Genomic DNA, 54109 nt, shown 5'->3' on the forward strand with positions numbered 1-54109 from the left:
ATTTCGTAATTACCAATCACCCCATAAATAGCTTTTAATTTTGCCTATTACCCATATTACCCTTTCTTATGTCACCTTGCAAATCTCTCTCTCTCTCTTAATTGAGAAATTTTAGCCGTGAACGTGCAGACCAAAAAAGTACAGTGGGCCCACATTCTTTTGGTGATCCAAACCATTCATTTGTTGTAAATACAATGGGCCCACTTTATTTTAGTGATCTAAGCCATTCATTTGTTGTTCCCTGACGTGGATAGGAAGTGCCCAGAATATCTCCTCCATAGGATGATCCTAACCCTCCGATTTGTTTAGGTTTAAAATGGGGATCGGATGGTTAGGATCATCCTATGGAGGTCATTTTCTAGGCACATCCTATCCACATCAGGGACCAACAGATGAATACCTTGGATCCCCAAAATAATGTGGGCCCATCGTATTTGTGGTTGCACGCGCATGCCCACACATGCCATATAATTTCTCTAATATAGAGAGAGAGAGAGAGAGAGAGTTACCACAAAAAGGGAAATCTCTATGGGTCCGTATGGTGTGAGTGTGAGATGGACCAATGAGTTAAGAGGGGGATGGATAGATGGATGAAGAGGTTTTAGAGAGAGAGAGAGAGTTCAAACGATTAATGGATGGAGAGATTTTAGGGATTTGTAAGTGTGTTATAAGGGTAATATAAGGGTTAAATGGATGAAAGGCAAAATTAAAATCTATTTAGGGCCCTATTGGTAATTAAGAAATTTTTGGGGTGATTTGTGTACATAAGTTTTTATTTGGGGGTTTTTTAGTAGTTTTCCCAAAATATAATTACACGCCCTCAACTTTCTAACATTTGCAACGATAACCCTGTAGTTTCAAACTCATCAACTACACACCTTGACTTTTCATTGTGTATGAGGTAGATCCCCACAGTGGACGGATTTGTCAACAAATCGAAGGGTTATGATGATCCTATGGAGCTGATTTTTTGGGCATACCCTATCTATGTTAGGGCCCATCAAACGAATGATTTGCATCATCCAAACAACGTGGGCCCACTGTGTTTTTCGTAGTGTTTGAATGGGGGTATGGGGTCTTAATTAACATCGATAGTGTTTCAAAAGAGGGGGGCTACCTTATACACAATGGCAAGTCAAGGGGTGTAGTCGATGACTTTGAGACTACAAAGTTATCGTTGAATGTGTCAGAACGTTGATGGGGTGTGACTATATTGCAAATCGAGGAAGGGGTATTTAGATTGAGCGCTCAATCCTAAAAACCTAAACATGTGTCTCAACTCAACAACTCAATAAAGCCTTTTGTCTCTACAACTCAAGTTACTCAACAAACCTAAACACGTACATGTTTAAAAACCTAAACATGTAAAAAAAAAAAAAGGTGCAACGCTCAATAGGGCTAGGGGCAGAGACACATAGAGCATGAGGGAGCCATGGCCCCCCCCAATGACTTTGAAAACCTCTTTTGTGGTTTTTGGCAGTACAAGCATTATAAGCTAGTTTAGTGGCCATGGCCCCCCCAAATGACCAATGCAGGCAAGTATAAATTAGTTTGGCCCCCCCAAGTGTAAATTCCTGGCTCCGCCCCTGAATAGGGCTACACATGGATCAAGGTAGCCTCCACCGGATGAAGCCAGGTGGTGGTTCTTAGCAACAACTTAGCCCTTTATCCCACAAACAACTAAGATTAAACGGCTAAGATTAAAACAACAGGTTAAAACAACGTTCAGATCGTAAAGAGCCGATCCAATATGTCGTGCTTTCCTCTGTGTTTTGGATCTTCCAATTACTCCAAAAGCTTTAAGTGATTGGAGATGGTGATGTTTATCTTTTATAAACACTCTACCTCGCGTATGGCCCATCTTTTTAGGGTTGGCCTGCACATGGCACACGTGACCCCTCTTATGGGTTGGCCATTATATGTGGTTTTTTAATATCGAGGAGTTTTGAACCCAGCACTTTTGAGAACAACCAACTACCTCCAAAAGCTTCAGCCACGGGACATGGTGTTTTTTAATCTTCTGCACTTTAACATGCGGTAGGTGAGGAGATAAGGGAGAGAGGGAGAGGGTCAGCGAGGAAGAGAGGGGGGGGGAGAACAATTTGATTTTTTTCACCCAAGACCCTTAGTTCCAATCTTAGTTGTTTTTTGTTCGATTCCACGACTAAGATTTTGCAACTAACCTCTCAAAACTCATTTCCCTCCTCCACGGCATCAAAATAGAGTGTTGGATTTTTAGTTTTAGTGGCAAAGGAAATGCTCGTGCTTTTCCTCACAGACAGATTCAGTTTTCTCTCATTCCGCCTCTAGTCCTTCTGTCTGAGCACGGTTCTATGGTTATTAATCTATTATCATGCCATTGTGCATTAGTCGCCCATTATTTTGTTTGTGATTTATAGGGACTCATCAAAATTATTTGCACATAAACTTACTCGGAGATAATATTCCACCACCCACTTTCCCAACATTTTCCCTCTCTTATTTGTCTTTCCTAATAGCTATTACATTTCACCCTTTTTGTTTATTTGTTAAAATTAATGGGATTCAACAAAAAGCAATTTTAGGGATGCGGGGTAAAATAAAATTTAAAATATTCACTTTTTATACAACACGTGATTCTTAAATATGGTCGATTAGAAATGCCGATGATAAATGCACCCCCTGTCTATGACCGCCGTCTTTATGAGTCAGTGACTACTTTCTCTAGCTATAAAACAACCACGGGAGGGAGAGTTCATGGACATGGTTTTAAATTTCGACCGAAATCCAAAATTACCGAAACCGAAATTTCGAAATTCGGCCTTTCCAAAATTTTGAGAATTTCGAGAATTTCGGTCTGAGAAAATGTGATTTAAAAAAAAATAAAAATAAATGTTACAAAATTTCGGCGGAAATTTTGAAATGAATTAAATAAGCTTTTTAATTATTACCAAATTTCGGCCAAAATAAAATTCGGCAATTTCAGGAATCCGAAACCGGTACCGAAACCGAAATTTTAAACCATGTTTGTGGACCATATGTGTGGAAGAGGGAGAGTCTGCGGACCGTATGCTAATTCATCGTAGGTATGCGAGCTAGATCCGGAGTAAGATCCTGGATTGTTTTGGGATTTCTTGGGTCTTTCCAGCTCACATCCCAGATCTTTCGAATAGTTGGAACTTTGCTCCTTGCCCTCGTGGCTCTCATCTGTGTGGTATGGGAAGAACAAAACGCTCGCATATTCAATGACATGGTCAAAAGTGCCTCTGTATATTTCTACAAAATCATATGTCTAGTTGTTTCATGGGCTACAGCTTTGCCTGAGTTTTCACTCTATTCAGCCTGAGATTCAAAAAAAGGACTTAGAAGGAGATTTGTAGTAGTAGGGAAGGAGAAAGAAGTTGTAGCCCCTATATGGTCTCCCCCTGACCCCGTGTGATAAATTTTGAGGGCTCCAGTTTGGGCAATCCATGTCCATTGGGAATAGGGTGTTCTTAGACATGAGAATGGCATCACATAGTGGGATTTCTCGGGTCCGATAGGATTACAGATTCAAATGTAGAAGAAGTGATGAGTGTTATCCTCCAAGGTATAAGATTGTTGTTGGAAAATGATTTGCACGATCTGGTAGTGGAAGGGGATTCTCAAAACGTCATTAGATGGTTGGAAGGCCCATCTTCTCACTCCTGGAGATTTTATGAGTTCCTTGCTGAGATTCGGTATAAGATTGATGACCATATTGTCAGCTTTCATCACGCTAGGAGGTCAGCGAACGGAAGAGCCTAGCCCGATTAGAATCGGGTAGAGAGGTTTTGGAGTTTTTTTTATTACCTTCCTCGTTGAGTTGTTATTTATCTTTTTTCCTCTGGGTTTTTGTTATGTTTTCTTGTCCACTGATCATCTTGGTCATGGTTTTCTTTTCCTTCTAATAAATATCTACCGGTTAAAAAAAAACAACCACAGGAGGGTGGCATGGGAAAATTATGTGTCGGATTTATCAATACCCATTTGAATATATATAAGTGACCAAGCTACCCATTGGAAAATATTCGAATGACTAGCATTTTCACAAAATCGATTTTGCAGCCTCTCTTTTTTCAGGTGAGGAGTGCCACCTAATACGAATTAAGTGAATAAGACAAATTCAGCTATGAGGTGGCTATTATCTCTTGAAAAAGAGGAGTTGCAAAAAATTGTCTAGACAAATCCGGAAAATATTTTTCTAAGGGCAAAATAGCTATTTGTCAGCTTCACCTTCATCTTCAAATGTTATCAGCACAACAATGTTTTGATATTTTCACAAACACATCTTATCTTCTATATTTAAAGAGCTGTCAAAGTTCATTACTGTTCCCAAAAAGCTCCAAGATGCCAATTAGAAAATAAAAGATATGCTGCATTTCTGCAATTATAAAAACATGGTTGTGCTGATAACATTTCCCACCATAAAAATAAAAAAAGCCTATTACACAAAGGGAGATGATATCAGCACAACCATTTTTAATAATTACACTAACTCAGCTTGTATTTTCTTTCTTAATTGGCTTGTAAGCATGGATTCAAATTTCGTTTCAGACCGACATTTCGTCCGAAATCCAACGAAACAATAAAAAGCAATATTTTATCTCATACCAAATTTTGGCTGAAATTACCGAAATTTCAGGAAAATATTAAATAGCAAACCAAAAGAAAAAGAGATTTTTTGTTGATTTCCTTAAATTTCGACCGATTTGGGTGAAAATAATGTAACGTTTCGGTTATTATGGATTTCAATTTCGGTCTTCACCGAAACCTGAAATTTCGGATTTCGGTCAAAATTTAAAACCATGCTTGTAAGAGCTTTTGGGATCTGTAACAACCTTCGACAGTCGTTTAAATAATAAAAGACAAGAAGAGTGAGTGCAATTATTAAAACACGGCTGTGTTGATATCATTTGTTATATCATCAAATTTTATCCAATGCAAATCCGAATCAAGTCCAACTAACAAGTAACAACCGCCTTGGGTTTCCCAACCCGAAAAGGTAGGGAGGAGTGCCCTACTGTGCCCATGCGTACTTTTAAGAGTTACCAAAAATAAAAAGGGGATCATACCTCACAATCTGATTTAATATCCTCTCCTGTTTCTCCTCGTTCATATAAATCTCGTATTTTACAGCATTCAGATTCTTCATCAGAGAGAGAGAGAGAGAGAGCATAAAACCCCTATTTTCATCTCGCAATTAGAGGTGGGAGCAATCAAATTCCGAGAGAGAGGGTCAGTGTAATTTATTTTAGCCATTATATTTTTATCTGTTCTGTAGTTTGATCTGTTTCCAGTGCTTTGATCTATCTATTTGTATGCTGATATTCAACTTCCCATAGGGTTTCTACCATTTTCCCCATTTTCTTTTGAGTAATGTTGTGTTCATGCTGTTGATTTGGGATTCTAATTTATTTTCACGTTAAAGTTTTTTTTTTTTTTTTTTTTTCTGTTGATTTATGATTTTTGATGAGAATATTACTTAATTTTTGGTAGATTTGCGACCAAGGATCGTTTTCCATATTAGGATTTTCTTTGGGGATTTTAATTTTTGAGATGATTTTGAAGATTTTAAGGATTATTATTGGTTTATTTGTTGGAAATTAGATTACTGTGTTTCTTCTGCAATATGGAGTGAATCTACTTGATTGTGTATGGCGCATATATTATTCTAGGGTTTTGATTTTGATTTTGATTTTTTTTTTTTCAATTTTTATTTGTTATTGATAGATTTATTTTGTAACTTTTCTAATAGATTTCCAGTGGCCTTTTTGAAAAGAGAAAATTGTTGATGATCCTATGTTTAGTTTCTTATTATTTACTATTTTTTTTTCAGTATTTTTTTGTGGTTTATGCCTATAACATACTTCTGCAACTTTCAGTCTCTGATGATTGATTCAGCGCTTGATATTGCTTTTTCTTTTTTGATATCTCGTTAAGGCAGTTGTTGGACAGATTCTGGATTACTTATCACTGGTCATCTCTGGTTAAATTTATTTGAGTATTTGGTTCTTGGGTTATTTGATTATTTCTTTATTTCGTGTTGGATTTGTATTTGCTCAGTCCATAACCTTTTTTTGTCCTTCCTCCCCAGGGTTGGAGGTTTTGGTATTACAGCCATCATGAGATTCAATAAAGGAACTAAAGTAGAGGTCTTGAACAGGAGGGGGGTGCCTTCTGGCTCTTGGTGGTGTGCTGAAATTGTCTCAGGAAACGGGCATAATTACACTGTTAGGTATGACATATCTCCAGATATGACAGATGCCCCAATCATGGAAAGAGTGCCCAGGAAGGCCATCAGGCCTTGTCCTCCTGTGGGAAGTGAGGAGAATTGGGTGCCTGGTAACATTGTTGAGGTGTATGATGCTAATTCTTGGAAAATCGCAGAAGTCTCAGAGGTGATGGGTGGGCATTACATTTTGGTTAGACTCCTTGGATCATCCCGGGAATTCAGGGTCCACAAATCTGATCTTAGGCTGCGGAAATCATGGCACGATAATCAATGGGTCATGATCGGGAAGGTAATTATTTGACTTTGCTTCTTATTTCATACTAATGCTCTAGGATGACTTGCCCTTATACACATGAAGCTCCTGGAAGTATGGGATCATTGTGTTATTGGTCTTGCTATCGTATATGGTTTTAATTTTTATAAGTACTTATAATAAAAATTGCCTGATTGCTATCTTTTTGCTATTAAAGCAGTGCTAAGTTGCTCAGATAGCTGATCTGAGCAGCCGATTCAAAAACTCATGTGGCCCCACATTTTTGGGGTGATCCAAAGCATTCATTTGGAAAGCCCTTCCATGGATAGGGTGTGTACCAAAAAGCAGCCTTTTAGGATCATCCTAACCCTGCCATTTGTGGAGGGAAAAAATGGTCAGAAACAGTCTGTCCATTTTCCCTCCCACCTTTGATTGGGTTAGGATGATCTTATAGGGCTGATTTTTGGAACACACCCTATCCATGGAAGGGCCTTTCAAATGAATGCTTTGGATCACCCCAAAAATGTGGGCCACATGAGTTTTTGAAGCAGCTGCTCAGATAAGTTATATAAGCGAACACTATTCTCACACACACACACACACACACACACACACACACACACACATATATATATATATATATATATATATATAGCTTCTGTTTTGTCCCATGGTTGTCTTTCTTTCCTTAAGCACTGCTTAAACATCCAGGACCTTTCTTGGCTGGTCTTTAATTGAGTCGTTGAGGTTATATCGTTCGTGATCTTTTGCCAAGGAGCTGATCTTTTTAATACATGCTTCTGTACTCCTTCAAGCTCTTTTAGTTATATAATGCATTTCTCCTTTGATGCTATGAATACAAGCTAAGAAATAGATTTCTGACTTTGAACTTCCTGCATTTGACTGATTTCTTTTGCATGTCCACGCAGGATTCCCGAAATTGTGAAGATGAAAAATGTAACAGACTGTCAACAACAAGGCATTACCCAAAATCTAACTGCCAGATGCTGCTGCCAGATGTAAAGGTGGACGCATCTGCTGGAGATGTCCATCACCCTGTGGAGAAAGACAATGATTTCCAGGAGCCCATCAGGATTTGCTCTAGAGGATTGAAGAGAAGCTCTCTGTTCTGCTCGTCCCATGTTGAGATGCATGTGGGAAGTGGCCAAAAAGTAAGGGCAATTGATAAAGAGGGTAGACGTCAGCGACTGGTTCCTGGCCATCGATCTGCCTTACCAGAAAAGGTAGATGCTGTTGCTTCGCCACAAACAATGCTGGGTGAAAAATACATGCATGCTTCCATTAACAACAGAAAAACTGGATTTCATGAAATGGACGTGGGGAGAGAAAAACCAAATACTGATGATGTGAGATGTTTTTTCCCAAGAGGTTTAGAACTCAATGACGCTGAGAGCAGTACATGCTCCGTTGCTAGTTGTAGTAGCACTGCCTGTGGTCCTTATAAGTTACCTTATTCTTCTATGAAAGATCTTAGTCAGGATACAGATAGTCCTTGTGATGATGCCAATTCTTCCAATGAGTTTAAATATGGAAGAAAATCCTCTTTTCCTACAAATGAGGATCTGGCAGCAGAAGTCCATAGATTAGAGTTGCATGCCTATCGTTCCACCATGGAGGCATTGTATGCTTCTGGGCCCTTAAGTTGGGAACAAGAAGCAATGATGACAAATCTCCGCCTTACACTCCACATTTCAAATGATGAACATTTGTTGGAGCTTAGGCACTTAGTTTCTGCAGAAGCAGACCTTCCTATTAATTAGCCTTGAAGTAATTTCCAGGTTATCCTAGCAATTTTTCTCATCCAGTAGAATATGGTTTACTTTGCTTTCTCACCGCGTTGTAAGAAGCAGAATGAAATTTTATGATCTGCAGCTTCTATTTTGAGTATTCGATCTGTGAGTGGTCTAAACAGTGTATTACGGTGGCTCTGAAAATCTGTATCATAAACTCTTTCAAATTAATGAAATAATACCCTCCTGGCCTTTAAGGCATCCATGCGTCATCATTTTATTTTTCTGTTCTATTTTGTAAATCTGTATTGGTTTGTACTGTGTAAGCATTTCCAACTAAAGATGGTGGGATATCTATTCATTTATTGAAAGCAATCCTTTTAAGCAATGCGTACCAGAAGCTAACAATTTAACTAGTGCTTACCAATAAAACCTTCATTGATTGAGAAGCTGTTGATCTGAAAGACCAACTTATGTGGCCTTTTAATGCCTAATAAACTCTCATTTCTATGCTGCTTCAGAACCAGAAAATGTTGTGATCATAAAAACATATGTAATCTGTAATACCATTCAAAAAAAATAAAAACATATGTAATGCTTCCATACACAAGAATTGCTCAAAGGAATTTAAGGGCATGTGCCATCTCCTTTCTCTACATAAGCTTCATAATGATGGCCAATTATCATGCTTTCTGCAAGCATCCTTTACAATTCTATCATCGTTCATCTACTCATTGTGACAAACATTATGGCTTCTTTGGTTTGTAAGAATGAGATGCTTTATGTAAGACTAACAACAGTTGGGATGTAAGACTTTATCCTAATGGTTGGTTGTGGGGACTTCCAGATGCCACTTTGAGCCTCAATGAGTCAATGATATTAAGGATGTATTTGTATAGCCAAAGACAATTGAATCATGATTATGCCTTTTTTGCTTTTCCTTTTTGTTTTTTCACCCGATCAATCTCAGTTGAATTCACAGCATTACTTGATTTTGGAATCCATTGAGTAATGAGCAGGGTATCCGTGCTCTTTATTTCTCCATAAACATGCTGTGCTGGATCCATTATCAAATGTTTGATTTCCTCCATGCCATTTGGTACTGTAGCGATTGTTTTGTATTGAGGATATTATTGATGCTTCCCCTGCATTTTCCAGGGCTGAAGTTGGAGGCTTGCACACCTCGCTTCCAAGGGCCTAGAGATGATGGTGGGGTTTGTTACCTCTTTTTGCTGTAGACAGTATGGCAATATTTGCGTTCAATTCCCTGCAAATAAGTCAACTTATGAAGATCAATTGGTATTGCTAATTTATTTAGTTTCTTCTATTGAGGCCCACTTTGAGACTGTTGTGCTAAATGCAGTAAACCTTAACATTGAAAAAGATCTGCTTTTGAATGTCCTCATATGGAGATGCTTGTAAGGTTTCATTTAAAAACATTCTCATTAATGCACTGTATATTTCTTACTTATTGATATTTGTCGTAGTCTATGTACATTACATTGTTATTATCAACCTAGATCACCACTGTGTCTTTCGTTGGTTTTGACATGTAGAATTGATGTTATGAATTGCTGCTTGGATTACTGTTATTATCGATGACACATTTCATCTCAGAAAAAGGAGTTAAGATTCATGTCCATAATATAAAAATATAAGAAATCTTTGGAAGCTCAGTGTATGGTCTAGAAGAATTTGATTTGAATTTAGTAGATTTGAATTTTAAGAAGCTTATGGATCAAATATGAGAGTGAACATAATTTAACGAAGGCAAAGTGTGAACACCAGTTCTAATTATAATATCCCTACAAGTTTCATATTCCAAAGTGAATGATTGAATAACGAAGAAGAAATTACATTATTGGAGAAGCTGAGAAGAAATATAACTCTTCCATGAGTTTACTCCATTGGCCTCCCTAATGGTTACTGTTGCCCAAAGAAATCACATTTGCAGGAATTTCCTTGATGGAAATGTCGGTGCTGGAATTTCAAGATCAATGATAAAATGCAATTTTTGGTCTTACAGGGAGACATAGGAGGCATGTATGTGAAATCTAGACCGCTTATCTTGCAGAACATCACGAGGCGACCCACATGGTCTCATCCCAAAAGGGCATCACATGTGTAAGATAGAAGCACAAAAATCAACACTTAAGGTTTTCTTGGGGGAACTCTAAGTCCCTGTTTGGATTGTAGGGATTATCTGGAAAAGTTTGGAAACAAAAGACTGTTTCAGAGTTTTCTTCTTTTCTATATTTTTTTTTGAAAATGATAGCTAGATATATTAATAAAAAGAATGAGATGGTCTAAGTACAACAAGGAGGAGAATACAACAAAAATAAAACGAGATAAAAAAAGGTCACGACAGTAGAGAATCGAAGAGAGCTAAAGAATCCTTGAATACTTCTCTAGCTAGACTATCCGCCACCTGATTGGCGGAACGCCGCGCTTGAAGAAACACAATCTCCATAGGACTCACCCAATCAAATAATTCATCAAACCACCTATCAAATCTCCATGGTGGTTTTTGAGGACCTTTGAGCCACCGGATAACATTAGATGAATCGCCTTCTACCACTACCTTATTGAGATTAATTTTTGAAACAAGCTCCAAACCTTGATGAACTGCACGCACCTCCGCTTCTGTAGCATCCGCCGTTCCAATGGGCCCCCGCAAAGGCCCAAAGAACCTCTCCAAACTCATTTCTCAAGACACACCCACTCCAGCTGGGCCTGGATTCCCTAAACTCGAGCCATCAAAGTTTTGTTTTAAGAAGCCCGATGGAGAGGGCTTCCAATTTTGGACAATCTTTTGTTTCACCTCCACACTTTTGCATATTTCCTCCCATCTTTCCCAAAGACCATATGCCGACACAAAATTGAATAAAGGAAGAGATTTTGCCCATGATATCGATAGAACGATCACTTTAGCGAACAAGTAGGATGCACTCTTAGCTCTACCTGTCAAGACCCTAGCATTTCTCTCCTTCCAAATCACCCAAAAAGGTGCTAGGAGGGAAAGATTCCACAAGGCTTTACTTTTTTTCTTTCCATGGGTTAGCCGTCCATCCTGATAACAGATCTATGAGAGATTATGGAAATACCAAAGAGATGCCAAATCTGGTTAACCGTTTACACCGTAGACCTCCAGCAAACTTGCAGTGAATGAATAAGTGATTGACCGATTCCTTCGCTTCAATACAAAATACAAAGGGAGCAGTGATCGGTAACGAGGATCATCCTTTTCCTAAGAAAATGCACCGTCTGAATTCTTTCCCTCAGGTTGCCCAACCAAAAAAAGCAAACTCTTGGAGGGTATAGAATAGTCCACACCCTGGCTATCTTGGAGGACATTGGGCTAGTCACTAATTTATGATAGAATGATTTGACAGAGAATTCTCCAAAAGTATTCTAGATCCGAACTCTTCTGTCTTCCCCATCCTTCTTTATATAACCCCCTTCAAGCATCTCCAACATCCTTGCAACAGATGGGAGTTCTTAATGAAAGAAATTTCCTGCTTTTCTAGTTTTTTAAAGATAATTTCCCACTTTTCTATGGTTTGATTACACATGAAAAAAGTAACTTAAACAACCACTGTTCAAGTTTTATTTATGGGACATTGAAAAGTTTGGAAAATAAAGACCTTTTCAGAATTTCCTGCCTTTCCATTGTTTGATTACACATGAAAAAGGTAACTTAAACTACTGAATTCAAGTTTTATTTATAGTGATATTCAATTTATTTTGATACCTCTCTAAATAAATCATAACCATATCATTTCCGTCTAAGTTGTGGAAATTAAAAAAATTCGAAAGAAAGAATTTTTGCCGGCTCTGTTTTTTTGCACTCATTTTACGTCGAAAGAAACAGAGCCTCAATAAATGATTTTTCCTGAAATGCAAACATGTGCCATATGCTTGTTTCTTTACACTTCAAGCATTTAGGAGCAATGCTGAATGTATTTGATTGATCACTTCCTATAATTTTGATGTTAACCAGTTCCAACTAAATTTGATGTAATCCATTTGTTTGATCTTCTGCTAGGTTTGTTGGCTTCTGACTCTTCTGAATAGCAACCTGTCTATTCAGTTTTATTCTATTTGCAGGGCTACTTCATATGCCTCTTCCACTTTATAAATGCAAATGGGAGTCAATGCCCAATTCATCCTTGGTTTGCAGCTTAAGCTTGGCAGGTATCTTTTTCTCATAGTTGTCAAACTCTTATGAGTCGTACGAGTCGACTCTTGAGTCGCTGGACTTTCGAGGCGAGTCGCATCGGTGACTCGCCTCTGTTGAAGACTTTATGAGTCGTCTAGTGACTCTTACGAGTCGTTGTGAGTCGAGTAAAAAAACTAAGACTCTTGCGAGTGAAGTCGAGTCACTGGCCTGGGCTTTCTTGTTTTAATGGTTGTAAACTTGGAATTTGGAATTTATAACTTATAACTTAATTATTATATTTTTTTGAATGGTAGGCAATTGCATTAAATGGGAAAAAGGCCAAGGAGGTCTATACAAATAAAGAGACATAAAAAGCAAAAGAAAGATAGCAAGAAGCCCCACTGCAAGGGTCAAGAAGGAACGAAGTGAAATAGCTCTACTCTCTAGAGATACCATCTCTAGCTAAACTGTCAGCCACACCATTAACTGACCGCCTAACATGATGTAAAGAAATCGATGCGTCCCCCACCCTGTCTTGGATCTCATTGAAGAAAGAGACAAATCTCCAAGGGAAGGAATGAGAGCCACTAAGCCATCACATCCCATTGAGCGAGTCTCCTTCTACCACTACCTTATTCAAATCTTCACTTTCAAGATACCTTATTCCTTGGTAGATAGCACGCACTCTAGCTCCATTAGCATCTGCGGCTACAATTGGACCCGCAAAAACCCATTTCATACCTCCAAATTCATCCCTCAAGACTCCCCCAATTCTAGCAGGACCATGATTCCCATGCTAGACCCATCAAAGTTTAGCTTCAAGAAACCATGTGCAAGAAGGCTCCCGGTCTTGACAATCTTAGGTTCTTGGCCTGAACCACCACAAATCTGCTTCCAACCATACCATAAATCATTGGCAGATATAAATCTAACGTAAGGAAGGGTTTTCACCCATGATTAAGCTCCAACCAGAACTTAATTTTTTTTTTAAGAGGCAAAAGAAGATTCATAAAATAAAGGAAGACCGAGGTAGTCCATCAGAATTACACAAGAAATAGACAAAATTTAGTACAATAAACTCATGAAGGCAAAAAGTCAAACCACTAGTCCCAACTCCAGACCTAGCTAAGGAATCCGCTTCGCCATTTGCGGGTCTCTTCACATGCCTGAATACAATGGATGATCCCGAAAGTAAATCGGAGATCTCATAAAAGAAAGCAAGAAACCTCCATGGTGGAATCGATGATCCACGAAGCTAGCGTATCACATTCTTCGAATCACCCTCCACAATAAACTTATTAAGCAGATTTCTGTCAATCCGCTTAATACCTTGATGTACAGCCCTCAGTTTTCACCTCATTGGCGTCACATATCCCAGTCGGCCCAGAATACGCCCATATAACAGAGCCACAAGAATCACAACATAGCCCTCCAACACCAGAACTTAATTATTTTTGTGCATGCAAGTTACAAGCATATAGCTATTTATATTTTTGGCTTAGTGCTTTATCTATGTACTATTGGGTTCTATTTTTTTATCTTTTGATATATATATATATATATATATATATCTTTTTTTTTCAACTAAATTTCTGTTCTTGTAAAAAACTCTTACAAGTCATGAGTCATAAAATTAAGAAATCGAGTCTTGAGTTGAGTCACAGGTTGACAACTATGCTTGTACTCTATATTTCTTCAGCCTCTGAGATATCATTCCATAGCTCCAAAAAATTCAGTCTCAACTCAACAAAGCTTTTGTCCCAACCTAGTTGGGGTCGGCTGAATGAATCCTTTAGAAAAAAATTCATGAAGAAGGTAAAAGGAATCTGCCCGTCTCTAATCCTGGTTCTAGTTGGGTTCTTCTACGTGGATCTTTTTCTTCCATTCTATCCTATCCAGGGTCATGTTCTATGTTATGTTCCTCGCTATCAAGTCTTTCCTCACTGTTTCTACCCAAGTTGTTTTCGGTCTGCCCCTACCTCTTTTTACTCCATCAATTTGGCATGAGTCGCCTCTTCTCACCGGAGCATCCAAAGGCCTACATTGGATATGTCCAAACCATCTTAAGCGGTGCTCTCTCATCTTCTCCGCAATTGGTGCCACCCCCACCTCTTTTACGGATGTCTTCATTTTTAATTCTATCTAACCTTGTGTGGCCGCACATCCATCTAAGCATTCGCATCGTCGCTATACTCATCTTATGCACATGCTGCTTCTTGGTGGCCATACATTCTGAGCCGTACAGCATGACTGGCCTCACAACTGTTTTATAAAACTTTCCCTTCAACTTGGTAGGGATTTTACGGTCGCACAGAACTCCTGAGGCAAGCTTCCACTTCAACCAACTTGTTCTTATTCTATGGTTAACATCTTCTTCAATCTCTCCTTCCTTATGTAGAATTGAACCAAGATAGCGAAAAATAGCCTTCTTAGGTACCTCTTGTCCAGTCATATTCACTACATCCTCGTCCCGCCTCCTTACATTACTAAAGTTGCATTCCATATATTCTGTCTTAGTCCTCAACTCAACTCAACTCAACAAAGCCTTTGTCCCAAACTAGTTGGGGTCAGCTAAATGAATCCTTTAGAAAAAAAATTCATGAAGAAATATTCTGTGTTAGTCCTACTCAGTCTAAAACATTTGGATTCCAAAGTAGTTCTCCATAAACTCTAATTTAGCATTTACTCCTTTGGTTTCGTCCAAAAATTTCAGTTACACCTATCAATTTATCTTTCAGTTTTTAATTATTTTTTAATGAAAATCAATTTATCATTTCATTGAACGGGCGAAAAATTGATGTAGAGTTTGCTTATAATCCATGGGAAGACACATTTATTTATTTTTTTGAAATGGAAAACTTCTTATAATTGGGAAGACGCTTTTATTCCAGCTGTATTTTCATCTCTTCCCTTGGACTTATTGTGCCCTGTCCTGATCTAACTTTTCTACATCGTTCAGATGCTTTATCATCCCCATAAATCACACCCCCTCCCAGCGTAGGGCTCCTTTCTGATTAATCAGACATCATTCTAGTAAAAGACTAGAAGCCTTTTGCTTTCCTCTTCCTACCTTCCTTTTTTTCTCTTTCTCAGTGCCTTCTTCTTTATTACTTTTGGTTCACATTGCTCTGCAATTAGTAGTAGCAAATGTTGGATCTGAAAATGACAATGTGACACAAAAAGAAAAGGTATATGTAAAGAAGCAATACAAATTACTAGAAACAATTAATAACAGAAGGGTGTAGTACATGCGACTATGCGAGACATTGAAAGAAAAGAATAATTGCACGTAACTTGTTGACTTGTACGGTTTTGACAAATGTCTCAAGGTGTCCAATAAGCATCGGCTAACTCATTGCCAGCAGCCGCAGTAAGACATTATCAGGAATGATTGGGTGTAAAGCGTCTGTAGGTGGCTTTTCAAGTCCGCCGGTGAATTGATGGATTGAAGTCGGATTCACAAAATGTTGAGAGTTTTTTGGTCGAGTTACCATCCCTGTTTCTTCTCTTGCTAAAGAATAATATCACCATCAAGTAGAGTTGTAAAATAACATATTCACAAACAGTTTGTGAAGAAAATGTCCCCATTGAGCAGAATTTTGTGAATACATCAATGAAGACATCAACCATTCACATTTTTTTTCGTCGAGGTAAAATACTGGTGACCGATGCAGATATCTTGATCCCTGCTCTCAACCGGTGCCTCCACTAAGTCTTTGTTTTTTTTTGCCTTTTAGCCTTGTAATGTCAATGCCATCATTGGAGAGAATGAAACTGCTACTTCCACTCTTATCTACTGTTGCTCTTGTGAAGAATCCAATGTTCATGAAAAAGGTATTTCTTCTACACATTTAACCTCAAATAACATTTACACCTAACAAATTTACTATTTAGCACGGTGTCTCTTTGATCCAGGAACCGTCGACTTTTTATGTTTCCCTTCCTCATGCTCAAGTCTCAACTCCCTCTTTATGTTTTTCAAGCAGTATCGTCCTTGGGATCTTGTTCCGTGCCTTATCAATGCCTCCTATGGTCACTGAAACCTAGAAATGGTAGAATCATAATGAATTTGTAAGCACCAAAGCTTACATTTGAAGTCTGATCAACACAATGCTCAGTGAGACCCTTTCCACCGTGGCCACCTTCTTCACCTTAAAAATCTAGCCCTCATCCAAGAGGATGCAAAAAATAGGCTCGCTGTTATCATGATGTTTGGATGAAGCGTCAGGACACTCTTCTTGTAATACTAGGTTTTTAAGGTGGAAGCAATATATGCTTTTGTAAATAAGCTTAGTGTTCCTACTTTGGGAAGTTTAGTGAGCCAACATGGTTATTAACTTTTAACGGCTAGACAATACTGCATGGCATAATTCTCACTTCATATGAATAATGTTTTAATTCTTGTCGATGTTTCAGCTTCTACTGTCCTAGTCAATCCCAATTGGAATTTGTGCATCTTTCTTACTTTGTAGTGATTGCGAATTTGCGATCTGATGCTGATGCAAATACAACTGTGGAACAACACCCCCCACCCACACACGCACGCACACACCCAAGGATTTCAAACATACATTAGTAGGGGCAAGCAAGGAGGGCCCAGAAAGGAAAGGTGTTGTGCTGATGATACATGATGACATCCTGATGCATGCTAACATCAGCACCGGGTCCACCCAATTCAGAAACTTATAAAATTTCAGCATTGTGAATTTAAATATCTTTGGTAAATCATTTGTGGATCTGGATCTTAGAAATTTTCTGAAGAGCCCAAAATTTAGGATGTTTTGATGGGTAGACTCTGGAAGCTTCCACTTTGGAAAGTTTCCATATTGAGGAGTTTTTGAGTTTGGCTTGATGACTTGTAGTTGGGGTAAGAGTTGAAGGGTCAGCTTCGTCTAGAAGGTAAAGAGTCTTGTTTTAGAATTTTTTTTTATTGTTTTGGAAGTAGCTATTTCTCATTTTTTTTGGACAGCTACTAAATTCTAGTTTCCTAAATTGATTTAAATTGTTTAAAGTTCGAAGCAGGTCTGTCGGACTATTTTTTTGTGGTATTATCAGTCTAGATTAGAAATTAGGTCTCTCTCTCTCTCTCTCTCTCTCCAACCACTAGATCCATGAGCCAGGTGAAGTTCACCATTCACATACATCTGTGTTGCATGGATTTGGATTCGCGTGTCGGGATCCGACATGGATTCGAGGTGTCAGATTTGGCAAACCCCCAAAATTAGGATTCATGGAGTCAGTAATTTTTATTAAATAAAATAGAAATTTTAAAAGTAAAAAATAAAAATATATGTATGTATATATATATATATATATATTTATATGTATATATTTATATGTATATATATTCATGAAATATTGATGGTGAAGGGTCGAGGCATTACAGCTTTTCTGTCTATTTTCTCTACAGTTTCCCTACAACTAAACACCCATCTCATAGTTTTTCCTTTTCATTTGTCACGTCAAATTCCTGCACTTTCCCAGTCAAATGAAGCAACTGAACAGAGCCATTCTGAATTTGGGACCAAGATGTAGGGTTTTCTTTCCCTTGTGCCACTGAAACCCAAGAGGTTCCTTGTGTTTTCATGATTGGGAGTTCTAGTGAAGTTAGAACTCTTTCGGTGGTAAAATGAAGGAATAGTGGTTAAAAGGAGGAATAGTAGCATTGTTGTGACTGAAAGGTTCAAAACTTTTTCTTGTACAGATTCGAAGATAATTAGTGTTTCAACTTGTATACAATTTACTCATATCTGTTTCCTGTTTATTTTCTGCCTTGTTCGAATGATTGAGTGGCTGTGTCTTGCTCAAATGCATGAAATTCAAGTGTTGCTGCCTTCTTCGTCTGGCATGTTTTCTGCGATATCCGTGTCTTGCTCAAATGCATGAAATTCAAGTGTTGCTGCCTTCTTCGTCTGGCATGTATTCTGCAAAATCCATGTTCATGGATTTTATTGTTAGATTCTTTTTAACTTTGTGAAGGTTATTACTATTAAAAAAAAAAACTTCATGAAGGTTATTGGCATTCTTATGTTTATTTGATTTGTCATGCCTCTGTCTTTTTCTTTCAATGATAGTTGTCATTAAATGACGTAAAGCAATGCCATTGGTCCTTTTGAACCAGCTGTGATTTGGAAATTTGTCTATTATGCATTGAAGTACTAACTTCGATAGGAAACCCTAATGGAGATGCTCATTCTTGAACTTCATGATTCTCTCTTAGTCTACCATTCCTGTTTAGTTTTCCCCTATATTCTGACTGCATTGACTTGACTAGAGGCCTATTCTGATTCCTAAAGTGCTGCTTTTTTTATTATATATATATCATGCTAGGATTGATGATTTCAGGGATATTGAAGCACTCAAGGTCTACAGATATTTGTGTCCCTCTTAGGTTCTCAGGGACCAACCAATTAATTGGTAGGATTTATATATTTTTTTAAAATTTTTGCCTACCAGATTAAGTAAGGTCGCATTAGGCCGGATTGATGTTCCGCTGACTAATTTATTTCTCCAGTAGAATGTTTTGAGTTTCTATCAACCTTGTTGCATTTCTTTACTTAATTTGCAGATATCAACAGTGTTTCTGAAGGAGTTTTCAATTTAATGAGGATCATAAGAATGATTATTCTGGTATGCTGGAATCTTGGATTCTCTCTAGGTATTAAAAATGCCATGTCTTTTGTACTGAATTGAAGTGGTTAAAGTTTTGTTGGGGCTTGCTACTTTTTATACTCTGCCAAGTTCATGATCAGAAAAGGAGCTCAATGCAAGAACACCATGAGATCAGCTCAACACCCCCCCCTTCCTTCCCACCCCGGCAGCAGGATGGCAATCACAGGTGGTATAATTAGTAGTAACATCGTAGTTGCCCCCATTTATCACTTATGACATTATAATTGTTGCATCATTAGTGCATATTGCTTTTGCCCTGTTCGTTTAAGATTATGGCAACCGATTGTGCCAAACCAATTATTGGACTCAAATTTAAACATAATTTTGAGTCCAATAATCAGTTTGGCACTCACAATCGTTGATCAAAATCTTAAACGAACAGGGCCTTCAATTTATAAGCAATATGAGATTGTAATTGTTTGGGTAAAACAGTAGTTTTAGTTTGTAATTGCAGCTGGCCTGCAATCTCGTTGTAATATGACCAGAAATTAGCATACTAGATAAACCTCATGTGGAAAAATCCAGCATCTTAACAAAGGGATGACCCTGTTCAAGTCCATAACACGTAGCAATGGTTTATGGAGCCATGCTTCTCAAAATCTTCAACTGGATCTTTTCTTCACATTTCAAGTCTAGAAGTCTCAGACAAATGATACTTCCAAGGTAATTTATCTCTAGATGTCAACTCTGTTGTTCTCTTTTTCAGGGTGGGCTACTTGTTTATCTGGAATCCCCTTACATTTGCTCACCTACTATTTTGATTATGTGATTCCTTTGACATCAACATCAAATTCTCATTACTGTCCAATGTTCTAAATTCATTTTATGTATGAAATATTGTCCAGTTCAAATGTTTTAATGATCATGTCATGTTTCAGATTTTCTGCATCTGCGGAAAAATGCATTGCAGATGAGCATTCCTGGCTTTGATAAAGGAAAAAAAGGTTTTGTTGTTATTTCCTTTTGAAAATCATGGGCATTATTAATCAAATGTTGCTTGCAGCGCGAAGAATGGTGTAGATGAAAAGAATACAAGTGCTTGAAATGGATATCATTAGGATCTTTGAACCAGGTTATCAAGATGTTGATTTCGTATGTAAGTCGAAGCGGTTGATTGTTACATTTATTTATATCTGTTGATTTTTTTCTATGTATGATTTGATCTGAATGCTTGATGATATCTCACTCCTTCCGTGAATCAAATAAAATGGCATCCTCTTGCATTGGATAATCTTAGTCCAGCCATGTTTTGATAATGGGAGGAACTCACTTTGTTTTACATTTTCTGATTGGCTGCCTGAGAACTTTTTTGGAATTGTAACATCCTTTGACAGCTTATTAAAACATGTAAAACAGGGTGAGTTCGTTCCATTATCAAACCGTTACACTCGTGGATATCAGTTGCCTAATCTTAATCTGCTGTTTGGTAGAGATTATAATTTCATATGATCTGAAGTTATTTTCATCAAAATATGAAACTTAAATCTTAGATAAGCTATAAAATAGTGAGACAGACTTGGTTCCAAGAAATTGTAGGGGAAACTAGGTGGTTTTAGCATGGAGAGAAGCACTGAGATTTTAAGAGACAAATGGATTTAAAAATAAAATAAAATAAATCAATGGACACCTATAGAAAATTTTAGGATTTTCTTTATATTTCCATAATAAGCTAAGGTAGGATGAGGGTAGCTAAATTACTAGTAGGGAGTGAAAATAGAAAACTGAAGGCCATTTACAACTGAAAAGAATGAATAAGATCAGGAGATTCAGGGTTAATTAAGGGATATTTCTTTTTTGGGGGAGTGGGGTGGGTATTGCTTGATCAACAGAACTAATCTGATGGTTAGGATTTAATGTAGCTTTATAGGGTGATTCGAGCATTAAAATGTGACAAATTTGTTCTGGGGCTGGATCCACTATGAAGGTACTCATTGACTAAAATTGGGTGATTGAATTTCTCTGGATGGGCTTTTAACACGGTCTTTCCCTTCTTAAGCAAGGTTTAGGGGTGAGTAGTGTGGTTTAAGTGCTATTTAGGGCAATCTGAGTCCAAGTATAACGTGTCTTAGGTAGGTTCGTTGTGATAGGCCGCTATGTATCCACGTTATAGAATCGATATGTCCACACCCTTTTTCTTAAAAAAATTTATACTTTTCTAATGAACTGCTAAAGGCTCTTGTGATTCTCCACATTCAATTGAATACCCTTTTACAGTTATATGCTCTTATTATGATTACTCTGATGATATTATAAGTTCAGTCAGATTAACAGTTTGGTGGCTTAAATTCTAGAAATGTGTTCTCTACATTTATGCCATCCCACCATATTAGCTTAGCTCTGTCTCATTAGGGTCCCATGATGATTGAAGCTCTCCCATGTGATGATGGCCTTACCTTAACTAATAGTCACACGTCATCCACGTGCATATGATAGAAGAGGTCATTTGGCCTCTGGGTGTCACGACAAATACACAATTAGACTTTAATATGGAGAATTTGTTGATTAGGTGGAAAGGGATTAGGTTTATTTCTTGGCATTATAAAAATAAGACGAGTCTTAGTATCTAAAATGAGTTAGATTAAGTTGATTAGAGGAGTTAAAGCCTTCACTTATCTTGGAGTTAAAGCCACGGATCTCTCATGTTTATAGAGAAGCAATTCAAGTTGCAGACTCTTTGGCCAACTATGCTTCTGAAACTAGAAGAGATAAAGTTTTAAGATGTCTGGGAGTACACGATGCTTTGAGAATTCCTAGCATTCCTTGTAAGTCTAGTTTTCTCTTGGATTTGGGGGTAAGGTGGCCATCTCTCTCTCTCTGGTCTTTTCTCATATTAATAAAATTTAAGTTGCCTAGATAAAGTTGAATGCCATACAAGTGCTGCCAGGCAATCTTCCAAAAATGAGAATAGAGACTATGAGTATCCATGTGAAAGTAAAACACAAAGCTATTAATTAACACATCTGTATACAGCTAATTACGCATGGACCCCCCAATAATGAAATGCAACTGGGATCAAACACCTGGCATGGTGGTGGTGGTGGAGGAGATATGAGGCATGAAACATCCAATCATATGGAGAGATGGTCATTGTTCTACAACACTCCGACAGTTTGACATGAATCAAGGGCAGACCAAACAGTAGCTTTGTCATTCACAGCAACAAAGGGAGACAATCTGTTTTAATTAGTATTAGATTGATTAGAGGGGACTCAGCTAAAACCATGGATCTAAGGAATTACTTGGGATGAGTGAACGAGTGTTCATGTGGCAACCAAGCCATTTAAGGGTTATAGTATTCAACGAGTTGACCTCTCCCTTGTGAAGTAGAATCTTCACACAGTTGTACGTGTCGTAGTCACAACTCACAAGGTATGCCAATATATAGGCTTAGTCTACCGTAATTGGCCTGATTGAGTACGTTTTGTCTTTGTTTTGATTAATTCTTTTGAAATAACAAGCTTTGGAGAGATTAAAGAATTTTACTTGTGAGAGTGTAGATGGGGATAAGCACAAAGCAAGAGAGTCTTTAATATAAAAAGAAGAGTGGGTTTTGGATAAGCAATATGACAAAACAAATCAAATGGATGGCTCACCAGAGAGCAAAGACAAACGGTTACATAGAAATTTCACTTCCCTTCTGTTTCCCATGCCATCCCTCCTCTGCCCATATAAGCTTTGCATTCCAATCACCTATTCTCCCCGATGAGTACCGATCCTAAATTCATATTAATTCGGGATAATCAATCTATATAATAATAATAATAATATTTTTTTAACAATTTATGGCAATATTGATATGAGTATGATCTATTTCTCTGCCCACACACAGTAACTCTTATAAATCCCTGTTGTGTTCCACAAACGATGGAGAAGACCTCCCAACAGGCAAAATCCTGATAGAAACTTGTAAGGAAAAGGCTAAAAAAATAGCTCCTGAGGCCTGTCACAATTTCTTGTGTCTTAATTTTGAGGTTAACGTCAGTATTAAGAGAGGATAAGAAGGTCATTATCGCCGTTAATGCATCATCATCTGTTGGCAAAGTAGCGAGCGAGGCTATGTCAATGGCCCAAGTGGTGGGTAAGGATTAGAAAATTAGGTCTTGGGATAATTATAGTATGAGAAGGATCACATGCATTCTGGCATGCTTGCTTTTATTTAACAAAACAAAAGGCTCTTGAGATAGAGAAAGGATCCTCTACCACATGCTTCATGGGGACCATCAACACATCAACCACATTTAGAGCTCCTGAGAACCCTAAGGAGATCCCCAACCTTGAAAGGAGGAATGCTTTCTTTTGCAACTTTGCCTATACAACATCAAACCCCATGAAAAAAGAAAGGAGGAACAATGCATGTTGGATTACAACCATCTTGCTTTGAAAGATGAAAGTCAAGACAAGTGAAAAAATACAACTCCCAAAGGATATTACTTTCCTTGGGCGTTGGAAATGTCTCTCCTTTATGTGAAAAAGAACGTTAACACTGTTTCATGAAAGGGTACCCTCTAACATGCGCCCCTGAGTAACACCCCCCTCCCCCCACCCCCATACACACACGCACCCACACACGATTTTGGAAGCATGTGAGCGGATGAGAGTGTTTTGGGAAGGTTCAAAGGCTCAGCCAATGTCTTGCCATCCGAGCCCTCAGAATTTATTCTTCCAACACTAAATATAGTCGCACCGATATCACTTGTTGCCTTGTTGGTCCTAATTGAATGGATTGTTGCAAAAATATCCAACCTTCTAATTTATAAAACTATGGGAATGAGCTATGGAGATGTGCACTCGAGAGACACCAAAATATAAACTTCTACATATATCAAAATGGTTTAAAAGACATGTGAGAGAGAGGGGGGGGGGGGGGGGGGGGGGGGAGGGATATTTTAGTTAACAACAAACATGGGCATTTAATGAGTGTGTAGGGTTACAAAATTGTAGACAGAGAAGGCAACATATGGGCAGTGATATTTTCCCCACCTCTAACGGATATTTCCCCCCCTTTACCAGAAATCGTTAACTTTTAAGCCTTTTGGACTTAACGGTGGCTCTTCCACCCCTTTGTATATCCTAACGATATCTGTTAAAGGGCGGGGCAAAATATCCATCAGAGTGGGGGAATATCGCTGCCCCATATAAATTACATATACATGCAAGAAGATAGAAAGAGAAGGTGGTGGGCCCACTGTGTCTTGAGAAATAGTCAGTAGTCGGGAGGACCCACTGTGTCTTGAGAAGGAGAAGGTGGTGGGCCCTGCAAATTGTGAAAGACAAGAGGGGCCCTGTACTGTGGGTAGAGGAACATCAACACAGTGGGTGCGTGAAGATAACTTGGAGAAAGACGGAAAGAGAAACGCTGCAAAATAACAGCGAGTGTAAGCTTTGATTGCAAGAGGGCCAGGTTTTGGCCAATGCATGTGCGGGCGCCTACCCCAAAGGGCATGAACGCCATTGGATGCCGAGCGGCGCGGGCCACCCCCTCACCAAATCGGGCGGGATTGAATTCTGCCACATCTCTACCCCACAGATCCGGGTCATGATGGACGGCCAGTATCGGTATCAAAAGCTCGGTCCCACAAGGGATCTTGTACACTCCGAGCTCCACGTCAGCTTTGGCCCTCCTTATTGTTGCTATCACTGGAGGGTACAATCGCAGCGATTCATTCAAGATCATTCCCAACTGTAACAACAAAGATACCATCAGTTCATTTTTTTCATTTTCCTAATCATTGAATTGCCACCTTGAAATAGAATGGATCACAATCCCCTCTTCAAAGGTGGAGCAATTGGGCCTTTTCAAGGGTATTTTGGTCACAATAAAAAAGGGCAATGATAAATTCGCACCCCTGTAGGATAATTTGCACCCCTTTAAACTTCAAAAAATGTTAAAGTCTGCCACATAATTAGGGGTGCAACTCAGGTCCGGTTGAAGCCAATCCAAACCCAACCCCAAACTTTAAAGCGTCAACCCGAACCCGACCCTACTCTCCTGATGAAGGCTAACTCGACTCTCAACTCCCAAAAAAAATCTCAACCCAAACCCAACCTGATTTCCCAATTCGTGTTGGGTTGAGTCGGGTTGACCCGATTATGTTAATATTTTTGCCCTTTAGGTTTGGGGAGTGATAAATCGACTCCCAAATATCTTAAATCCCCCATGGGGAGTCAATTTAAGATATTTGGGAGTTGATCGATTTAAGATATTTGGTAGTCAATTTATCACTGCCGTTAGATTTTTATGTTCTATAAAAACAAAACATAAAAAATGGTAAAAAAAATCATTTTAAAAAAAGTCGGATTTTGATGCGGGCTGGGTCAACCCGAACCCGACTCTGGTTCAACTTTCTCAACCTAAACCCGATCCCGACCCGAGTTGCACCCCTGCACATAATTCACGTTACAGGGATGCAAATTATCTTATAGGGGGTGCGAATTTATCATCGCCCTAAAAAAAATCTTAAGAGAAACTCCTCTTAATTTACTTGATACTTTGTGAAAATTTTATTATGACAAAATTACCCGTGCCCAAGATTTCTTCAAGTTTTACTGACCACACCACACTGTCCATTTCTTTTGATATTCTAGTACTACTAAACCTGTATGGTTACAGTGAACATTGAAAGGACGAACATAATGCTTATGATTTTGTTGACAGAGTGGGCTACACCTAAAGACACAAAAGACAAAACTATGGGCATTTCGGTCGCTCCAACAACATACCAAACACATGAAAGAGTTAGGAGCCTCATCGTCTTTACCTTCTTAAGCTTAGCAATATCGTCTTTGGTGGGGATGTCACGTGACCCACACAACTGGAACACCTCCTCACGTGCCACCTCCTGCCACTCTGGGTGAATGGCTAATAGTACAGTTGTCCACGTCAGCAAATTGGAGGTGGTTTGTTTCCCTGCAAAGAAGAAGGTCTTGCACTCCTCTACCATGTCTTGGTCACTGATCTTCAATGCTGAGGAGAGAGACTTATTGGTTCTTCTTTCCGCTGATTTATTAGTATTTGCATTAATCATAAGTCCTAGTAAGTCCTTTGCGGACCCATCGCCGGAGTTCTCTTTCCGCCGGCCGATCAGCTGCACCAGTGATTTTTTTATCTTTTTATCCAATCTCCAGGAGCTTATGTTCTTTTTTGTGGGGATGAATCTAAAATAAGAACATAACAAAAAAACTACTAAGTTTATCTTTTGTAATCTTAACATTATTTTAGTGTTCAAATTATTTTTTGCTTAGAATGGAAAATTATATAAGGCCACGTTTGGATACCTCATGTTCTTGTATTTGGAATTGGATTTGAGTTTTGGATACAAAATACATCAATCATCATGCACATGTTGCACGAGAGAGGGAGGGAGGGAGGGACTTGCAGCAAGGTCGAGGAGCAGCGGGGGTGAAGGTAATTGCCACAAATATGGATCCCCAAATAATGTCTCGCAGAAAAGATTTGAAAATCAGTTTTTTTCACTGTTGTAACTGATTTGGAAATTTAAGGATCCGATCTAGTTCCAAATCTCAACTGCAAATGTGAGAAATCCAAATCTAAATCTTGTGGGTATCCAAATGTGGCCTAAGTAAATTTGATAACAACCAGAATCTAAACGTGTAGAATTCGCAAAAAAGAGGATATGTTAGTATAGCTTTTGGGGTAAGCAGATCAGTTCAATAATATGAACAATATAAAATTGACAAATCAAATAGCTAATACGAAACTAATTTCCAACAGCTTTTACCTGTACCCAGGGATGAAAACCTTACTATAGGCGTCGGCAGCGAAAACCATCTGTTGGTCTTGCAACCGGAAAACCGCCTTTCCATCTTGATAGCAGCTGCTTCCGAACGCCATCCTTGCCATGACATCTTCCGTCAGGCTCTCGAACCAATCTGAGACGTCGATCTCTACCTTGCCGGCGCCGGACATGGCCCACCACTTCTCTACCATTTCAACCACAGTCTGTCCCATCACTGGTGTCCACAACTAATTCAATGTATAACAATTAACAAAATTCCAAGTGTAACAAACATTAAAGTTAGTTAAAGGGGTACTAAACTACATAGCATATACAATAATAATAAAAAAGAAAAAGAATCATGGATTTTAATTTTGAATGAAAATAAGTCAAACTTTTTTTATAAAAAGAAACAAGTTTTTTATTTTATAAACAAAAATTGGTGTTTTTTGGCTACTGATGTTGGCACTACCATGTTTTGATATTTGCACTTGTTCAACTTCTTTTATTATTTAATCAGTTGCCGAAGGTTATTACAGTTCCTTAAAAGCCGTCAAAAGCCAATTGAAAAGGAAAAGACAAGCTTTGGTTGTGCAATTATTAAAATATGGTAGTGTCAATATCAGCAGCCTCTTTTTTTGAATGGCGCCACTATCAGTAGCCTTTCTTTTATAAGAAAGTAAAAAAGGTTCTGTTTTTTCCAATTTTGGGACTTACTTTGAGATTTTCCATGTGGAAGGTTGGGTTAATGACTCTTCTGTGGTGAGCCCATTTCTCTCCTTTGAGGCTAACCAACCCATCACCTTCGAGTTGTCGAATGAGTGCTGGAGACTCATTTTTCTCGTAAAATTGGGAATTTGAACCCAAGATTTCTCGGATGAGGTCGGGGTCAGTGACAGTAAGACGAGCTATGGGTCCAAACCAAATGAGAAAGGTCGCACCTGTAACCAAACACGACGACAATCACAGCCCATTAATACAAATAAATCAGAGCATGTGAATGAATAAAGCAAAAGAAGGGAAACAAAAAAGGTTAGAAAGAGTATCGCGATAAATAAAAAATGGAGCTCCGAGTAGAAAGAAAGAGATGTTGACAAACTACCAACTTCAAAAATCATTTCCTAAGTTCCTAAACTCAAACCCAAAAGAAAAAAAAAATTCACCATCCACTCCTCTAAATAGTAACAACATCCAATCCCAAAAGATTCAAGAAGAATAAAACCAAATGCAAAATAATCTTTCATAACCCACAAACACGAATAATGGAAACACCCACATGCCACCTCACCCACAACTTAATTAAAAAACATCTAGACCCAACTTCATATGAACCCAAACAAGCAAATACTCTAAACACAAAAGCTAATTAACAGTCCACCATATAGAAGCTTAAAACCATAAAACCGAAACATCTCTCAAAAGAAAAACCATAAAAGGAAAAAAGAAACTCAAAAACAGAAACCCAACTAAACCAAGAAAAAAAGACACAGAAAAACGAAAGAGACAGAGAGAGATACCATAGATTTTCTTCCAATGGTGGTAGAAAGAGAGAACTCTAGGGAGGATGTTGTGAGAGAGAGGCATGGGTTGAGAAGAGGCTTTTAGCATCAACTCAACAATTTCTTTGATGTTTCCAATGAAAAAACAATAGGGTGGTCCTCTTATTCCTTGCTCTGCAAAATGCTGTTCTATTTTTCTGGGTCTCCACCATAGAAAATCGGCCACCTTTAACACTAACAAGTAGAAGAGAAATACGGAGAAGAGATAAAACCAGTAGTAGAAGAAATCTCCCATTCTTGAAAAACACCTTGTAGACTAACCTTGTCTTTTCTTCTTTTCCACTTTCTTTTATACAACATAAGTGGATGTGTATTCAGTGAAGGGTCAACGATGGGAGGGATCTTTTATTTTGTCCTTTTTGAATGACGAATATGCCCCTACAAATGCTTCGTCATTGTCCATATTTTTTATAACGGCACGACTCACCTTGTTTTACACTTTTTAAGGCGGGTTTACAATACTGAAGATGCTATCAGCATCCAATCTGAAAAGTACAAAAAGTGTAACCCAAAGTGATAGGGCCATTGACAAAATATGGAAGTGGGAATATTAGCTGTCTGAATTTAAAACCCTTGTATTTTTCAAAAGGGTGTGTTCTAATGAGGCTAATACACCAAGGGGGCATTGATTTTGACTTTTAAATTAATTTATGTTATATTCTAGCAAGTAGGGTAAAGTAATGGGGGTATTTTACTTCAGTGTTTGATAAAATAAGGATTTTCAGATATCATAAGATCTCATATTCTAACAGTGTTCCACTAGTGACAAGTTGTAGAAGGTAAATGCATAACCTTTTTTTAGTATTTGCTAGGGACTTTCGCGGAAAGGCATTTCGTGGCTGGCTTTTACATGAGAAAACAGCCACCTAGGATGAATTAAATGAATAAGACAAGACTGTTGAAATGTGAGCATGTGTGGCTGCACTCTCATGCAACAGCCCACCACTAAACTGCCTTTCCACGAAAGTCCCTAGCAAATCCCACTTTTTTTTTTTTTTTTTTGAGTATTTAGGTCACCAAATTTATTAGGACGACAAGATCATCTTTTCTAGCCAGGAGAATTTTTCGGCTAAGGCCGATATAGAATGAGGACCAAGCAAATGGTTTAAATTTAAACACGTACCCTTTATGCGTACAAGATGAACAATTGGCAACACTTAAGGTGAGCACCTAGATTAATAGACTTTAGACTGGTCATCATTAACCCGGATGGGTGTGGCTCTTTGGCTTAAAGTCATGGTATGATCCCTAGTTGACGAGAGTTCAAACCCACCTTAGTAAACCCGATGCACGTGGTTTACAGGTGATTGCGCGCATCGGTAGGGATTAGTATCGCCTGAAAATGGGGTGGAGATACCCTATGTCATAAAAAAAAAAGCCATGAACAATACATCAGTCATACTTTAGTGGACCCATTTAGAATGTGGCTGTGATGGCAGTTAGATACAGGCTCTCTCCCTCTCTCCTTCTCCTTCTCCTTCTCCCTCTTTAAGAATGAGACAAAAAGAATTCAGGGCTTGAAGACACCATCAATGATCAACCAGCTATGATCATTTCAATTTTTTCCCCATAAAAAGACAAAAAATAAAATATTTTAACTCACTTTTTGATAATTCACAAGATCATCAAAATCTTCACCACACTCTACCTGTTTCTAGTAGATGCAATCGTGGAGCCATGGTGTCCCAATTGTTTTGGGCATATAAGACAATATTAGGGAAGGTGGAGCCATCTTGGGTCAGCTTTTGTTGGGTGGATTATCATGGGCAAGGGTATCTCCCACACAACACAACCCCCAGCAAGGAACAGCGTGAAACTGCCTCTAAAATCGACAGCCTTGTTCCCATGTGCACAAATTTAAGGGCGACCTTCCACACTTTTTTTGTGAAGGCTGACCAAACCATATATAAACCCCCTATTGTCGTGACCAAAACATAAACCAAGTAATTGTAAGAATATGTGAGATCTCATACTGTGAGATTGGGTTGAGATCCCACCTCTGGATTAAATCAAGCTTGATTAGGTAGTTAGTTGGTCTGGGCAACTTAGCATGATTTGGATTATCTTCCTAAATTTTCTTTACCTAATTCTAGGCTTTTCCCTTTCAAGTATTCTATTTTTATCCCTTTTAGTGTTCTAATAGTAATAAGGCCCTTTTGTTTCAGATTATGGGAATCAATTTTTTTAGTCCAAAAATGATTATTGGACTCAAAATTGTCCAGGGTGCAATCGAAACTCCTGACTCCCTAAGTAGGACCATGTGAACCGAGTACTCAGTCATGCATCCTGCCGCGTCGACTAGGATTTGCTTTGGCCTCGTTTTTACCGGCTTCCATTCTTTGAAACACTGCAATAATCAGTTTTGGAACAGAAATCGATTCTAAAAATCCAAATCGAATCAAATATGGCCCAAGGCTGTAGAACAGAAGAGGTTTCAAAGTATAGAAAACGGAGGGAAGGTTTAGAAGGGTAGAGGGTTCGATTTTTAGGAAGCTAAGCCCGACCATCCACCGACATTGAAACCTACCCTGCCTTGGCTCTCTATAGAAAGCCCTTTTCAATCTCAATCATGGAATTTATATTGCCCTACCCTACATGGTTTGGAAGCCTCTTGCCTTTGAGAAGACATTGACCTTGAAAGACCCCACCACTGTAATGGCACTATAATACAAAGATCAATCCAGCTTCATCCTTGAAACTCCAATTTTTGCTTTCCTTTCCGATGCTTAATAGGTTGCCTGAATGTACATCATATTATGTGCCCATGCCGGGCCAAATGGGTCCCTAGCGACCCATTCGAACCGACACAGACACTAAGGCAAATGTGGTTCTCTTCACTTTATACGAAACAACACGTCCTCTACCCCTTCACATGGGCTTGGTAATTGTGACCATTGATTGATGGGGCATTATAAGGCGACCCATTCGGTCTAGGTCCGATGCAGAATGGAGATCTCATTTGCAAAATTGAGGCATGCGAAAAACCAAGAGCTAAGGAGATATTAAAGGGATGAGAACGACAAATTGACCTTTATAATTACAGTCTCATGGGTGAATGAGCGAAGGGCCTCACTGGATACAATTAAAAAATTATTTGCATCTACTCTTTATATGTATCCTCTTATTTGTGTATAATCTTATATACAGATAATGGCTAATAATAGTTTTACATCAATATTTGTCTTAATATCCTACTTGCTAATAAGATTGTAACTTCAAATAGCATTAGTTGTAAATAATTAAGGATCGATTTTGGAAGTATCCAAAAAGACCCTGACCCACTCACATTGCAGGAGAGAATGTTGGATTAATTAGCATGGCCTGTTCATGGGGGTGGAGTCTCTTTATCGATAGAGAAATGGTGATGAAGGTAGCTTGCAAAAGTCGACATGAAATTCAATGGATGTTCAGAAGGATCTTGTTATGTCATTGTAAACAAGAATGTTGAGCTCACAAGTCATAATATCTCTTCAGACCTGTTGTTGATGGAGAGACATCTATGTCTAAACCTGCTTATGAACAAAGAGGGATGTACCAGTAGAGTGTGTGACCTCATTGTAATATAATGTGGTGCCTGCACTTACAGCATAGTGGGTGTTATCTTTGATTAATCTGAACCGTTCATTTTATAGTCCTTGCTTCAGATATGTAATGGTTATTTAGTCTCGCCTTTGAATGATCTGAGACATCCATTTCACAGGTTTAGCTTTTGATCTCCTATGACAAGAAAATCAGACCAAGCTTCAGTCTAAAATCCAATAATATGTACTTTTCTATGGGGACTTAGAGCGGACAGTAATGGGGGAAACGAATTGGATCTTTATGTTAGGGACCTGGAGTTATCTCCTAGGTCCCCATACGATGTAATTTCATGAGGGACTCCTGGTCCCTCCCATATGTAATTCTCGTATGATCTATCAATATATTATGTCATCTTTCAAAAAAAGAAGAAGCAAGGCCTATAAGTGGATGGCTCAACATTCAAAGGTAGCACCCACTATGCTATAGTCGGTGAGCCTCTCTATGCTCCAATGACTTGCGCTCTAATGAAGCACTCCTCACCTCATCATACACTTTCTTCTCGATTGATTGTGAAAGCAATGCAGTGCCAACTCAGTAGCCATGTCATGCCTAGGTGGCTAGGGTTGATTATCAAGAGCTGTTTGGAAGACTTTCTACAATTACCCTAGTTACTAGTCCTATAGTAAGTTTAGTTTCATTAACTAATATCTAGTAAGTTGTATTTCATCAAGTCCGGTAAGTGTTGTGGGGTTGAAAATTGTAGTAGTTAATGCTGTGCATAGATTCTTGTCTAAGAATTCTATAAAATGTGTTGCATGAGATGGAGTTGAGAGATTTTGGACAAATTGTAGTAGTTGAAAATTGAGCGTTGCTCGATTTTCTTCTTTTGGCTGTGTTCTTCTTTTTTTCTGATAGGTAAGCATCAGTTTTTTATAGCTTTCTATGAACTATAACTGCATTTAAAAGATAATTAGCCAAGTGTTAAAAGAAGAAAGGAGTCCTTCGTTAAAACAGGGGAGTGCATATATCACTAAAATAGCAGTTTTAACACAACATTAGAACACAAAACAAAAGGGGCATATATTAACTATAATTGAACTTCATGATTCTGGACCCAATATAAACCGGGCTGAGAGTCCAAGTAATCCACCCCATCTGTGATAGATTTTTCAGGCCCAAGTTGAGATCGGGTTAGACTTCAATTTATGTCTTAAATATCCGAAAATCAAGCCCACTTCATTGCACGGTAAATAGATGAATTGGAACTCAGTAAGCATGAAAGAGATATTGTTACTTCCTAATAGCTCTGAAACGTAGCTAAACTTCCATTAGTTAATGTATCCATAGTTGGCCCATAGTCATTTTTGGGGTTATTCTACTGGCTCATATTCATTTTCCCATTAAATTTGTAAACTCTGAAGGGTCAGTAAACTTTCTTAGACATCCTTCCACAGTCCAATCTCCTTTCCCAAACATCTGAAGCTGGAACTCCACCAGGAAATGATATCAGTAAAACCATGTTCTGATATTTTTGCTAACCCATCTTAGTGTTAACGAGCTGTCAAAAGGTTATTACATTTCCCAAAAAGCTTTCACCAGCCAATTAAAAAAGCTCTCTCTCTCTCTCTCTCTCTCTCTCTCTCTCCTAAGAAAACATGATAGACTGATAATGGAGAAAAAAAGAGGGTAGAAGAAAGAGGGGTTTATATTGAAGGGAAAAGGGCATTTTCCTCGGCTTTCATTTAACGCGATTTTTTATTCACCATTGGATTGGATCCCGCTCATTGTCGACAATTTAATTCCATCCATACACGTGGCACAAGAATCAGTTCCCCCGTTTTCTTTTCAATTTTGAATTCGGAATGGCGTGTGGTTTTTATGTAATTCCAAACAGATGCCCCGGACCCATCTTATTTTGAATTGATAGAAGTTCTAGGGCAGTGATAAATCGACCCCCATATCTTAAATCGACGACCCCTATGTGTCCGAGAGAAGGAAAGACACATAGGAGTCGTCGATTTAAGATATGTGGGAGTATGAGAGAAGGAAAGACAGATAGGGGTCGTCGATTTAAGATATATGGGGGTCTGAGAGAAGGAAAGACACATAGGGGTCGTTGATTTAAGATATATGGGGGTCGATTTATCACTGCCCAAATTCTATTCATTTATCTTCAGCTTTCTTAGAGGCCCTCCTTCTTAAAGACGAGTGTTAGAGACATGTTAAAAGTATGTGATTTTTATTATGACAAGAACTTATCAACAAGCATACATGCAGCAGTAAAAATAGATTTGGAGAGAGTGATAGAAGCTCGAAGTTTCTATCTTTAAAACATGCTAACCTTGAGTGTGGCCTTGCAATAAGGTTACTCTTTCTTTTGTAAGTTCTTGGGCTCCAAGTTTGCACACTTGCTATTCTTGTGTCCAAGATGCACAACGAATTTGGCTAAGTTAAGAAAGTTTAATGGGAGTTCTCTTGGCTTATAAATAAGGCCCTTTGTCCCTCTTCCTCTCTGTTGACTTTCACCTCTTGTTAGATTGATTTCACGTCAAAAAGGAAAGGTTTCACATTAACCGAATAGAGAGAAGAAGAGAGGAGCAAAGGGAGTTTGCAAGTTGATTTTGTACTCAGGAAAGCAAACACACACCATCAAGGATTCGGGAAACAGTAATGGTGCAAGGCATTTCTAACCAACTTTGTTAGAAACAAAGTTTTTCTTTGATTAGAATGCCCAATCTAAACCAGGATCCCGTGCTGAAACTAAAGAAAGGGTGAAAATGGCCGAAGGATTCGGTCATTTTCACTTGTTTTTTTTTTAAAAAAAAAAAACTCTGTGGGGACAGGAGCTCTCTTTATTTGTGTTATGTGCGTATCACATTAGAGGATCCCATGCTTTTTTCCAGTACGGGATTCCGTTTTCCTAGCAACCCTCTTTAGCAAAAGATTACTTCAATGATGTAAAGATGGAGCTGAAATACATGACAAGAGGGGCGTGTATATATGTAATATTTTTCCATGGAATATTAGTTCACCAAGTGGTCAAAAAGGAGTTGGGAAGGTCGGAGAATGAGAGATTTGCGAGGGCATAGAGGGTGAGAAATGGATAACAAACAGTGAAATAATTTTGAGTGGAGTTTTTTTTTTTTTTTTAATCTCTCTCTCTCTCTCTCTCTCTCTCTCTCACCCTCCTTCACAAATGGGTAAGCTAATATTACATGTAAAAAATTCATCGTTGCCAAACATAGCCTAAAAGCACAATTAAGAAAAAATATGCTTTGTTTTATGAGATAAAACAGATTAGATGATAAGAATTGAGAGATCAAATATATGAGTTGGCCACCAGGCGATCATTAAATAAGCAAGACTTAGAACTAGTAAGCACAGGCAGACTTGGAAGTGACAATTGACATAGGCCAATCAAGATCTTCTCAATCTCCATCTCCATCCCATGGAGTAGGCATTGTTTCTTTGACTTTCCATTCACCCCCTTGTGCGAACTATGTTAAACGAGCAAATCATGCACTTTGATTGTGAGATTTTATAGGAAATTAGTACAATTAAATAATCGTTAACCATGCAATTAGAAGTTTTTAATATGATTGCCGCCCAATCTTTTCTTAAATATTCATTTGCAAGGCACATATTATTTATAATTTTAAGGGGTAGACTACATGGTGTCAGCACGGACAACATATAATCTCTCTTTTCATGCTGATTCCTAATCCTAGAAAAAAGGGTTTGTATCTTGCATTTCATATGAGAAGCTTCATGTACCATCACAACCACATAAACATGTTACTGTAAGCAAATAAAGGTACTGATTAACTTGTAATTTTGGCAGAATTGGAACTTCAGTCGATCGTGGTGCATCTGCCGGTCAAACGAGACTCCTCGAAAGTGACAATGAATGATGTGGGGGTACGATCACCCTGTAGACGTGGTTGAGTTGAGTTGCACATAATTTCAGTTATTTTTCATAAATTTTCATTCTGGTATCAAGATTTATGTGCGTGGGCCTATTGGAAACGCTAATTCTATTATTGACATAGCTTAGTGTCCGATGGACCTACTTAGCTAATGCCTCATTGAAAGTATGTGAAGGTGGGGCACGTCCTGCTTACATACACATCCACATAGAAATTTACATTTAGAATAGGCTATTTAAGAAAACCTTAGCTTTTTTAATTACACGTTCTTATTATATCTCATGTGCAAAGGCACTTTACACCTAAAAAACTAAGGCCCATTTTTTAAACATTGAGTGGCGGTTTAGAGGCCTCTTTCCCGACTCCCACTTTCACCTGGAAACCAGGTCGTGGTGATGGTTAAATACTACCATATAAAGTAATCCAAGTATACCCCATTGGAATAATCTCATTTGTGCATCTTAAAGAATTTTTATATTCCAATATGAGCATTCTAATGAGGTTCTTCACCAAGGGGATAACTAGCTAGGGTTACAATCCTTGGACAGACTTCACCAAAAAAGAAAGTCAATCTCAAGAACAACCTGTGCCATGATTTCTATCGCAAGGTGAACCCCCCCCCCCAATTTGTTAATAGTAAGAATGATATACTGTGATAAATGCAATGGGAATAGCATATCGAGCAAAATACAATTACGGATTAAGTCAAGGCATAAAACCTAGGAAGGCATTGAACTTCAATATCAATATGACAATTACCAGTCAGTCAGTCCATAGAGAGCATCCCAAGCAGTTGAATATTGGGTGGCAAATTTCATTTGTAGACAATTTCCTTAAACAAACACACCCCTTAAAAGTAGTCATCTAGAATAAGGATAAGAACTCGGCTAGTTTTCAAAACCCTTGGAGGGCCTCAATAATAGTCATCTGAAACAAGGATAAGGGATTCATGCTTCCCGTTCAGAAAACGTCTCCCTGATAAAAACATCAATTGGGTTTCATAGAGCCATCTGAAATCCTTCAATAAAAAATTCCACAAAATGTTTACAAGCATACACTCGGTTCAAGCTCTACCATACCAAATCTGATATGATGCTAAGAAGTTCATAGGATACTGCATAAAATATGGTAGAGGAACAAATTTGAAAATTTTGACCACCGGCAATCCAATGCGCGCTCTCTATTCAAATGCATCATCATCGTCATCTGGAAGGGGCTGGGCGGCAGCAGCAGCAAGCTCAGCCTCGTGCCTACCAAGAGCCAAAGAAGACAAGTGTTAGTGGAAATATTATGATCCGCACGCACTAACTTTTCAGATTGGTTCTCAATGACCAAAAACTAACAGTGATCACAGGCAAAGTTTGACAACTCTGCCGGTCAACACAAAACTCAAGACAACTCAGTCAAGGGTTCTAATAGAAAATCCAAATTCCATTTTCAACAAAGAAATAAAACTTGATCTCTCAACTGATTCTTGCCAATAACCTTGCAAAATAAATAAAAAAAGAAAAAACCAATTCCACCACTGGAATAACAGATTTTGCACCGGCCTAAGGAACTATCAACAAGAAGCAGCTATATTTGAAAACAACTCAACTCAACTACACCTATGTCCCAAACTAGTTGGGGTCGGCTAATGAATCCTTTAGAAAATTTACATGAAGGTGAAAGGATCTACCCAGCTCAAATTGACTAAGTCTAATTTTGACACAAGTTGGGTTCGTCTACATGGATCACATTTTCTTCCATTCTATCCCATCCAAGGTCATGTTCTCTGTTATGTTCCTAGCGCTCAAGTCTTTCCTCGTTGTTTCTACTCAAGTTGTTTTCGGTCTGCGCCTTTCTCTTTTTACTCCATCAACTTGAAACGAGTCACTTATTCTCACTGGAGCATCCAAAGGCCTACATTGAATATGCCCAAACCATCTTAAGCAGTGCTCTCTCATCTGCTCCTCAATTGGTACCACCACAACCTTTTTAAGGATGTGTCTTCATTTTTAATTTGATCTAACCTTGTGTGGCCGCACATCCATCTAAGCATTCGCATCTCCGCTATAACATAGCTACCCTCACAGCTGTCTTATAAAACTTTCCCTTCAACTTGGTAGGCATCCATATTTGAAAACAGTAAACAGAAAAGAGCACGAAACCTTAGCATTTTTTTTTCCAATTTTTTTGGGGGTGGATTGTGTATTTGTGTGTGTGGGGGGGGGGGTTGCGGGGCGCATCAGACCATAAAATTAACATGTTGAAGTCTTAAATATTACATCTTGAAAGCTAATTACACTCGAGGCAGCAGCAGCAGGGAGTAGAATGAGAGCAGAAAAAGACTCCAAAAAGAAAGAAAAAATGAAAAATATAAGACACTCTAGCTCAACTGAGGATTCTGAAAGGGGATTGACACGCTAAGCACAAGTATACTACAAAGTAGTCCTACAAGTACAAAATCCAAATTAAGACTTGATCAGTGGCAGGAAAAGGCATCGGAGAAGGCAGTAAATAATTCACAATTTCCCCTATTTGTCCAGATGCTTGTTCCCTTTCAAGAAATATGATCAATTTCCAATGCCGTGGTCTCCCTTCCAATTAAGAGAACCAAGAAAGAAGGAAATTTTGACAATGGAAGTTTTAGTAAATCGAAGGCAAAGTAGGTGCAGGTTTGAATGAGGGACGAGCAAGGAATGAGGTGGGGTTCATAAAGTACATGAAGCAGGTTCATCAGCACAGCATCATTGTATAATAATGTCACAGAAACAACAAGAAGCATATGGATTTCATAAATTACATCAACTAAATAAAATAGTGTTCTAGTAAAGAATCTAGAAAAATGGTACTAAGCAGAATGAGGTAATAAAGTTGATCAACATGTAATCATGGAAAACTGCACTTGCATTAGTGCATATCCGAGAGGGCCTGGTCTAATCTCCACCACACCGGTGTTGGTCTCACACACAAGAAAAGGCAGTCACTTTTGGTCTCACACACACAAGAAAAGGCAGTCACTTTTTGGTGGCTGACATCAGGCATGATCCCTTGGTAATCTCAGCCGTTAACAAAAAACGAATGGCTCTATAAAATTCCAGCGTCAATTGCGAAACGTATAGAAAGGATACAGAGAGATTTTTTGTGGGAAGGCTCGGCATGGAGGAAAGCAAAAAGCTCAAGCACCTGCACAAATGGAACACTAAATGCAAATAAAGAAATAATGGTTGACTGGACATTGGGCGTTTGCGCCTTCAAAATAAATCCCTTTTGGGCAAGCGGTTCTGGAGATTTGGATCAGAGAAATTTGCGCTCTGGCGCATCATTATTGGCAGAAATATGGAAGGGATTGGGGTGAATGGATAAGTCAGGAGCTACCGCGGGGAAAGGGATCCGGAGCTTGGAAATCGATCAGTTCAGTTAGCAATCTTTTCTTACCGTTGATCAGATTTGGGGTAGATCGAGGGGATGACATCGGTTTCTGGAAGGATTTATGGTTAGGAGACTCCTCTATGCGAATCTTTACCCAGATTTGTTCAGATTGGCAACAAATGCCGAAGCACATGTTGCGGCTTATGCTGTAAGTGAAAATTCGGGTCATGCAGTATGGGATATCAGACTACGGCGGGAATTCGAAAGATGACGAGATAAATAATTTTGCTACGTTGTTACATGATCTATCAGCATGCTATCTGTCTACAAATGAAGTAGATCGATGCATATGGACACTGGACACCGGATACCCAGGGAGGGAGGGTTTTCGGTCAGGTCGTTCTTCCTCAAGTTGAATACTGATGGCGGGGAATCATCAAGATGGGCTCGCTTATGGAGACACGCAATCCCTCGCCGCATTCTTGCTTTCACATGGACAGTTTCGTACAGATGCATCAGCACATGTGACAGACTAAAGAAAATATCCTTCAGACTTGCGAGTTGGTGTGTCCTCTGCCGCAAGGCTGAGTAATCTCTGAATCATCTCATCCTGCACTGCACGCATTCTTATAAGACATGGATGAGTATTTTCAGATTATTAGGTGTCCTATGGGTCACGCAAAGATCAATTTCCAAGATCATGTTGCACTGGCGTGATATTTTTCACGGCAAACTGGGGGACCGGATGTGGCTTGCAATTCCTTTCGCTGTATTATGGCACATATGGACGGAGAGAAACAATAGGATCTTCGCCGGTAAGGAGAAAAAATGAAATCATATTGCGATGGAGGTTAAACTTGCCATAATCTCATGGTCGAAAGCAAGAGGACACCTGCCGTATTCTACAGTCATTACCTTAAGGAATTGGACTTCAGTGGTGGAGGAGAGACATTCACACGAGACAATCCAACCGCAATGGCCACCACCGATGGATGGATGGTTTAAATTAAATTTCGGCGGAAGTACTCTCGAGAAACCGGGAAAGGCTGGATATGGCAGTGTGATCGGAGACTCAAATAGTCAAGTTATCATGACTTACTCTGGCCCGGCGGGCGTGTGTGATGCAAATGATGCCGAGGCAAGGGCCTTACTCTTCGGACTCCAATGGTACATCTCACCCAATATAGGACTACTAATAGTGGAGGGGGACTCATTGAATGTGATTGTTTGGGCCTCTAATCAATGTGCTGGACTGTGGCACCTTTACCAGATCATTGATGAGATCAGAGATCTCGGTCGTATTATACGCCCGCAATTAGCACACCGAAGGAGATCCACAAATTCAATGGCGGATGGTCTGGCAAAAGAAGGGGTCCATCCTGCCCTACACCAATGTTGTTTGTTCGGAAGTTTTGGGTGTTTTATTGTAATTATCCCCTATTTTCGCTCCTGTTTGCTTATATGAATGTTCATATGTACTGATTAGGGGACTTATTGTCCCTTGCTGTACCTTTCACATATAGAATAAAATCTATTACTTTTCAAAAAAAAAAGCAAAAACAAAAGTGAACGGCTGACTAGGTGCGGCAGAGTAGCACTTACCACTCTTTAGAAAAGCAACGCATGTCCTGTTTCAGTAAACCAAACAAGGCGGTGGGGTGTGCGTGTGGGCATGGGTGTGAGGGAGGGAGGGAGAGAAAACTTACTGTTGCTGTGCAATCATGTCAATATGCACTTCTGGAGGAGCCAGAGCAGGTGACTCAACAAAGTGCAGATTAGGATCCCTACAAAGGCAGCTCAGCATATTCAGATCATTCCAATTTGTCTTATCGAGCAAAAAAATGAAAAGCAAGAGTAGATTTTTCATTACCCTGCAAGCTTTCTAGCAAGATAGAGGAAAGGCTTCTCGAAGTTGTAATTGCTTTTTGCAGAGATCTCATAATACTGGAGATTCTTCTTCCTATGGAATGTAACCTGCTTTGCCTTCACTTGCCTGTTCTTCACATCAACCTTGTTGCCGCATAGAACGATAGGGATATTCTCACAAACCCTGCATACCAAACAGAAACCTGTTTGTAAGCTATCACAGCATGTCAAAGCTTATAGAGAACAGAACAAAATTAGGGTTCCCCAATATTATTAGATGTACCGGCATAGATCCCGGTGCCATGTAGGAACGTTCTTGTATGTCAACCGTGCAGTGACATCAAACATGATTATAGCACATTGTCCATGGATACTGCACAAACAGGACTCAATTTGATTGTAAAATAATCTTAAATTAAGGGGAGCATAGATTGCTATAAGGTGTAATGTGCTTACAGAACAAACAGGACTCATCAAATAATATATACAACTTCCAAAATAATATCCTTGCTACAGCATTGAATTCCCAAAATATAACCAACATGAAGGTGTAAATGTGATAACAGAACAATATACCCTATACTAAAGCACAGAAGAAAACTATATACGTCAGAATGAGTAAGATTTGCATAGAAAATGGAAGTCACAGAAGATACTGGTTGAAATAAAATTCCAACTGGTAACAACAGCAGGGTTGGAGTGCTTAAGCTAAATTTCGACAGTACATGTATAAGTGGGAGTGATTCAGAAACATTAGGCAGGGGTGGAGTAGGTCTTCGTGGGTGTCTGGATTAGAGATTCAAATGAGGTGGAGCAAGCTATTTTAGAAAACCTGAGAAACTTCCACAAGAACCTATAAGGCAGTTCGGTAGCGGGGATGGGATTCCAACAATGTCATCGTTGGGCCTCTAGATTAAATCTGGGTCCTTACAGATTGTCCCGCATTGTATATGAAATGGGGGACCCATCTCTTGGTTTAAAGGTGTTCTCCATATTCTGGGCAAGCTGTAGGGGTTTCTTTAGCTGGTAATCATTCAGATATATGCAATATAGCTCATCAAAACAATGCATGACTTCATACCAAGGCGACCCGAGGTACTCCTTGCAAGTTCTCTCCTCTGATTTAGCCGACACTTCGAATATTTAGCAGCACGCGTGTCTACACGTATCGACAACGACACTCCTTTTGACACTTGTAAACGCACTATTTGCGTCCATCACAATTCAGGCCTATTGCCCTTGTACCCACTCCATTGAATGATTCTAGACCTTTCATCGAGCAAGATGAAAAAAAGTGCTTTAAGAAGTCTCTATGCTGTTGAGTTTTGCACGCCACACTCACGAATGAGATCACTGTTTGACATTGGACCTGGACTAACTGGGTCAGCCTATGATGTCCCATCAAATCAACGGTCCCAGTCACCATGCACATATGCCATATGCACATTCAGTCATTGTCATTTTTGTTCATCAAGACGCTTTCTCCTTGCTAGTCGATCACATTATAAAAATATTGATATTAACACATCTCCATGACTAACATATCAAAACTTTGGTAATCCAGGTCCCGCAGATATAGGAGGGGTCCTAAGACACGAAGGGGGTGTGTGGAAAGGTGGGCCATCGCGGGTCCTATTGGTGTAGTTGATTCTAGTGAGGCGGTAGTGAGGGCGATTCACAAAGGAATATAACTTCTACAGGGAGAAGACTAAACTACTTCTTCAGATGGGTGTTCACCCCAAAGTGTTCCCGGACCGCATGCATACATTCGTCAGTAACTTAGTGCAACATGGCAAATTTCATTGAGAGGAATCAGCAGAGAAAAGAAAAACGGGTGAGGGGGGCTCCCTCAATGTGATTCGTTGGATATCCGGTTCTCTTGTGTTTCGTTGGAGATTTGCTAATTTTCTTAATGAGATTAAAGACATTGTATGAAACTCTCATATTTCCTTTCGCCATATTAGAAGGTCTGCCAATGGTGAGGCAGATAGGCTTGCTAGGGCTGGAGTGGGCATTGAGGCCTTCGAGCAGTTTGATTTTGTTCCCCCGTGATTCTTGTATTTTATTACTGTCTTTCCTATATTTCCTTGTATAATCCTTCTTCTTTTTTCTCTTTTCATTTTCTTGTATTTGACCATCTCGGTCTTTTTATCTAATGAAAGCTGTAACCATTGAAAAAAACATATCAAAACTATTATAGAAAATATAAAACAGAGAGTCATGCATTTGAGGTGTGATAGATAATTCAACAAATATAGGAATCCACGAAGTACATGATATATGATATAGTGTTGGATACAACATGTTTGACCTACAAATGTATTTGGGCATCTCAAGTCAGTCAGACACAACGGAGTATCTCGTCCTTGGTTTACGATTATAATATCACTCGTATATTACAAGTCAGTCACTTGTTTGGATTAAAAAGCTAGAATGAAACACAGTTTTGTGGCCTTCTTGATTAAATGTGGTACATGTGGTCTTCCATGGTGGAACTCCTCTTTTTTTTTTTGAATGGTGTTGAAAATCAGAATATTGATTTCCAAAAAAAAAAGAATATTGATTTCCAAAACTTTTATTACATCTTTACTTTATATGGTTGTAAACTTGCATCTTATTTTGAACCAAAATTTGCAAATGCATGAGCAATAGGCATTGTTTACAATTCTAACAAATCAATGTTTGGAAATAGCCTGGTACATCTTTCCAACTAATTCACAGATCCGCAGACTATACAGTTTTTTTTTTTTTAATGGGAAAAATATGAAAAATATGGAACATAGGAAGCTACTCTTTCTATCAGAGCCAGGTTTATCCGCAGACTATATAGTTCACACCAAGAGTATATTGTTTGCCAAGCATACATGAGGCCTGGTTTGATGGTTTATTTTGAGGTATAGTTTCAACTTTCAACCTTGATCGTATATATCTTTCATCTACCAGCCTTACTGTAGATAGAACTAATTTACCTAGGTACTCCACGGGGCTCAGACACGTACCCACCGAGAATACCTAGGTACAGGCTGCCACCTGGGACAAAGACAGCAGTTGCCTGTGACAAGCAGCAATAAATGCCACACATATAAAGGAGTATAAACAACCTTGGAAAAACCTCATTCTCCTCTCTCTCATACCAATTGGACTACCAATATATTATATATTCTAAAACCCATTTGTTAACATTTGGATTAGAAACACAATGATACCACAACAGTACATATACGCATTTTTACGGCACTAACTATGCAAATAAACCATACTTTCAAAACTCCCCAGCGTCGTCGTTGACTCTTCCGAGTTGAATCCCTTTTGCCTTGGCCGTGTTTTTGTCCAAGTCCACACTTTGCCCTACAAAGTCAATCAAAACTTATTTGACTCTCCGATTTATGCCCGCATCAACTGTGTACTCGACCGAGTCGTGACGAGTTAACTAGGATTTGATTTGGCCACGTTTTGATCAGCATCCACATTTTTAAACACTGAAATAAACTATCCCTCAGAGAACAAAGAAAATAATAATTTACACAATCTTATCATGCAAACAGAATTAAACTCATCAACCAAAGAGAAAATGTAAAGGCTTCCCTCTATTTCCCCATGGTTCTGAATTTTATAAAATACCTAAACTAAAACTTGGAATGAAACATGACCGACTCCAAGCATAAAATTATTTTGAAAACAGATGATCCTTCACATCTGAATATCTGGCATCCATATGATGCCAACACAAAGCACCAACTGTCAATTCTAATACAAAATATCATACAATAAAAAGTGTGATACAGCAAACCCAGCTTGGGATCTAAGAGTATATTATTTATTATATAGGAACTGATCACTGTCTCTTCCACTATAGATAGACACCTCCTGTATTGCAAACCTATTTTTGATATCAACTGATAATCCGTTACTCTCAAAATAACATTTAGGCAAGCACATTTTTGTGGACATGAAACGACATAAATGACAGCTTATTTACAATAGAGCACAACATGTTCTATTGTGGATAGGAACTGATCACTGTCTCTTCCACTATAGATAGACACCTCCTGTATTGCAAACCGATTTTTGATATCAACTGATAATCCGTTACTCTCAAAATAACATTTAGGCAAGCACATTTTTGTGGACATGAAACGACATAAATGACAGCTTATTTACAATAGAGCACAACATGTTCTATTGTGGATGAAAGAGCTTAAAAGATGTCTACATCCAAATCTTCCCAACTAAAGAAGCTTGTGGGATATGAACCTACAAAATTAAAAAGCAAAAACAAGATACAGGACTTATCTCTAACAACAGGCAGTAAGCATGGGGTATGATAATTTATCCGTGTAATGTACAAATTTCTACACTGGAAAGTATATTCTTGAGGACGTTTCGATCAGATTCTCTGAAATCGAAACTATTCAGTGCAGCAGGAACTTCAGGCAGGAGCTCATAACTTTTGTTGTGACAAATTGTTATAATTTATCATAGCCTCAACTCTCAGTCTCTCAATACTGGTTGACTTTTTAAAAGCACTAATCATTAATTAATCCCACATCCAGTCTGAGGGTTGTTTTTGCTTACCTTAGTACCGTTACACAAAAAACATATCTATTCATAATTTGTGTTGATGTTTCTTAATTTGGATGATATTTTCCAAGAAACTTTCACTTAATTTTATCACTGATATGAAACTTCCAGAAAACTCAGACACTAAGTAGTTCAAATGGGATCCCCTAAACATATTATTAACAATATTATAACCAGATTACTTCTCGAAATCAATCGCAACTCATCAGTGCATGGCTCGGTAGTAGTACCATATACTAAAGCTAGTAACATACTGAAAATTGCCAATATCATGCGTTGTAATAGTCTACACAATCAAACTGCAAATTAAGTTTAACACAAATGCAATGAAGAAAGGACACAGTAGTAACTGTAAAGATATTTCAAAGAAACATTTCATAAAAAAATACATCTACAAATACACTTAATAAGGGCAAAACATGAAAAGGCAGAAAATCATAATCAAAGGATCAATGGGCCATCTACTCGTCCAAAGTTCGTTTGTGACTTCACTTTGGTACTACACCTTCTCTTTGTTTGAAGGAATACCACTTCTATGGACGCACAACTTTAGGCCTGGTCAACTAGTATCTTCCCCATCCATAGGACACATTTATTACTAAGTGAAGTGGTCTTTGTACTGGACAAGGAGCACTAGTCTAGTCAATTTGAGAGGAAAATGATTACAAATTTCGAGTAATAAATTCAGAGCTTGCGTATAACTATAGAAAGAAAATTGGAAAATTGCGTAGCCATTGGTTCAAAATAAAGTTGGAGTCGAGGAGATCCATAAGAATCATCATTGGTTCAAAACGAATTTGGAATGGAGGAGATCCATCAGAATCAGCTGGCCGTGTTGGATCAGTACGGACAGTGTTTCAAAATGCGGATGGAGGTCATAATGCGGTCGAAGAAAATCCTAGTTCATAACCATGGTTTTAAATTTCGGATTTCAGTCGGGACCGAAACCAAAATTTGGAATTTCGCAAAATACCAAATTTCGGAATTTCATTAATTTCCGCTGAAATTTCGAGAAAATGTATATATATATATATATAGAGGAAAAGGATTGTACGCTCGACCGTACCTAGAGTTAGGTACGGTCGAGTGCCAAATCACATGGGTCCCCCATTTTTGGTGGGCATCTAAACCATTCATTTGCAAGGCCCCATCATAGATAGGGTGCATACCAAAAATCAGCACCATTGAATCATCCTAACCTCTCTAAAACTGGAGGCCAAAATGGGCAGATTTGTGGACAAACACTGTCTGTCCATTTTGGCCTTCACAAATGGATGGGTTAGGATGATCCTATGGAGCTAATTATTGGTATGCACCCTATCTATGATGGGGCCTTGCAAATGAATAGTTTAGATGCCCACCAAAAATGAGGGACCCATGTGATTTGGCACTCGACCGTACCTAACTCTAGGTACGGTCGAGCGTACAATCCTTTTCCTCATATATATATATATATATATATATATATATATATATATATATATATATATAAAGATTCTAAATCTCGGTCCGAAATTTAGAAATTAATTAAATAATATTTTTTAACTATTACCACATTTCGGATCTCGGTGGGATCCGAAATCAGTACCGAAACCGAAATTTAAAACCTTGGTCATAACTGGGGAGAGTCAAAGGAGTTTTTACTGACTCTGTAGGGCCAAACGCAAAACACAGAACACAACCAAGGAAAACGGAAGTCTACATGGGGTAATCTCCATGATGATGCGGATGAGTTTTAAAACTATAAGCATGGAAACGAGTGTTGGAATCCAACACAGCTGTCGTGTCAGATTCATAAAAACCTCAAAAATAAAGATTCTCGGATTCGATAAAATATTCAAATCAATTCTCAATTTTTTATTTTTTAACATAATATAGTTATAAGTTATAACAAGTAGTATATTGAAAATTGTAATCAAATAAGTAAATATAATGTTTTATTTCCATATGAACAACTGACTATTAGGATGGATAAAAACTCAAAACATATGGTAATTGCAAAATTGTGGTAGTAGTATTCACGGAAAAAAACATATAAGAGGTCTAATCTAAATATTGGAATCTGACACGGGTACGTCGCCCATTCAAAGGAATCCATGTAACATGGTCAATTGGGGATTATCAGAAATAGGGGAAGGGAAGCATAAGTGATTGATAGAGATGGAAAACCTGCTGACTTTGAATTTTGACAGGCACTCTTTTTTAACTCCTCAGGGTGTTGAGGCCTTTGATTATCCTACAGGGCTCATCCAAATAGATGGACATTCACGTGATGTAATTAAATAAATGGATAGGAATAGACTTTACTTGGGTTCTTGTCACCTCTAATATGATGTAATTCACTCCTGCAATAAAGGACACCTATCACATTTTTTTTGAATGGCAGACGGCACCATCTATCACATCTATTGTTGTTTCTCAGTCAGCCGTATCACATTCTCATACTTCAATAAACTCTTTTATATTGACCAAATAATAAAATATAAAAGGGGAAAACATTAAAATACCCTAGCCATACAAATAACAAAATACAGGAGACGGTAGAGCGGAGATTGGACACATTGAAGAGGAACTTAGTCTCCAAGGGGGGAAGGGTAACAATAATTAAGGCTATGATTGCCAATATCCCAAATCTACCAATTATCCCTTTTCCACTGTCCCATGAGTGTCATCAAGAGGATCGAGCAAATTCAGCGAAAGTTCCTATGGGTTTTGGTGGTGGGTGTGTTGGCGGTGTGTGTGTGGGTGGGGGGGGGGGGGGGGGGGGGCTGACAAGAAAAGGAAAATGGCTCTGGGAGAAAAGGAAGAGGTCTGCAACCCCATCAATAAAGAGGGTCTTGCCATTATAAAAGATAAAGGAAGTTAACCACACTCTACTAGGAAAGTGGCTCTGGAGATTTAGGGAGGAAGCTTCAAACATGACACTCCGTGTTCTCCTGTCAACCATTGGAATGGGGAAAAGACCGCCAAGAGCAGAAAGACAAGGGACAAAAGACCCACCGGCACAGTAAAGAATGAGGTAAGTAAGCAGGCCCGAGCCCTTATTTCTATTCAGCAATGTACGAATAGTTCCTTGATGTTGAGTAAGTGATTGAATCCTCCTCGCATGAAGAAGTGGTGTCTCTTTAGGATCCACTCCAGCGTCTAGAAATTGATTAATTGGTAAAGAATCTAAAGATACCCGTCTCCTGTTGCATGTTAAGATCCTTAGTTCCATATCCCGTGTTCATGTAATGAGCTTTCATGTCTCTCTAAAATTGCAGCCATGCTAAAATCTTGTGGGTGAATGATCAAGAGTAAATACGGTACCTCTTTGGGTGATTGGGAAGCAGATAGATTCAGAGAGCAAGGAGTGTCGGTGTGGAGAGACATCTCCTGACATTAATAAATTCAAGGCAGGAATTAGACACAAAGTATATCTAGGAGATCGGATAAGATTTTGGCAGGATGAGTAGTGAGATGGGATTCCTCTGACGGACCTTTTACCAGACTTATTCCTAGTAAGTGTGTTTAAAGAGACCCTAGTAAAAGATTGTCTTGAGTGGTGTGGGGGTAGAGTCATGTGGTCTCTGCTTTTCCACAGGGCCCTCTTCGACAGAGAAATTCCGTCAATAGCAAGGCTCTTGGAGTTGTTACAAGGGTGATATATCAAGCAGTCAGACGAAGACAAAAAAAGGGTTTGGATCTAGAATTCTTCTGGGGAGTTTACTATGAAATCATTCTACCATCACTTGGTGCCTGGGCCGCCTAGACCAGCGACCTCCGAGTGTGGGAGATCCAGGTTCCCCAGAGTCTATGGGTTCGGATGGTCAGCTCTTCTTAACAAGATTCAGACACTGGATTTTCTGTGAGGCCAGCATATGCTTATATTGTAGACCACTGTGCTCTGTGTGGAGGAAAGGGAATCTATTGAAAATATCTTCATTCAATGTAAGATGGCGAGGGAGTGTGGAGTAACCTATTGGCAAGGTTCGGAATATCCTGAGCTTTCCCAAAAAGCTCATAGATCTTCTAGAGGTTTGGTCTATGGGCCCTGGAAAAACAAAGGCAAGATCCTTTGGAATGTGTTTTTCTTAGCTACTCATTAGTAATTTGGAAGGAAGAAATACTCGGGTTTTTAAATGATCGGTGAAAAGCTGCTCCTCATTCGTTTTCCTAAAAGTGATCGCCTTAACAATATCATGAGTGAAGAGTTTACCATCATTTTGGTTTGTATCCGCTTTTGACCTATGGAACGGTTGGAGAGTTGTTTGCTCCAGCGGAAAGATTAGGAATGCAGCCATCCAGGTATCGAAGCCGCTGCCTTCTGGTTTTGTAAAAGCTTAACTTTGATGGATCCAGCTTGGGAAATCCGGGTCCAAACAACTGGGATTGGAAGAGTGTTTAGAGAAGAGGAGTGGTTGGTAAGATGGGCATTATCGGGCCCTATAGGTGTAGCTGACTCCAGTGAAGTGGAAGTGAGCAATTCATCAGGGGCAAAAACTCCTTCATCAAGACTCCCTTGTAAATATTTTGGTGGAAGGGGATGCCTCGAATGTAATCCATTGGCTTAGTGGGTCTCCCTCTTTCCCTTGCAGATTCGCTCCACTCTTTGATAAGATCCAGGATCTAGCCTGTGGCTTGCGTATATATTGGTGGAAGGGGATGCCTCGAATGTAATCCATTGGCTTAGTGGGTCTCCCTCTTTCCCTTGCAGATTCGTTCCACTCTTTGATAAGATCCAGGATCTAGCCTGTGGCTTGCGAATATATTTTCAGCATATAAACAGGCCTACAAACGGCGAAGCTGACTGGTTAACCAGCGAAGGGGCGGTTAAGGCCGGATTAAAGCTTTTCATCTTTCTTCCACCCTGATTTTTCTTTGCGCGTAGCCCTCCTATAGGCTTTTGTAGAAGGTTTTTTCCTTTTTCTGTGTTGTGCTTTCTATCCTCTTGTATTGAGACCATCTAGGACTCAGGCATTTCACCATTTTATTAATAATATATTGCAGACGTTAATAAAAAAACATAATACACAAGATAAAATAAAGATTGTGATAAGTAAATAACTACAACCATGCCCTATGAACAACTACAAATAACTTATAGAATAGAACACAAAAAATGAAAATCACAAATAGGACAAGGCTACAAGAGAATATATGATTGAAAAAATATGTGATAAATGTTTCAGACATTCCTTTGACGAAAGCCAAATAGACCAACAACAATCACTTAAAATGCATAGGAATAAAATTCCTCTGAAATCAAGTTGACTTGTAACTAACAAGCCAAGGGATCAAATCATATACACCACCAGCATGAGATCTGAAATCCTGAAACAACTACTATCTCCCTTCATGATATGCCCCAAATCAGCACATAATAAATCTATAGCAAAACGTATCAAATGATAGTAAAACACCAAACAAGAAAAAGAAAATGAAAATAAAAAAAACATGCAGTATAGGTGTACTGCATCAATGCATGTCAAAAGAAACAATTTCATCAAAATATTTTTGCTTTTTTGTTTTTTGAATTATATAATGTCATCAAAAGATTATCCTGCAGTTATCACTTACTAGTATCCATCTCTGAGACCACCAAATTTCTCTTGGCCGGCCGTATCCCAGCAATAGAATCTGATCTTCCCACAATTTGTGAAGAAGTCCAGAGGATGAACTTCAACACCAATTGTAGCTGAAGGGATAAGAAAACAAAACAAACAAATATTAATAAAACTTGAAAATTGAAAAAGAGAAAGATAAAAACACCCAATGAGATACTTACGTTCATACTTCTTTTCAAATTCTCCTGTGAGATGCCTCTTTACGAAAGTTGTCTTCCCTACAACACCAACAAAACAAAACAATCAGCTACCCAAAACTCTAAAATGAACATAAACAAAAATATAAAGCAACCCTACGAAAATAACAGTGGTGAAAGATAGTTTACAAAGGTTAAACAAAAAAAAAATCTCTCTTTTTAGCATCACAAACAAGAAAAAATCCAAAACCCTAAAATCCAACAAACGATTATCAGCAAAAGCCAAACCCAGCATCTACAGAATCAAAGGAAATATACAACCTCCACAACACCATGATTTAAAAAATAAAACAACGGAAAGACACAAATAATGAAGTAGCCACATGCCAAAACAAGAAAGGCAAAATGTTGCAAGAGAAAAAAAAATACAAAAACAAAACCGAGAAATCAAAAGAAAAAAGAGGTAAATAAAAAGTAGAAGATGAAGAGATCCAGAAATAAATTAACCTGTTCCACCGTCACCGACAATCACAAGCTTGAAGCTGGGATAATCAACCTGTTGCTGATTGGGCAAGGCCTACAGAATAGAAAGAAACCCTAGATGAGATCAAGCCAATAGAAAATAATAAACCTAACCCTAACCAGAAAGCAAGAAATCGAAGAACGAGACAGGCAGATCAAAACAAAGAAGGATCAACGCAAAAAAAGATCTAGAGAAACTACCATAGTATCTGTCGCGTGAGATTTCTGCTATCTTCGTGTTTGAAGATAAAGACAACGCGAGGATTTTAGTATTTATAGGGAGAGGTGTTTAGAGACACCAGGGTTTCCCACTGCGTGAAGCTGACGCGACAATTTTAGCCGTTCGATTGGATTGACGGTGGCATTTCACAATACAGACCGTCCGATGAAAATGAAGGTCCAGCTCCAGAAATAGTAGATGGAAATACCGGATTGCCCTTTCCTTTTTAGCAAAGGACGATGACACGTTTCCTTGTGGTGATGCAAGGATGACGAAGATTTTGTGGCGGGGGAGAAATTGAAAGTTGAATTGAAAGTTTGAAACTGCAATCAGAGGGCGCACTTTTCGTTTTTAAAATGATAAAATGAGAGGGCACACTAAATTTCAAGGTTTTAAATTTCGGCCCATAAATTAGGACTGAAACACAAACATTCCGAAACCGAAATTGCTGAAATTTACTAAATTTCGGTCATTTCGGTGAAATTCATGATCAAATATTAATTTTTTATTCCTTTACAAAATCCTAAATTTGATAGGCCACAACTTATACAGGTTATGCCCATAAAATCATGTCCATGGGATGATACAAGCCTTCTAATCTATATAGGTTTCCATAACATGCAATTCCAAAAATCAGAAGGCTAGGATCATCTTATGGAAATGATGTTCGGGAAAAACCAATATTGAACTGCGCAAGCTTACACCATATAAAACCTCTAAAAATCAAGGGGGTGTGGGAATATCATGATGCCACGCCTAAGCTTCTTTGAATAAAGGGTAATTTTGTCATTTTTCAATTTAAAATCATCGTATGTTTGAATTCCCTTGACGGTTATTTACCTCATTTGCAAATAAGGGCCAAAGGTCATTACTCTTTTTGCAAATTAGCAAACCATGTTACTCATTTTCTAAAAACTAGATAATAGTTTACTCTTTTTTGCAAAAACCCCTTAGGGCCCGTTTCGATGCCGAGAAGATTTTGATTTGGAATTCTCACATTTGCAGCCCTTTTTGCACTGTGATTTGGATCCGGGTCAAATCATTGGATTTCTAAATTAGCGATTGATGGTGAAAAAATCAGATTTCCAAATATGTTGTGGAAATAAGTAATTGGAAATCCACAGATCTTGCAGTTTCCTTCACCCTCTTTGCTCCTCAACCTCTCCCCCTTCCCTCTTTGTCTCCTTTAACATGAGCTGGCTGATCTATTCTTTTTGTATTCTTAACTCAAGTCCAAATCCAAATACAAAATATGAGGTATCCAAATGAGCCCTTAATGTTATCCCATAATTTCAGCAGAGGTAATTTCGGCAGAAATTTTGTATGAGATAAAATATACCTCTATTTGATTTCGTCGGGACCAAAATTTCAAAATTTTTGTGAAATTTCGGTTTTGGTGAGGACCGACCTCACCGAAACGCATTATGAAATCAAAATTTGAAACCACGCTATTAACAGGGTGGAAAAATGCTAAATGCTCGGTTTCTTTTTACGTAAAATTAGGGGTGTAAAGGGATCTACTTCGGATCGGATTCGGAGTGTTCTGCGGATCCTACTTTCCATCTCCCGGTCACGATCTATTTCAAATCGGACCGTCCATCGGAGACTCCTAGTATGTCATACTTAAAGTGTACACAATTAAAATGTTAAAAAGAGCTTCAAATGCTTAGTCGGCTTTGAGTAAACCATTGTCCTATACTGGATCATAAGAGATGTAATAGCTCACAATGACTCAGAGCCCTAGTATCTGCACAATGATGGAAATCCATGAACATAGTTGTTCGCCAAATGAAATCCAAAATATGTCTTCTGAATACGCAGATGAATAAAGATGTGATACTTTTTAATCTTGACTAAAACTGAAAGATTGCAAACAGAGAGGGAGCTAAAATAATATTTAGACAGGTTGTTTCTTTCTGGTGTGGATGGAGCACATGCAAGACAAGATTGTGACTATCGACAAAATGGAGTGGCCTACAAATGGAGGAAAAGGAAAGTGAATCGCGAAATCTA

General features: G+C 38.6%; 3 protein-coding genes and 1 long non-coding RNA gene across 4 annotated transcripts; 2 read left to right on the plus strand and 2 right to left on the minus strand.

The window, feature by feature from the left end:
* Positions 1-4964: 4964 nt before the first annotated feature.
* Positions 4965-8507, plus strand: LOC143846925 (uncharacterized). The gene is made up of 3 exons (XM_077355542.1): positions 4965-5235; positions 6095-6521; positions 7415-8507. The coding sequence occupies exons 2-3, from the start codon at positions 6123-6125 to the stop codon at positions 8264-8266; spliced, it is 1251 nt and encodes a 416-aa protein (XP_077211657.1). The 5' UTR covers positions 4965-5235; positions 6095-6122; the 3' UTR covers positions 8267-8507.
* A 5506-nt stretch (positions 8508-14013) lies between these two features.
* LOC143846927 (uncharacterized) lies at positions 14014-20292 on the plus strand. Its single transcript, XR_013234879.1, has 2 exons — positions 14014-18812; positions 18964-20292. It is a non-coding gene; the product is annotated as an uncharacterized LOC143846927 (long non-coding RNA).
* Positions 20293-23958: 3666 nt separating this feature from the next.
* LOC143846074 (cytochrome P450 734A1-like) lies at positions 23959-28612 on the minus strand. Its single transcript, XM_077354482.1, has 5 exons — positions 28321-28612; positions 27521-27744; positions 26807-27051; positions 25826-26222; positions 23959-24747 (listed from the first exon to the last, which is right to left on the minus strand). Exons 1-5 carry the CDS (start codon positions 28595-28597, stop codon positions 24271-24273), a joined length of 1620 nt encoding a protein of 539 aa, XP_077210597.1. The 5' UTR covers positions 28598-28612; the 3' UTR covers positions 23959-24270.
* An 8068-nt stretch (positions 28613-36680) lies between these two features.
* Positions 36681-52165, minus strand: LOC143846928 (GTP-binding nuclear protein Ran1B-like). The gene is made up of 8 exons (XM_077355543.1): positions 52078-52165; positions 51862-51931; positions 51379-51435; positions 51171-51288; positions 41314-41403; positions 41035-41214; positions 40871-40948; positions 36681-37060 (listed from the first exon to the last, which is right to left on the minus strand). Exons 1-8 carry the CDS (start codon positions 52078-52080, stop codon positions 36991-36993), a joined length of 666 nt encoding a protein of 221 aa, XP_077211658.1. The 5' UTR covers positions 52081-52165; the 3' UTR covers positions 36681-36990.
* Positions 52166-54109: the final 1944 nt, after the last annotated feature.

This window comes from Tasmannia lanceolata, unplaced genomic scaffold (genome assembly GCF_043159265.1).
Source record: "Tasmannia lanceolata isolate RefF3 unplaced genomic scaffold, GAP_Taslan_0.1 ptg000015l, whole genome shotgun sequence".
NCBI lineage: Eukaryota > Viridiplantae > Streptophyta > Magnoliopsida > Canellales > Winteraceae > Tasmannia > Tasmannia lanceolata.

Coding starts and splice junctions, on each gene's coding strand:
- LOC143846074 (XM_077354482.1), bottom strand. CDS start 28,597: ATGGGAGATTTCTTCTACTACTGGTTTTATCTCTTCTCCGTATTTCTC. Junction 27,052..27,520: donor TCCACATGGAAAATCTCAAA/GTAAGTCCCAAA, acceptor ACATTGAATTAG/TTGTGGACACCAGTGATGGG. Junction 26,223..26,806: donor GTTTTCATCCCTGGGTACAG/GTAAAAGCTGTT, acceptor TTCTTATTTTAG/ATTCATCCCCACAAAAAAGA.
- LOC143846925 (XM_077355542.1), top strand. CDS start 6,123: ATGAGATTCAATAAAGGAACTAAAGTAGAGGTCTTGAACAGGAGGGGG. Junction 6,522..7,414: donor AATGGGTCATGATCGGGAAG/GTAATTATTTGA, acceptor ATGTCCACGCAG/GATTCCCGAAATTGTGAAGA.
- LOC143846928 (XM_077355543.1), bottom strand. Junction 40,949..41,034: donor CTTGCTAGAAAGCTTGCAGG/GTAATGAAAAAT, acceptor CTGCCTTTGTAG/GGATCCTAATCTGCACTTTG. Junction 37,061..40,870: donor GACATGATTGCACAGCAACA/GTAAGTTTTCTC, acceptor GGCTCTTGGTAG/GCACGAGGCTGAGCTTGCTG.